Source organism: Hibiscus syriacus, unplaced genomic scaffold, assembly GCF_006381635.1.
Source record: "Hibiscus syriacus cultivar Baekdansim isolate YM2019G1 unplaced genomic scaffold, ASM638163v2 tig00117034_pilon, whole genome shotgun sequence".
Taxonomy (NCBI): domain Eukaryota; kingdom Viridiplantae; phylum Streptophyta; class Magnoliopsida; order Malvales; family Malvaceae; genus Hibiscus; species Hibiscus syriacus.
The window spans coordinates 2182695-2254783 of record NW_024063533.1 but is presented as its reverse complement, the minus strand read 5'-3'; the positions used below and the strand labels follow the sequence as shown (position 1 = coordinate 2254783).

General features: G+C 34.3%; 4 protein-coding genes, 1 long non-coding RNA gene and 3 pseudogenes across 5 annotated transcripts; 2 read left to right on the top strand and 6 right to left on the bottom strand.

The window, feature by feature from the left end:
- Window positions 1-1929: 1929 nt before the first annotated feature.
- On the top strand, window positions 1930-2905 carry LOC120196651 (annotated as a pseudogene).
- A 1248-nt stretch (window positions 2906-4153) lies between these two features.
- Window positions 4154-7537, bottom strand: LOC120196881 (annotated as a pseudogene).
- Window positions 7538-33040: 25503 nt separating this feature from the next.
- Window positions 33041-33564, bottom strand: LOC120196760. The gene is made up of 4 exons (XR_005523210.1): window positions 33501-33564; window positions 33357-33417; window positions 33191-33245; window positions 33041-33104 (listed from the first exon to the last, which is right to left on the bottom strand). It is a non-coding gene; the product is annotated as an uncharacterized LOC120196760 (long non-coding RNA).
- Window positions 33565-34641: 1077 nt separating this feature from the next.
- LOC120196880 (ATPase GET3B-like) lies at window positions 34642-36806 on the bottom strand. The gene is made up of 6 exons (XM_039198569.1): window positions 36677-36806; window positions 35996-36207; window positions 35825-35887; window positions 35637-35747; window positions 34989-35161; window positions 34642-34780 (listed from the first exon to the last, which is right to left on the bottom strand). The coding sequence occupies exons 1-6, from the start codon at window positions 36804-36806 to the stop codon at window positions 34642-34644; spliced, it is 828 nt and encodes a 275-aa protein (XP_039054500.1).
- A 1343-nt stretch (window positions 36807-38149) lies between these two features.
- LOC120196755 (uncharacterized acetyltransferase At3g50280-like) lies at window positions 38150-39612 on the bottom strand. Its single transcript, XM_039198482.1, has one exon. The coding sequence runs from the start codon at window positions 39559-39561 to the stop codon at window positions 38236-38238; it is 1326 nt and encodes a 441-aa protein (XP_039054413.1). The 5' UTR covers window positions 39562-39612; the 3' UTR covers window positions 38150-38235.
- A 738-nt stretch (window positions 39613-40350) lies between these two features.
- Window positions 40351-41154, bottom strand: LOC120196878 (mitogen-activated protein kinase kinase kinase 17-like). Its single transcript, XM_039198568.1, has one exon. The coding sequence runs from the start codon at window positions 41152-41154 to the stop codon at window positions 40351-40353; it is 804 nt and encodes a 267-aa protein (XP_039054499.1).
- Window positions 41155-43284: 2130 nt separating this feature from the next.
- LOC120196756 lies at window positions 43285-52467 on the top strand (annotated as a pseudogene).
- Window positions 50270-56524, bottom strand: LOC120196758 (transcription repressor MYB6-like). Its single transcript, XM_039198484.1, is given in 4 exon segments — window positions 50270-50694; window positions 56180-56248; window positions 56250-56307; window positions 56395-56524. Coding segments are annotated over 4 exon segments (678 nt in total). The 3' UTR covers window positions 50270-50273.
- Window positions 56525-72089: the final 15565 nt, after the last annotated feature.

The window sequence follows — 72089 nt, the reverse complement described above, 5'->3', positions numbered from 1 at the left end:
CCTCGGATCCAAATTAACAGAAATTACATCAAAACGGAGCTAAATTCTGAAAAACAAATTGAATCGAATGATAAATCAGTCAAAAACAACTTATCGGGTTCGAGTTTTCGAGTTTGGCGAAACAAACCCCAAAAACAGATTCAGGACATCAAAAACATAAAATACGACTTTTCAAAAATTTGGAATTTTCGGTCAAAATCAAAGTTAACGGGTTTGACTGGCAATTTCGAGGCCTTCGGGTCTGAATTTCGAAAAAACGGACTGCGGAATCAGATTTGGAACGTCGAAAAATGTCAGGATAGATATACTCGGTCAAAGTCAAAGGTCGTTTAATGCCCGGTCAACGTCGGTCAATGTTATGGTCAACTGTGGTCAATGCCGGTCAACGATCAACGATCAATAATCGACCATTTTACACAAATATCACCCTAACAGAAATTAATTACCAAATTAGCCATATTCTGCAAATATTTACCAAACTAACACCCGAATTTTACACAAACAACACCCAAACAGAAATTACTAAATTATCACCCAGACGATGCCCACTCTCGAGGGTGGCGCGTGAACAATGCTACGGTGTCGGAAAATTCCCGAAAAAATTCCTAAAAGTTATTTTAAGCGATTTTACGGCACTTACAAAGCTCGGTTCTCAATTTTGAACGGCAGAGAGCTCAATTCCAAAACGTCAGAAACTTTGACGGCTTCACCTCCTCACGCGCCGCCGCCGACGGAGACAAGGAGGACACCAGCAGACTCGGAACGGCACAAGGAACACGATGGTGCTGGAGGTGTCGTAAACAGATGACCGGATCGTCGTGAATCGACGAAAAACCAACTGAAATCGAGTTATTACCGATGATACTTCCGACTGAAATTAACGACTAACGGCGACGATTCACGACGAAAGGTTTGTGGGGTTTTGTTCCTCGGTCGACAACGAACACGATGGTGGTTTCGGTTCGTCAATCGGAGGTCGGACGGCTAGTAGATCGGAGTTGAAATAAGAGTTGAAGGGAGAGGGAAATTGGGAAATAATATGCGGAACATACGGGAAAATGGGGTTTATAATTCTCCCAAAATAAAAATGGGTAAACAATGAGTTTAGTCACTGAACTTCATAAAACGGTATGCCAACTTTGAAATTTTACAATTTAATCCACCATTTCTTTCAAAATACCAATTAAATCCAATACTTTATAATTTCTAAAATTTAACCCCTAAATTAGGGTGCTACAAAATAAAACTTAAATGATAAGGTTATACTCAAACTCAACTAGTTCAAATTTTTTCATTTGAATCGATAGAATATTTAACCCTAATATTAATAATACGGGTTAAATAAATATTGATATAATTTTATATTTATTTCATGTTTGTGATGTTTACTTCACATATCAGGTGCTTACAAGGGCGTCGGACTCTATAATTCTCCAAATCCTCTAATATAAAATTTTTATCCTAACAAAAAACATAAAATTCTCAACTTTATTTAAAATAACTCTTAGTCATTTGACATTTAGCATTCATACCCCTTACACTCATGGTACTCAAACTCGAGATCTCAAAGTATTACCATCATTCCATTACCACTTAGGTCGACTTTTACTTATTTTATATTCTATGAATGAAATGGATGATGCATCACACGAACAATGGAATGGAAGGGAAATGGAAGGTTTGTGTGTAGGTAGGAAAGAGCATACTTAATGGCAAACAGCTTCACGTACGTAGCCTGAAAATCAAACACCTTATCCATATGCATACTTAAAAACATTACAATGTGATAGAACTAGTCGTCGGTCAAGCCACCTAAATTTCTTTAAAAACCACCAGTCCAAGTCAACCCGAAATGCTCTCCCCATATCTGTCTCCATTTCTCTCCCAGCTTCTTACGAGTGTTTGGTTGGACAGAAAGTGAAGAGTTTTACTTTCTGAAATCCGATGAGAAAGCCCCGCTGTGACAAACAAGGCACCAACAAGGAGCTTGGTCCAAGCAAGAAGATGAAAAGCTCGTTGATTATATACGTATTCATAGTGAAGGTTGTTGGCGTTCCCTCCCTAAAGCAGCAGATTCTTCCTTTTTTGCCTCTATAAATCAAGCAAGAATAAGAAGGTTTTTTATTTTTCCACTGACGTTTTCGTTCATGGAAATCACCAGGTCTGCACCGTTGCGGTAAAAGTTGCAGGCTAAGATGGATAAATTACTTAAGACCAGATATCAGACGCGGTAACTTCGGTCAAGACGAAGAGGAGTTAATCATCAAACTCCATGCTCTCTTCGGTAACCGGTATGATTCATTTCCATTACTCACGTATTTGTTTTCAAATTTCGGATATGATTACGATGTCGCCATAATCATGAAAATGTAACGACGCGACTGTTATGCTATGTTGAGGTTATAATTTAATACTATGATTCTCGCATTATAAGTCTGACACCAACACGAGTGTTTGATATTGACACCTAAAATTTTTTGGGATATTGGGTGTTAGATGGTCACTGATAGCCGGTAGATTGCCGGGGAGAACGGATAATGAGGTGAAGAACTATTGGAATTCTCATATAAAGAGAAAGCTGATAAAAATGGGGATCGATCCCATCACCACAACCTGAACCAATATCCGGTTCGTCCTCAACCTGATCAGCTTGTTGTTCCCCCTGACACCACCTCCATGAATGTGGCATGTAAGCTTAGAATATCTTCAACGGACAATGATGGTGTCTCGGATGCTGCAAGTTATCTCGAAGATGAAGCACCCGCTGGTGTATCGAACTTGGATCTCGATCTTACAATCTCATTTCCTTCGTGTCCTATCAAGATTATTGAAGAAAATCAGCCGAAATGTAGCAAATGATAAAAAAGAACAAAACACAGTGCCCACCCTTCTTCTTTTTAGATGAGAAAATGTGCATATTATATCAGATAACAAGAACCCTAGAAGGATGGGACAAGTAAAAGACCAGATGACAAATCTATCTGTTTGAGGAAAGAGTTTGAAGGGCTCCCGTACAAGTGATATGACTGTATTATTGTATATAATTTGGTAGAAAGAACCAAAGATTTCAACTTAAAAATGAAACAAAATTTACTTAAAAGGAAATTATTATCGCATTATTTATACAAATATTTTTTTCTAATAAAATTCGTTAGACTTAAATATCATAGTAAACTAAAAACATAATTTAGATATTTTACTATAATATTAAAAGTTAAAACTAGCCCATTTAGATCATATAAATACCCTACATGGAAAATGTTAAAAATCCAACTAAAGATCTCGAACAAAAAATAAATACAAACAAATATGACTACATCGACAAATAAATCACAAAAAGAAAAACTATTGAAAGACTACTGAGAATCCCAAATCAGAGTCGAGCGTCGTGAGAAACTATCAACGAACAAAAATCGCATATCCAAATTCAATCCGAAGATCCATAACAGACAAGATCAACATGATTACAAATAAACGCCATTTTGATCAGTCGTGATATTGTCAAATCCAACATTGAGAATACATAAAATAAGAAAACGACCAAACGACTGAAAAAGAAGACGAAAAATATTCCACAAAGATAGAGAAAAACGTCTCATAGAGGTAGAATTATTCTTATTAAAAAACTAAAAAAAACCAAAGAGAAAAGAGAACCGACGGTCAACTACCAACATCAAAATCAGTACCGCTGTTGCCTAAACAAAATCAAAAAAGAAAAGATTAATTTGATATATAGAAATCGGCACAAACTTTTATATAAATATGTTTTAATAAACTGAATTAATTATAATATAATATTAATTCATAATATTTATTTACAATATTTTTTAGTCATTGTCAATGCACACATAGCATAAACAACTGCTCAAATTAAGTTATTGAGGCTACTCGATAAGTTCAATAACTCATTAGATCTATATATATTTAATGCACTTATATTATATAAATTTATATATCATCAATCATATCGTTAAAACTAAATATATTAATTAAAGGATATCATATGATCGATTATAATACACAGACACAATCAATAAATTAAATATACAATATTTTTCAAATAATAAATAACTATAAAAAATCCTATGTTGGCTGCTAATTTTCCCCTTTCCTGGATGTTGGAAGTTTAAATAAAAATCTTGAAAATGGAGTTTAAGCTTTCAAACCAAGACTGGAGCATGAATAGGGACATTTGATTTCACTCCACTCATCGTGAAATACGCTAAAGTTGAGGAGAAAGTCATTCCAATTTCATATACATCTGTCAAACCAATTCATCCACATAACCTAAATTAAAGTTTATACTTTTAGGTTTTACTGATGACCTGGAGTGGTTTGAAATTGCATGTGAAACTGGAATTACTTGGTCCTCCTAACACCTAACCTCTCTCTGGTTCAGGTTATTTGACATTCATGAATCAATCTTCGTTATGAAATTCATATATATACAAGAACTATGCATCGCTAGGCCTCTGATCGCAGGAAATCCGATCGGAACACCACACCCGGAGGTCCATCTTGATCTGCCGGAAACTACTAGAGAACCGACTTGGAACCAGGAGAAACCCTAATGACTGTGAGAACTGACTTGGAACCAGGAGAAACCCTAATGACTGTGGGTTATCGACCCGTTTCGGAGTGCTCTTTGTGAAGGATTGTAATCTAAGCGTACTTCCATCAGCATGAGATTTCACAATTAGCTCATAGAAGAAACCTCTCTCGGTTATAGGTCCAATCCGGCTCAATGTGATTACATTCCCCAAAGTCTCAACCTTATTGTGGAGAATGAATAAAGAACCGTCAGTCCTCCCGAAGAATAAGTGACTTTTCAGAAACTCCAAAGGTGATGGTTGTTAAACGATCATAAAGGAAACGTGTTGCAGAATACTTGTGTACATTACCAAAGTGTGCACTTAAATCCTCTGATGAACCCTCAAAGTAGCACTCGGGAAGGGGGCATGAACATGGCACAAATGGACATGCCTTTCATGTTTCTGCTTCAGGCTACTGAATGCTTCTTTGCACCCGTACTTTGTGTTTTGGCATGACACTTTGATGGATTCCAAAACCTTCTCAATCGCCCTGCAGCGACTATAGCCAATCGGAGTACAACAGGATGGACATATATTCCTTATTTTGAAGCAACAACTAGTGCAAGCTATATGCCCATTCTCACACTGAATGCCAATCAAACCATAAACAATTTATCAGGATGCATTTAATATATGAACAAATGAATAAAAAAATCGCAAAAATATGGAATTCATTTGATATTTCAGTCAAACAATACCCTTTCATCGGAAAATGCCAAATCCATCGACCAAAACACCCTCAAGTTCAAGAGGATAAAAATGCTACAAAATTTACATAAGAAACCATAAAAATGCTTTTGTTGACATCAAAGATTGGCCCGTAAAGGGTTCGTCACAAGAAGCTAAGATTAAACATTATAAAACCCATGTTTTTTTTCTCTTTATTCTCACAATTCTGGTCAGAACAGTATAAATAAATCATGAAAATATGTTAAAGTGGTTTTGAAGTCAACTTGTACCATCCAAGTATGAACAACACTGTAAAATCACAAACAGCTTCCCATCTACGTATACTAACACTTGGGTGTCTGTGTCGGATAATGTATGTGTCTAACACAGGTATGTTCAATCTTTCTTAGTTTTCCCATGTATATGGAGAGTCCTTGGAGGGTCCTATCCCATACCATATCCGAAATAAGGATGCTTAAAGAAAAATGAAGTTGGAACAACAAAGCTCCCCATCATCTTAAGAGGTTAGAATCTCAAACGACTCATCCTCTCATCTTAAGAGGTTAGAATCTCAAAGACTCATCCTTCCTCATCATCTTAAGAGGTTAGAATCTCAAAGACTCCTCCTTCTCATCATCTTAAGAGGTTAGATATGGGTGCTCAAAGAAAAATGTTGGAACAACAAAGCCCCCATCATTTAAGAGGTTAGAATCTCAAACGGTTCAATCTTTTCCTAGTTCTTCCATGTATATGACCTCATGTTCAATTATTGGCAACACTACTGGTTAAAGAAAGACAGGAAAGACCTATTCTTCCAATATTGCTTATACCTGACTATTTGTAATAACTTGAAAATTTTGACCTAGAGATGCAACTAAGATCTCACCAATAGAAAAAAGGTTTCAACCTACTAAACCTCACTATATTGCACTAACTCTTCATTTTTCTTAAGTCGCCCTGTCCGATATATTCAACATGAGCATATGGATACGACCCTCCAAAGACCCTTCAAGTACATAAAAAACCTTGCAATGCATTTTGAAATAGCAATATAGATTTAACACAGAAGAAACGATTTCACTTAATTCCCCTTACAATTCGTATAGGAACAAGAAATATTTGATTCCACATAATTCTCAGATCTATCAACTAACTAACCATCCTATGCCACTGAAGCTAACAATCACTTTCTTCACGGTCTATATAGTTCCTTTTAGCAGTCTCAATCTTCGATTCTAGTATTCAATTATAGAATTTAAGAGATTTGCTAAATGAACAAACTTTATCTTCACCAAAAAAAAAGTATAAAAATCCACAATACCAACTAATAAACTGAAGTCTAGAATAAGCAATTTCTCTCCAATCATATCCCCCAAGTCATATTCAAAGTTTTGCATGAATAACTAGGTTGAAGGATTCATCTCATATAAATTTATAGAACAAAGAATTTGAAAAGAGAAACACAAACAGAAAATGAAGAGAATAAGAAATATAATTCAAAAACTAGATGAATTTGAAAAGCTTTCCCTAACAAACAAAAATCTATCAGAAAAAATCAAACTTTTAGAAGCATTTCACCAATAACAATAAAGAAAACCCAGTTGCATATTAAAGGGGAAACACTGGAATCTGAAACCTTTTTTACCCAAAATTAAAAACCCACCCTAAAACCCAATCCTTTCACCATAAAACAAAGAAATTAACCAAAAAAATTGAATGTTTTTCACCAAAGAATAGGAAACCCATACCCCAAACCACCAAATTGTCGACAATTAAATGACCAACCTGAAAAACAGGGATACTCAAGGCTCGTAACAGATAGAACAATCAAGAACTTCAGGGTCAGCTAACGTAATGAAATAGATCCATTGAGCAGTCTGAGGGCTCATTTCTCCTTGCTCAACTCCAGTCTCCTCCAATTGTTCTTCTCCTTCAGATCTTCTGCTCCTCCAAATGCTTCTCCTTCTCTTTCGGATGCTTCCTCCCTCCCGATTCTTCGTCTCTTCTTGACCAGAGCCTCCGATACCAAAACACGCTCAGCCCTCTGACGCTTAGGGACTCGATTACTTGGCCCTTCTCCGTCTTCTTCGATCCCACGTAGAACTTACCATTCTCTTTTATTTCCCTTTTGCCCTATACGTCTTTATTTTACTTTTATAACTCGTTTCTTTTTTTTTCTTTTCAATTTTTTTAGGGCAAAGTATATAAATAGTTTCCAAACTTTTACATATCTTACATTTTGGGCACTCCACTTTTGAAACTTGTAATATAGTCATCGAACTTTTAGTTAATTTTTATTTCTGTCTCTGCCGTTACCTACCGTTAGTTTTTGCTGATGTGGCACCAGCAACAGCTTCTTCTTTTTCTTCTTCAGACTTTAACTAAGCAAAACCTAGAAATGAAATTTCTACTTCTTCCAACTCAAACCAAACAAAACCCATTAACGAGAACAACCAAAAATAACTCAAAACAAATATTTTGCAGAATATTGGATATAAACAACTCAAAAAAAAAAAAACTCAAACTCAAACAAAGATTTTTACGTCATAATAAGTTTTTTAAAATGGCAATAATCTCTGTCAAATAATGCCACTTGGTACCTCTTGTAGACTTTTGGACTTCAAGATCTTCTCTTTATACTACTTAATGGTGCAGGCATATAAAAGCTTTGATGGATAATGGCCTTACTGTTCAAGTAAGCCAAACATGCAGTTCTTTTCCGTGTAGTTGAATCTGTTAAAAAATTTAATTGTAGACATTTCACTTCACTGTGCATGTAGATTGCTATAGATTCGGTATAGAAGAACTACTAGTGAAGCGGAAGTTGGGGGTTATAATTCTGTACTGGTGAAGCTTAAATGACAAAACACCAATAGCATATTGCTGTTGGTACTAAGTGGGCATTGCTAGAGGAGGATCAGCAGCACTTAAAACATTATACTTTGAACCTTAAACCAAATGAAAGAGTTCACCAAATGACCAAACATGAATAGTGAGAGAAGTAGACTGCACTAGAATTCGAGTGGTCCAGCCCTCCTAACCCACATCCTTACGTTTCCTTGTCAAAGATTTCTAAGCCTAACTTCATTAAACCAATAAAGTAACGACCTCCATCAAGCAATTTCCAAGATGAGCTATTCATGGCTTAAAAACCCAGATTAAAATCTTAAGGAGTATTTCCGAACCTGAATCTCACGAAATTATAGTTGAATCAATGCGTAACCGATCTCTGTACACCCAAATTAAAACCCCCTTAATAATTTGTTTTAGTTTTTTTGAGTTGTTTATATCCAATATTCTGCAAAATAATTTGTTTGAGTTTCTTTTTGCTATCTCATTCTGGGTTTTACTTGGTTTGAGTTAGAGGAGGAGGCAGAAGAAGACGAAGAAGAAGAAGAAGAGGAAGTCTTATTTCTAGGTTTTGGTTGGTTTGAGTCGGAAGAAGAAGAAGAGAAGAAAAAGAAGCTGCTGTTGTAACGTCGTCAGCAAAAATTAACTGTAGGTAATGGAAGAGATAGAAATGAAAACGAATTTAAAGTTTGATGATTGTATTGTAAGTTTTAAAAGTTGGATGACTAAAATAAAAATACCGTACAAATTCAGGAACTATTTATATAATTTACCCATATTTTAAACAAAGAATATAAAATTAGTTTAGCTTGAAAATAATCGTAAAAGTATCTATATATATTATATATATATATTATACTTTCGAATCTATTTTTTATGGTATAGAAAGTTGTTTAATGTTTCATTGTATTATCATTTTAAGATTCATATCACATTCGTTAAAAAATCTTTTAATCAATAAATATATAACATGTAATTTGTTTTTAAAAGAAAATATCTTAATGATAAAATATTGATAGAAATATAAAGGAGTCAAAAATAAATAAAAAAAATAAAAAAAAATTACAGTCAAATAATTAAATTGAATAAAACAGAAATTTAAAAGATTAATTTGCAAAAAGTGAAAATCTGACATCAAAGAGGAATTGAAGATACACTTGTATCTTACAATGATTGAGAAACATATAGGTTAAATTAACTTAATAGGAATGATAATTGAAGGAACAAGAAACTAGAGATAAAATCACAATACAATCAAATTATATCAATATGATACCAAGCCTTAGTATCGACACCAAAAAAGTAGTATCGATATTTTAAGAACTTGGTATCGATACTACCATTGCAAAATGTTCATATTTTACTCTAAAAAAACAATATCGATATTAGTTTAGGAATATCTTATTCACCACCTTCAAACTCACCATAAGCACAAAAATTAAGTTCCTAATGGAAATATTGAACTCCTTCTGGAAATATTGATCCTCAAAAGAGGTGTCGTTGATTCAACTTCATATGTATGAATTAAGGCAAGGTTGAACAAATTCTTCTCATTATGAACTTCTTATTCCTTTTTAGACGAGTTATTCTCATTATGAACTTTCTCTGGAAATATTGACCCCTTGAGTGATGTTTTTCTCTAATTCAACTCCATAGGTGATGAATCAAGTTAAGGTCGAACAAGTTCTTCTCATTATGAACTTCTTCTTTCTCTTTAGACGAGTTCTTCTCATTATGAACTCTATCTGGAAATGTTGATGATGATCTATCTTCTTTTGTGATAGAGTCAAGAAAAATATTGAACAAGTTCTTCTCATTATGAACTTCTTCTTCCTCTTCAGATGAGTTCTTCTCATTATGAACTCTACCTGGCAATGTTGATGTTGATTTATCTTATTTTGTGATAGAGTCGAGCAAAAGGTTGAATAAGTTCTTCTCATTATGAACTTCTTCTTCCTCTTCAGATGAGTTCTTCTCATTATGAACTCTACCTAGAAATGTTGATGCTGATCTATCTTCTTCTATGATAGAGTCGAGCAAAAGGTTGAACATGTTCTTCTCATTATGAACTTCTTATTCCTTTTCAGATGAGTTCTTCTCATTATGAACTCTCTCTGTAAATGTTGGTGCTGATCTATCTCATTCTGTGATAGAATCGAGCAAAATGTTAAACAAGTTCTTCTCATTATGAACTTCTTCTTCCTCTTCAGATGAGTTTTTCTCATTATGAACTCTACCTGACAATGTTGATCCATCAAGTGATGGATTCAAATCTTTGCTAGTCTTTGAAATTCCTGTCAAATATTCAACATTGATAAAATGAATGAAAATTCCCCTAATTTTGTAAATGCCTTAATATGATGCATGAATGTTAAGTCAATCTTTATTTGACTTAAAAGTGGAAAACTCGGTCTTCCTTCACTTAGTTAAAATGTTATTTCAAGCTGGGATTCTCATTTTTTTGAAGAGAAAACTTTATATCTTCTTTGCTTCATTTGTATTAAAGTCTTAGAAGAATGTTTCATTCATGGAGTTTTGCTGCAGTCAGAAATGATCTTGTTGCCCTATTTGTCTTTGATAACACCGACTTCTTCGTCTGGACTTGTGTAGAAATCCAATAGAGCTTTCACCTTTGAAAGAAGAATCTATCATCTTTGAAGAATGTAGATGTAGATATGCCAAACTCAACAGAGATTAATTAGGATAGCAACGTCTGTTCTGATTTGACTCTTGAAACATATCATAAGGAAGATTTATCATAATTCCTTTCATGTCTCCACATCTAATTGGATCTCGAACAAAGCCATTCAGACCATATCATGTCGAGATATTTAACAACAATCTATCGTTCAACCTTAGTTGGCTCCACTAGTTTCTTGTTGTTTAAATTTCAGCGCCCCTTCCGTAGAAAGAAATCTTCATCATTTTTCACTTATAACCTTGGGGTCGAAGAAGACAAACTTTATCCTGAATCAATAAATGGAAACATATGATCACAACATTGGTTCAACATCATAATAAACTGGTTTGTAAAACATTTGACAACACATTCATCCTTTCATGTGCTTCTACATAGATGTTCGTAAAACATTTGACAACACATTCATCATTTCCTGTGGCTTCTGCCTAGATTTCTTATCAATGAAGTTCTTTCATATTGTTCGGAGTTTTTATAGGACGTCACAAGGACACCTAAGAACAAAACTCAGTGGGAATACAAGTAAAACGCTTTGGCTTGCCAGCATCGAATCACCAAAATAATACAATTGTATGATGAACAAAACAATTATGTATAATCAGCTCGACTGTCACTATTTCACCATTTTCATTCTTCATCTCTTTTTGTCTCATTGAAAATATTTGCTCAATTCAATGATCTTTCCATAAGATGATATAGGCCTTAAGCATGCCCCAATATTTGCTTCTTGTAAATGTGAGCCTTCGAAAATGCTCTAACATTTTTTTCATACCGATGTGCCTTTAAAATGCCCACGTGGATCTGTCTGAGATGGGCCTTCAAGATGTCTCAACATTCTAAACTGTAAAGCTTACTCTCCATGTTTATTGGCTTTGAATCTCATGATTTCCAAGAGGTCCAACTTTTGATAATGCCCCATTGTGGGTACTCGTGGCTCTATTCGTGCCCAAATCTATTAATCTTGAATGCTCTCATTCGAGTGTCACTAAATAACAGTGTTATCAAGTAACTTAAGGGATTCTCCTACCGTTGTTACTACAAACATTTAAGAAGTAATTAATCCTTCTGATGGAATGTCTGAGAAATATGCCTCTTCTGAATGAGGTGGTCATCTCCTTCTTGACTGGTTGCATTCTTGCTTTTTGCTATGCTCTGGGATAAGTGTCCCTTTTAAATAGGGTAATCATTCTTGATGATTTGCTAATAATGTCATAAGAGAGCATTACAAGTTCAATTCTCCAGACTTTCTGGTTCTCGAACTACTTGCTTTCAAGAATATGAAATGTTTCACCATTCTGGCTTCGCTCATTCTTTTTTTTCAATAGAGCCAAAATAGACATCAACTTGCTTTAAGGACCTTCCTAAATTGAGATTGTCTTGTTTGAAAATGTTTTTCCTTATTTCTTTATCGAAGAATGAAAGATTTTTGTAAATTATTGCTCCTGACTGGTTCACAACAGAATCAAATCATAAGCATGAGTTCAAAGAATATCAAATACATTAATAGCTCTTTAATGTTTTAGAGTCATAGCTCTTTGACAAATATCAAAATTTGGGTTGGTTTTAGGATAGCTTTCTGTTGAGTTAATCGATCGATGGAATCGACCAAGAGGGGGTGAATTGGCAATAAACATTTTTGTGGAAGCTTTCGCAGAAAATTGAAAGTAATTGCACATCGATTTACAGTGGTTTGACTTTATCAACCAAAGTCTACATCCACTACCTTAGCTATCCACACTAAGGATTTTCCAACAAATTCACTAATTTGTTCTTTCTTTTGAGGCCAAAGAGATAACCTTACAACTCCCTCAAGAATATACCCCAATTCTTGAGAACACTCTTTTCTCAAAGAGAAGATTACAAATTTGCAAACTTACAAGAAAAAACCTCACAAGGTAAATATGTTTGCACAATTCTAGAACAAAGAAAGAACACTCAATAATAAATACAATTGAGCACAATAAGTGTTCTTGAAAGCAAAATGAATATTGAATGAAAAATAGGCTTGAAACGCTCAAACTTGAGGTTTGATACTTTCTCTTTGATTCTCTCTTGATTCTAATTGCTTGATGTTTCTTGTTCTTGATCAGTGACTTCTAAGCTTGTTTAAATACACCTTCAAATGATTCTGAACGTTGGGGATGCTTAGTGGAGTCAATATAGCCATTTTAAGTGTGAAAACAATTAATAAAATCAGTTGGGAGCGTCAGTGCATCGATGAATACCCATGGTGCATCGGTGCATCAGTGTAAAATTCAAATATTTTGACTGTTTGGACCCTTATTGCATTGGTACACTAAGAGTGCATCAAGTGCATTCAATGTTTCAAAATAGCCAGAGTGCATCGATGCATGGCTGGTGCATCGATGCATCAAATGCATTCGATGTTTTCGTAAAATCCTCAGTGCATCGGTGCATGGTAAGTGCATCGATGCATGAAATGCATTCGATGTTCAATTTATTCATGGTGCATCGATGCATGGATTGGTGCATCGGTGCATCACTCTGAAAAAATGATTTTAGGCTTGATTTTGGTTCAAAATACTTTGTGAAAATTGTTTGAAAAATATATTAAGTATAAAACACAATTTTACACATTTAGTAAGGTTTGAAATTGATCTTAAAAGACTTGGAGTAATAATTTGATATTCGATTAATTGAATTGAATATACTTAGAAAATCATTTGTAAAATCTTAAAATTCATTTAAACTAATTTGTTATATCGAAACACAAAAATGTTTTCAACAATCTCCCCCTTTTTGATATAACAAAACATTTGTGTTAATTTAAGATTTTCTAAAAATTTGAAATTAATTTTGAAAAATTACTCCCCCTTACTATAACACTGCTCCCTTTTTAAAAAAAACATTTTTAACACTTATAACATTTCTCCCCCTTTTTGTTAAATCAAAAAGACTTAAAAACCGATTTAAACAAGGTTTTAAATAACATAGTCAATTGATTAATATATATATATATATATATATATATATATATATAGCTTTAGCTGCTAAGATCACAATCAAAAGAGAGATTAGCCACTAGTTTCATAATCAATATTCATAATAAAATGTGAAATGGTAAATTGGTCATATTTCAACTAAAAAATAAATGATGCATATATTGAAACAAACCAAAATATATATGAAATAAAAGTTCAAATATCCATCAAACAAAATCCAAAAATCAAATAAAGACAATCCAAAATGTTTTAACAATTTAAATTCAAGTTCAAACCCAAAAACAATCAAAGCAAGATAAGTCTATTCATCCATCGAAGGATCGGGATGAGGAGGAGGGTAACGAGCTCTCATCTCAAGCGTGAGTGCATCCAAACGATCATTCATATCTTGTTGTCGAGCTCCCAAGGTAGAGAGCTGGGACTCAATAAATGTGAAACGCGAATCCATGGACGCATACCGTAAATCAAATGTCTCAAAAAACGAACGAAAATATGGAGGCATTTGATATTCTTGTGGAACTGGTTCCGGTGCAGGCTCGTCATTGGGTACGTGATCATCGATGTCTTGCATAAGCTGTTGAAATTCAGGATCATCGTCAGAAGTCGGAGCCAGAGGAGGAGGAGGAGCACGAGAGGAGTTAGGAGCAGCTCGTGAGGAACTAGCTCTCGAAGTTTGCTTTTCGGGTCTAAAAACCCATTGATCGGTTACCTCGTCTTGTTTCCAATCCGTTTTCTTCAAGGATGTGAGATTGATTTGATTTTGGAGTAGGATAGGATTGTCGAGAGAGACGTCTAGACCAAGTTTGATAAAGTGGTTACTAAGAAGACATCCATAAATCAATGTTTCAACATGTTTTGAAGGAACAATGTTTAAGATGTCCACTAGTTGACTGAATATAATATGGGGTATATTTATTTTGATTTTATTTTTAATACAATACATCCACCATAAATCCCTAGCACGAAGTGTGGAGTACCTACCTCCGGATGGTCTAAAACACCAAGAGATCATCAAAAGGAGAAAACGATCGTGATGAGATCGTAGAGTACTAACACTTGAGTTTGGAACATAGGGATATTCCACATTTTCACTCTCATTATATACACCACTATCATCTAACCCAAATCAAAACGCTATAGTCTCGAGGTCAATATTAATATATTGGCCTAAAAGATAGGATCTAATGGCTATAGTTCCACATTGAGTTTCATTTTGAATACACACCGCATTGGACTAGAAAATGCGGACCAATTGTCGATAGACGATAGGTTTAAGCTTAAACAATTTATCAAACTTCCAAGCTTTAAGAATCGGAAGGTATTCGAAATCAATGTCAACCATGGCTTGAAGCGAAGGAATACGCTCTTCACGGATTCTATAAGTTTGGAAAGAGTTTCTGTACCTAGAGTACAATTCGTCTCTACGACGCTCAGGCATGTTAAAATAAGATCCTAATAGAGATGAAGGTGGAGGAGAAACGTGATTAGGAGGTTGAGGAACAGGAGGACGTTTTTGGTTTGACCGACTCGAAGATGACCTAGGTCGTTTAGGGTTTGACATGATTAAAGGAAATCAGAATAAGGAATATCACCTGCAATTTGAAACATATGTATGCACAATCAATCCCAAAACTCAAATGAGTCCTCAATAATTCAAGGTTCTCTAAACCATATCCTAATGGGCATGTTTTGAAAACTATTTAATAATATTTGATAATCATAATATAGTTTTCATGAAAACAACACAATTAAATCAAAAATATTACTAATTTTCGAAATCATAGTTTTTTTAAGTTCGAATTCAAAGAAAAATCTTGAAAATTGTTGTTTTGACGAAATTGGTAGTAAAATCTAGTTTAGAACCAACAAACAATCAATGCCCGATATAATATTCATCCTAGAACAAATCAAAACTAGTTCTAAAATCAAAAATCAATAAAATAGAGGTTTTTGAAATATTACCTTGAAAAATTGGATTGAGAGGGATGAGGAGTTGTTTTGCACGATTTAATGATATAAGTAGGTTTTGAATATGAAAAGCACGAAGAAACCGATGATTTTTCGATGATTTTGAGTAAGAGTAGGATTTAGAGTGAGAGAGAGAAGAACGTCGGGAGAGTTTTAGGGTTTGAGAAAAATGAAGAAAATGAGGCATTTTAACCCAAAACCCGACGGATGCATTGATGCATGGCTCTTGTGCATCGATGCATATTCAAGGGTGTGCATCGGTGCATCAGCTGATGTATCGCTGCACATTCAAAGGGATGCATCGGTGCACTGTTAAGTTTATCGATGCATTAAGCACAAAATTGTCATAAATCCGTTTTAAACACTCAAAATGCTAAATTAATTGGCTCTAGTGGTATTGACAACTCATATATAAAAAATTAATTATGTTCAATCAATCAAATTAATCTTTAAACTTTATTTGAACATAAAATTAATTTTCACCAAAGAACATAAACTCCCCCTAACTAATAGCAAAGAATGCAATAAAAATTATTATTATAAGCATTTATTCTTAAAAGTGCTAAAATTATTTTAAACACTAAGGTGGTGTTTGTTTTCACTGTGCAAGCTCTTCAAAGCACTTATATCTGCGTCGCGCAGACCACGCGCAAACATTAGGTTTCGCAGACTGTTTGTTTTTTAGAAGACAAGCTCTTCAAACGTCTGCGTGAGCTTTTCTTGGTGCAGACTTGATTTTATGTCTTCAAAGGTCTTCAAACATCTTCAAGAACAATTATAAAATATAGTTATTTATTTAAATAATTTTAAATAATTTAATAAGGTTGTTTATTTTAAAATAATTTATTTAAAATAATTTATTATAAAATAATTTATTTTAAAATAATTATTATAAAATATGGATTGATTTATTTTAAAATAATTTATTTTAAATAATTATTAGTATGGATTGATTTATTTTAAATAATTTATTAGTATGGATTGATTTATTTTAAAATATGGATGATTTATTTTAAATAATTTATTAGTATGGATGATTTATTTTAAAATATGGATTGATTTATTTTAAATAATTTATTAGTATGAATTGATTTATTTAAAATATGGATTGATTTATTATGTGTTGTATGGATTGATTTATTTTAAAATAATTTATTATAAAATATGGATTGATTTATTTTAAAATAATTTATTTTAAATAATTATAAGTATGGATTGATTTATTTTAAAATATAGAGTGATTTATTTTAAATAATTTATTAGTATGGATTTATTTATTTTAAAATATGGATTGATTTATTTAAATAATTTATTAGTATGGATTGATTTATTTTAAAATATGGATTGATTTATTATTGTAGTTGTATGGATTTATTTTAAATAATTTATTAGTATGGATTGATTATTTTAAAATATGGATTGATTTATTTTAAATTTATTAGTATGAATTGATTTATTTTAAAATATGGATTGATTTATTTTAAATAATTTTTTAGTATAGATGATTTATTTTAAATAATTTATTTGTATGGATTGATTTATTTAAAATATGGATTGATTATTATTGTAGTTGTATGAATTGATTTATTTTAATAATTTATTAGTATGTATTGATTATTTAAAATATGGATTGATTTATTTAAATAATTATTAGTATGGATTGATTATTTTAAATAATTTATTATTGTAGTGTATGGATTATTTAAATTTCAGTATTGTAAAACTAAAATTATTTAAATCTCAGTATTGCAAAACTCTTTTAAGTTTTAAAAATCAGTTTATTTATATTTCAGTTCATTTTAGCAGTCTGCAGACGTTAAAAAACAAACAGTCTTCTTCTTGCAGACTGCAGACTTTTGGTCCACCTCTTCTGTTGCAGATGCCTGCAAATGTGATCCGCAGACTGCATACCTTTTACCTCTGCAAAAACAAACACCACCTAAGTGAAGATAGGTCAGTTAAACCTAATTCTCTCATAAGTGTCCAAAATCTTTCCTTATCTAAAGGTTTTGTAAAAATATCCGCTAATTGGTGCAAAGTATCAACAAATTCTAGAACTACATCTTCCTTAGCGACATGGTCTCTAATGAAGTGATGTCTAATTTCAATATGTTTAGTTCTAGAGTGTTGGATGGAATTTTTAGTGAGACAAATAGCACTAGTATTGTCAAACTTGATAGGAATAATACCTACTTCAATCTATAATCAAAAAGTTGTTGTTTCATAAAACTTGTGCACAAAACTACCGGCTGAAATGTATTCCGCTTCAGTGGTAGATAATGCAACACAATTTTGTTTCTTTGAAAACCACGAAATTAGTATATTTCCAAGGAATTGACAAGTACCGGAGGTGCTTTTCCTATCTAATTTGCATCCTCCATAATCTGCATCAGAAAAGGCATACAAGCTAAAGCTAGAGTCTCTAGGATACCAAAGTCCTAAACTAGGAGTGTCCTTAAGGTATCTAAAGATCCTCTTAACAGCTAGTAAATGTGATTCCTTAGGGCATGATTGAAATCTAGCACATAAGCAAACACTAAACATAATGTACGGTCTACTTGCAGTTAGATAAAGTAAAGATCCAATCATTGACCTATATAATTTAACATCTACACATTTACCTCCTTCATCTAAGTCAAGCTTTGTTGAAGAGCTCATTGGAGTGTCATGAGGCTTGCCATTTCCAGTCCAAATTCTTGAGCATATCTTTGACGTACTTAGCTTGATTGATGAAGATGCCATCTTTTCTTTGCTTGATTTGGAGTCCAAGAAAAATGAGAGCTCCCCCATCATGCTCATTTCGAATTCGCTTTGCATTAGCTTAGAAAATTATTGGCAAAGAACATCATTAGTAGAACCAATATTATATCATCAACATAAATTTGAACTACTAATAAATCTTTACCTTTATGCTTTAAAACAATAGTGTCAACCTTCCCTTTTGAAAAACCTTTTTCAATTAAAAAGTTGAAAATCTTTCATACCAAGCTCTAGGAGCTTGTTTTAAACCATAAAGTGCTTTTGTTAATTTAAGAACATGATCCGGAAATTTTGAATCTTCAAAACCTGGAGGTTGTTCCACATACACTTCTTCTTTTATAAAACCATTTAAAAATGCACTTTTAACATCCATTTGATATAATTTAAATTCATGGAAACATGCAAATGCTATAATATTCTAATTGCTTCCATCCTAGCTACGGGAGCATATTTCATCATAGTCTATGCTTCTTCTTGAGTATACCCTTGAGCAACAAGTCTAGCCTTGTTTCTCATTATATTACCACTCTCATCAAGCTTATTCCTAAATACCATCTAGTACTTACAGAGATTTATTACTAGGCCTTTCAACTAATGTCCATACTTTACTTCTCTCAAATTGATTTAATCTTCTTGCATAGCCATAATCCAATGTTCATTTAATGCTTCTTTAATATTCTTAGGCTTTATGCATGAAATAATGCAACATAATTAATATTTCTAAGAGAAGATCGAGTTGTTACCCTTTGGATGGATCACCTAATTCACCATCCTTGACATAGTTGTACTCTCTTGGATAAGATACTTCCATTTCTTCAATGGTGAATTCTCGAGAGGATCATAGTTTCCTCATCTTTCATTCTTCCTTGATGATGATTCTCCAACGTCATGTCTAACGTCATTTGTATTATAATACCTACATCATCATTAACACAAGAATCCTTCCTCGGAAGGAGATTATCATCGAAAACAACATGTATAGACTCTTCTACAACTAAAGTTCTTTATAATACTCGAAGCTTTAGAATTTAAGGAATAACCCAGAAAAATTCCTTCATTACTTTTAGCATCAATTTGCCAAGGTTTTCTTACCGTTGTTTAAAACAAAACATTTACATCCAGGATGAAAATAGCTAATGTTAGGCTTTTTATTTTGAAAATTTCATATGGAGTTTTCTTTAAAATTGGCCTAATCATTACTCGATTTACAACATAATAAGCGGTATTTTGTGGCTTCCGCCCAAAAATATTTTGGCAAATATTTTCACAAAGCATGGTTCTAGCCATTCTTCTAAAGTTCGATTTTCCTTCAACAACTCCATTTTTTTGAGGGGTTATGTGCTGAAAAATTATTGCTAACCATTAGAATTACAAAACTCATTAAATCCAAGATTTTCAAATTCAGTGCCATGATCACTTCTAACACTAGTGATAGAGTAAACCTTTTCATTTTGGATTACTTTGAAATGTGATGAAATTTTCTAATGCTTCATCTTTAGTACTTAAGAATAGAACCCAAGTATATCTAGAATAGTCTACCAGACAAATGCATATTGTTTTCCACCCAAGCTAGTAGTCCTAGTGGCCCAAAAAGATCTATATGGATCAATTGTAATACTCTATAGTTGACACATCATTAATGGATTAAAAGAAACTCGCTTTTTTTCCTTTAGCACAGCATCACATATTTTATCATTATCAAATTTTAGTTTAGGCAGCCCTCGAACCAATTCTCCTTGAACTAACCGTTGCAAAATGCTAGCATGTCCTAGTCTCCTATGCCATAACCAACTATCATGCACATCCTTAGCAACTAGGAACAAATTAGTCATATTAATAAAATTTAAATGCACCATGTATATGTTTCCTATTCTGTGACCAACAAACATAACCCGATTAGATGCAATGTCAATGACTTTACAACCATTAATTTCAAACATGACATTGAATCCCTTATCGCATAATTGACTAATACCAATAGATATGCTTTAATCCATTCACATATAAACATTTTTAATTTGTATGGAAGAGGTATTACCTATAGTACCAATACCTTTAATGTGACCTTTTGAATTATCACTAAAATTCACTTCTCCTCCATTTTTGGCGTTAAGCTCTATGAATCGGCTTTTGTCTCCGGTCATGTGTCTCGAGCATCCACTATCAAGGTACCATGAATTTGGATTGTTTCCCGTGCCTTGTAGCATGCTCCTTTTCTATAAACATAGATTAATTTCTAATTTATGTACCCAAATTCTTTTGGGTCCATATTCATTAGTTTCTAAAATCCTTGTCCCCTTAGGTATCCATTTATGAATGACATTTTTATCTTTAGTAGTAATGAGTTCTTTAGGAACCCATATACTTCTAATGATTTTACCATTTGAAGTTCTTTGAGGACTTCTATGATTGTAGTTTCTAAAACTTTTCTTAACAAAGTTGGATTTTGAATTCTCACATTTTTCAAAACTTTTTGTACCAACCTTATTAAAAGAAGTTTTAAGATCATCAATCTTATTTTGATGATCATCATGAACTTTTTAAAGTAAGTTATGCAAATCAGTATTTTTCTTTTCAAAATCATAAATTTTGATTTACAATTCTTTGATCTTACTTTCAAGCTCATTGTTGGTCTTAGATATAAGACTATTTTCGTTTTTCAATTTTGAAATATCATTTTTGTATTTTGAAAATAAAGTCTTATAATCCGAAGCCAATCCATTATAATCCTCTAATAACTCATTAAGATAATTCATCCAAGTCGAATGAGTTAGAGGATACCTTAGAATCTTCCCCAATAGCCATCAAGCACAAGTTTGCAACTTATTGTTCCTCTTCATCACTCCATGTAGCTACATGAACCTTGTGCTTCTTTTTTGATTAACCCCTTTTCTTCAATTATGGGCAATCATATTTGACATGCCCCAACTTTTTGCATTCATAGCAAATGATCAGGTTTTTCTCCTTCAATTCAGTTTTGAAGCCTTCATGACATTTGAATTTTATTCCTCGGTTGGGCATCATCAACTTTCTGAATCGTTTGGCAAATAATTTCTTTTCCTCGTCATCATCATCTTCATTCGAATCACTCTCATCTTTTGTGGATTTGAGAGCAACTCCAATGTTTTTCTTCTTCTCCTTCTCCTTTGGTGTCTCGTCAATATTATCGAGGTTCACTTCATCTTCAAGCATCATTTCATGAGTGAGAAGGGAACTGATTAGTTCTTCAAGAGTTAAGGATGTTAGGTCCTTAGACTCGATGATTGTCGTCTTCTTTGATTGCCACGATTTTGGAAGGAGTAGACTAATTCCTCACAAGCTTTTCATTTGAAATGATCTCTCCATATGATTTGAGACCACTAATCTATCCATTGAAAATCTATCCGTCATAGATTTGATATCTTCATTTGGTTTCATCCTGAAATTTTCATAGCTATGCGTTAGAATACTAATTTTAGATTTCTTTACCTCATCGGTACCTTCATGAGTGACTTAAAGTTTGTCCCATATTTCTTTGGCGGTTGTACAAGATGAAACTCTTCCGTATTCATTTGGTCTAAGAGCACAAAATATGATATGAATGGCTTTGGAGTTGAGCTGGAACATTCTTGTCTCTCCTTCACTCCACAATCTTAGATGAGTGAGAGGCTTGATGTATCCTTCTTCTACTACATTCCATGCTCCCATGTCACTTGCTTGAATGAAGTACATCATCCTATTTTTCCAATAGGCATAGTTAGCCCCATTGAAGAAATGAGGCTAGTTGATGGGCATTGAATCGAGACCGGAGTCGAAGTTTGAAGTAAAGGCCAATGATGACTTTGATTATCGATGTAACTCTTCCCGAATCGACTCAAGAGACGATTAAACCTTCAAATGAGTTAGGCTCTGATACCAACTATTGAGTTAATCGATCGATGAAATCGACCAATAGGGGGTGAATTAGCAATAAAAATTTTGGTGGAAGCTTTTACAGAAAATTGAAAATAATTACACAGCGATTTACAGTGGTTCGACTTTATCAACCAAAGTCTACGTCCACTACCTTAGCTATCCACACTAAGAATTTTCCAAAAAATTCACTAATTTGTTCTTTCTTTTGAGGCCAAAGAGATAACCTTACAACTCCTTCAAGAATATACCCCAATTCTTGAGAACACTCTTTTCTCAAAGAGAAGATTACAAATTTGCAAACTTACAAGAAAAAACCTCACAAGGAAAATATGTTTGCACAATTCTAGAACAAAGAAAGAACACTTAAGAATAAATACAATTGAGTACAATAAGTGTTCTTGAAAGCAAAATGAATATTGAATGAAAAATAGGCTTGAAATGCTCAAACTTGAGGTTTGATGCTTTCTCTTTGATTCTCTCTTGATTCTAATTGCTTGATGTTTCTTGTTCTTGATCAATGGCTTCTAAGCTTGTTTAAATACACCTTCAAATGATTCTTAACGTTGGGGATGCTTAGTGGAGTCAATATAGTCATTTAAGTGTGAAAACAATTAATAAAATCAATTGGGAGCGTCAGTGCATCGATGCATACCCATGGTGCATCGGTGCATCGGTGCATCAGTGTAAAATTCAAATATTTTGACCGTTGGACCCTTAGTGCATCGGTGTACTAAGAGTACGTCGATGCATCAAGTGCATTCGATGTTTCAAAATAGCCAGAGTGCATCGATGCATGGCTGATGCATCAAATGCATTCGATGTTTTCATAAAATCCTCAGTGCATCGGTGCATGGTAAGTGCATCGGTGCATGGTAAGTGCATCGATGCATGAAATGCATTCGATGTTCAATTTAATTCATGGTGTATCGATGCATATTGGTGCATCGGTGCATCACTCTGAAAAATTGATTTTAGGCTTGATTTTGGTTCAAAATACTTTGTGAAAATTGTTTCAAAAATATACTAAGTATAAAACACAATTTTACACATTTAGTAAAATTTGAAATTGATCTTAAAAGACTTGGAGTAATAATTTGATATTCGATTAATTGAATTGAATATACTTAGAAAATCATTTATAAAATCTTAAAATTCATTTAAACTAATTTGTTATATCGAAACACAAAAATGTTTTCAACACTTTCCTATTTTCTATGGTTACATCTATTTAAGATGTCACTCCTCTCTCGCTCTTTGTGAACTTTGCCACATGCCTCACTTTAAGGACTTGCTATTTTAACCAGATGCAGACAAAATAACGCAACTAGGATTACCAATTACTAGAATATCTAGAATATCTCTATTTCGATTCTCTGAAATCTTCCATTTATGTAAGCTTCGTAAACTCTAGCAAAGGAAGTACGAAAATATCGGTCTAAAAATGAAATTTATGAGTTCTCGTGTGAGGTTTACTATAATAGGTGTTCCTTAATCCCCTTAGTCCATCTTCATTTAGTAACTTTTTTCCATTTTGGCTAGTTAAATTCAGCTTTATTGTATATCATCTTTATCAGGCTAGTTTAAACTTATCTATAAAACCGGGCCGATTAACCAATTGCTCAAGAGGGATAGTTTTATTTCATATAATAGTATATCAGGCTAGCTGAATATTATCCATAAAGCCGGGGCGATTAACCAATTACTTTAGGGGGACAACTCAAGCTTTATTGCATATATAATAATATAATATGGATATACAGTTCCAACTTCTTAAGCTTGTTAAGAAGAACCTGTTATAGTCTAAGTTTTTTTGGTGGAAGTCAAAAAATCTTTTCGTTAGAGTTTAATTCCCAAGCAACTAACCTAAACTAGATTTACCTATTTGTGAAGATTACGTTCATCATTGAACGTCATCAATAGAGAAGTAGTCTAGTCAGTTTTGTAATGTAATACACAAATAATGCCCTATGTTGTACGCTCCTATATAAATACCAAGCCTTTTTTTGTAATGGGAGAAGGCTATCTCATATTTGTAACAGGATAGTGTTTGGGTATATTTCTTCTGAGGTAAGGTCAAGGGTCCTTGTTTTACCAGTTTTCAATCTTGATACTTTGTCAAAGATTTTAACTTTAATCATTTAAAGAGTTTTTAATCCAATTGATATTCAATAAACTGCAAGATTGCAAAATTGATTCAATGCTCATAACCTTAAAAGTAACAAAAACTTATTTGTAATCAGAGAGTTATTGAGAGTTGAATCTTTTATCTTTTATCATGTCCATTAATTTGGTTATCTGTTCTTTTGAATCAACCTGGAACTTTTTTGCTTGATCAATCATCTCTTGTTGAGTCTTGATAAGTTGATCTTGGAGTTTCTCGATTTTACCAACCCTTGCTAAAATCTCATTCATGGCTCTTATCCTTCTCTAGGAAGACAAGGTTAGCTCTAATTTGGTTTCGAAAATTCTGTTATAGAATTCTCCACGAATTATTCCCATATTTTCATGATTAAATGCATGTAATATATTTTGAAACTAACAAAATTGCAAATGAATGATGTAATATTGAAACTATAAATGTAACTATGCAAAGATGCAAATGTAAATGCAAATGAAGTGAAATGTAAAATAAAAATTCCAATGAAAATATAAAAATGCAAATGCAAACATAAAAGTATGAATATAAAATGCAAATACAACGAAGGAGTTAATCAAGAGTAATCATCTTAAAACAACCTTCATTGAACACAAAAGTTTCGGTACATCAAACAAAACTTTACATATAGGGGATAGCTTTCACCCCTAACTTCTCTATCTCCTTAAAAAGCCAAGTTAATTTTTATTCATGCTTAAGAGTTGAGTTGTCAATCTACTTCAATTCCATCGTGAAGCCAGCTAAGTTAACCAATTTATAAGCCACATCGCTTACTTGGGCAGTAGCTTCCTTCATGACATTGTCTTTTTCTTTCATCTTCTGTGTCAATTCTTGAAGTTGTAGACAATGTTGTTCATTCTCCCTTGTAATAAAACCTTTGTGTTCAAGAAGTTCTCGTACAAGATCTTCATAATCATCGAAACATTTCATCAATATCTTGTTTATACCTCTATTAGCTTTTAATTCAGTATCAATCTCATGCTGATGGATTTAATATGATGCTTCTATGTTGGTTATAGCACTATTCAACATTTGATTTTTGGCTTGACTTTTCCCCAATTCAAAGAAAGATGTATTGCGTCTTTCTTCTGCAACACGTAAATCATGAAAAAAACTTATTGGCTCGACCTTCATATATGTTGTAGTTTTTTTTAGTTTGGTGACTCATGTTATCCACTCTTCTGGGGTGTTCTCATGCTAGCATTTTGAAAGGCTTGAATGATATTTTGGAAATCCTCACACATGGTGCTTATCTTTGTACTTAATTTCTTGTTTTAATCCTTCATATAACATGCTTGAGCTTCATAAAAGCTTCCTTCATTCTGAATTCCCCTACTGATACTCTTACCGTTGAATACTTTGGTATTAATCTAGCAGAACCTTCATTACCAAAACTAGGTTGATCATTTATCATAAACTCTAAGATTCCATTATCCAAAAGACTTTGGACTTGATGTTTGAAAGCAAGGCAATTGTTAATGGTATGTCATTGAGTTCTGGCATGATATTCGCAATAAACGTTCATGTTATACCAATTCGGATACGGAGGTTGCAACGGTTTCACATATGTGGAGTCGTTTCTCGTGCTTCAAGTAGCTTCTCGTATAAATCCTCATATGATATAGGGATAGTATCAAAATGAGAACCATCTTTTATCTTGGATTAAACATGAGTTTCAGACGTAGGGAGCAGATTAAACCTCGACGATTTAAGATTACATGATTTCTTCTCATTTCTGGGAGCTTTTACAATTGTCACCATTTCCTGGATATCTCCAGACAATTTGTGAATACGAATGATGATTGTTTGTAATTTCTCAAATTGGTTAAGATTCGAAGTCCCTTGTATATATGAGATTGTAGGATTATGTTCATTGAACTCTCTCTCTTTTTGTGTATGAGTCTCTTTTCTTTAGCCAAAACAGATATTTTGCCCATCATTTTGGACATTTGCTCTCTTATTTCTCGTATCTCCTTTTGCTCTTCAACGGGCATACGATCTTAGGGTGCATAGTTCCCCTCCATCCTTGGAGTTCTCTCAGGATGTCATTCATTGGCTGCGTCATAGTTTGCTTGATCATAAAACTTTTTGTCCATATATGAAAACTTTTAAATTTGATGTCCACTCTCGAATCAATACCTTCTAATCATGTCATGGTCATGAATGCAAAAGAAAATTAAAATGTATCTTGGAAATAGATAAAAATAAGAGGAAAAAATGGTCAGTACCAATTAATAGAAAGAAAAGATATATATATATATATATATATATATCCTAACCTCATGCTTTCTAGTTCCATGCTTTCTTGGGAAAAGTTAACCTAACCGCATGATTTCTAATTCGCATGCATTTATTTATAAAAAATAAATTAAAATAAAAGACAAAGCTAGAGCTTATTTCTCATTTGTGTACACCTACAGACAAAGTTTCAACATTGTCTTAGATCGAGTGAATTTTTATTATATGTAGGGTTTCAGTTCTAGGAGTAGAGGTACTTGAATTGTCCTTTGTTTGTGTCCTTTTGGGCTGTCAAACCCTCAAAATTAGTCCATTACAGACTTAAGCGGATCGAGTTCAATTCGAGGGGACACATTTCCCTATGCTTGACACGAAGAATAAATTTTCACGAAGATATAGAGCTTATGAACCCCAAAAGTTACTTACTAAGTCTGACACGGAGAATAAATTCTCACGAAGAATAAATTCTCATGAACACGTCGCTTTCACTCCCACTTAAAAAGGAAAATAGCTCAAGTATAGAGCTTATGTCTATGCAATGCAAGTGTTGTATGTGAGGAGAAATTTTCATACAAAAATTAATATCTAAAAAGCAATTAAATACAAACATAAATATACAAGTGTATAAAATAAATTGAAAAAAATAAAAAGAATCATAAATTAAATAAAATTGAATTCTCAATTTCTAACTATAGAGACATTATATAATCAACTTAGGTTTGACCATGTTCCCCAACGGAGTCGCCAAGCTGTCGTAACCGGTTTTCGCCCGGGCACAAATTATTTCTTGGCGGAAAAGTAAGTGAATAAATAAATGGTTTTTATTGAGGAAATGTTTGGAGTCGCCATCGGCCTTTTGGGTTAGGTAGGTCGAATACCTAAAAATCATCCTTTAAAATAGTTTTTAAGAACACACCATTTTAAAAGATAAAGTAGTTTGTGTATAATAAAAAATTCATTCGTTTTAGTAATAAAAAGGGATTCGTGGTCGGTTACGTTTGGGAATGATTAGCCCCCACAACGCCCAATATTGGTACCCGTCGATTATAAATTGTCTCTAATAGTGGAAGTTTAAGAATTCAAATATAAATTAATTTATGATCTTATTATTTCAGATCCAATCAGATAATTCTAAGAAAAATAATTTTTAATAAACTAAAGTAAATATTTATATTTTTTAGGATTTTATAAATAGGGTATTTATTTATTTAAAAATATCAGAAAATGATATCTAATTACTTTAAGACAACCTATTTTTCAATATTAAAAAATAAATAAATATTAATTAGAATATATAAAAATAATTTGAATAAAACTAAAACAAATATATATATTTTTGTTTTTATAAGTAATGTATTTATTTATTTAAAAATATCAGAATATGACCTCTAGTTAATTTAAAACATCCCTTTCTTAATATTTAAAAATAAATAAATATTATTATTTAATCAAATATATATTTATATGACTAAAATAAAAAATAATTAAAGTATAAATTAAACATATTAAAATTTAAAGGATAATAATAAAAATTAAAATGCAACTAAACATTGACTAAAACAAATAAAATTAAAACAACATGATTAAAATGTAAATATTAAAACTTAAGACTCTAATTTGAAATATTATGAGATTTAGATACTAACAGTGTAATTTGACCATGATCAATTATTCAGGGTTAAAATAAAAGTTTATTGAAATTATAGGGGCTAAACATGCTAATTTACCTTATATATGTATAAATATTATTAAGGGACTAAAATATAAATAAATAAAATATGAATACAAAATTAAAATAAACTGAAACTCGATTTAGTGATTAAAATGAAATATTATAAATTTAGAAGGACTGCGAACCTAATTTGACCATCCCCTAAATTACGCATACACCCCTTATCAAAATGGCGTCGTTTTGATGAGAATATAAAAGCCCTATAACTAGCCCTAAAAGGCCAAACCTTCTCATTTTCTTTCCTCTCTCTCTCTCTAAGGAGAGAAAATTCTCTCCCTTCTCTCTAGACTATCTCACCAGAGATAGAGCCAGCCATTCGTCGGTCGCCGTGCTACGACGTCAAGGAATTTGAAAAATCACCTCCGAATTTTCCTCTTTCGACCCTAAAGCCGAATATGACCTCCCTTTGTTCTAAAACTACCTCGATTACTCTAGATCTAAAAGAAACTGAAGGTTTTACCTTCGGTTACACGGTAGTTCTAGCGACGTTCGGGCTCCCTGAAGATAAGTTCTTCTCTCCCTTTTCTTTGTTTCTTAGTTGATTGATGGTTGTTATTTTTTTCTTTCTCTTCGGTGTTGCTTGCTGTGTGTTCTTGGTGAGTTTTGCTTGTTGTCCTCGTCGTTGTTCGTCTCTTGCTTGTTGTTGGTGGTCTTCGTTCTTGCTCTGTTGTTCTCTTTCTTGTAGGTTCAGTGGCTTTTATAGCCACCACGAAGCTGCTTTCAGACCGGGTAATAAAGCGATCTTCGGTGAGTCACTAAACTACAGTGGTGACTCACCCTAGGGGCGACGTGTGCGACTGCTGCTGGTCTTCTGCAGTCTTCGTCGGAGGTGTGGCAGCAATAAAGCGTCGGAAGCTGTTGGTTGGGTCACCTGGCAGTGGAGGCGTCGGTATTGGCGGCTGGAAGCCTCAACATAAACCCTAGGGTTTCCGGGTCTTAGGCTTCTCGGGTCTGGACCGGGTCAGGTTTGCTATCTGGGCTTCATTTCTGGTTTGGGCCTCCGGGATTGGTTGTAAAACGGGTCTGTAATAGTTTGTAATTTATTTTTAATAATAATAATAATAATAATAATAATAATAATAATAATAATAATAATAAAATATAATATAATAAATAAATAATAAAAATAATAATAAATGAAAAAATGGGCAAAAAACTAGTGTCTACACAATGAATGAAGAATGTGTTACTAGCCCACTAAGGGACCTTGAAAAATAGATAAACAATTTGAAATGCTGTAAAACATACTTGAACTAACTTAGAGAATCAAAGGGTTCAAAATCCTTTTAAAACCCTCCACAAAGATCAGTTTACCTTCCAATGAGATAAGGAGTTCAAAAGATAGATCTCAAGTTTTTAAAATCGAATCTTACCTTGATACAAAGTTCGGCAAATGATGGCTAATGTAGCATCTTTAGGTGAGGAAACTTGCTAGAAAAGATAGAGAGGAGTAAAGAAGAAGAAGAGAAGTGAGAGGGAAGTGAAAAAAGGAGTTCAACTTTTATCCCTTCTTTATCCCCGATGACATGAGTTAAATTAAATAAATTTGAGTCTTAAAATTCACTAATGGTCTAACTACTCATTTGGTCTTTCTTCATTTACTGTCAAATTAAAAACTTTATTTTAACTCCAAATAGATCAAATACTCAACTGATAAAGCTCAAATTTGATCCAAGGACCTTTAAACTATAATTAATCTATTCAAATATTATTTTATTGTCCTATAGCGGCATTTTTATTGTCCTATAGTGGCGTTTTTAAGCGCCGCTAAAAGTAATCACGGCGATAGAAAAAACGCCGCAAGAAGCGCCGGCAATACCAGCGCCGCTAAAGTTAGCAGCGTTTGAGAACAAAAAACGCCGCAAAAGGTCGAGATATATAGCGGCATTTTTGGAACAAACGCTGCAAAAGGTCGAGATCTATAGCGGCGTTTTTGGAACAAACGCCGCAAAAGGTCAAGATTTATAGCAGCGTTTTTGGAACAAACGCCGCAAAAGGTCGAGATCTATAGCGGCGTTTTTGGAACAAACGCCGCAAAAGGTCGAGATCTATAACGGCGTTTTTGGAACAAACGCCGCTAAAGGTCGAGATTTATAGCGGCGTTTTTGAAACAAATGCCGTAAAATGTCAGATCTATAGCGGCGTTTTTGGAACAAACGCCGCAAAAGGTTGAGATTTATAGCGGCGTTTTTCTATACAAACGTCGCTAATTACCTTTCAGTAGTTAATATTAATTGATTTTGCATATTTAATTTATGCTCTACAACACCTAAATTTAATATCATTTAGCTTTATCTAATTAACAACCATAAATTTTAATTAAGACACAAACTTGAAATCCATAACAACAAACTTGAAATCCATAACAAGAAACTTGAAATCCATAATAATAAATCAAAGTTTAAATTACGTAAAATATAATGTAATTCAACATTGTTAACTAGAATAAACAATAATAACACCTAAGATGGGAAAGAACAATTTGTAGTCTATACCACACAAACAGACCATTTACAACAATCACTAGTAGTGAACTAGTGATAAAACTCAAAGTTCTCGTCATACAGAAAAGGGGAAAGAAGAAATGTGTTACATTTGGAGGCTACCCACTACTGTACTCCTCAAGCTTAATCTCCAATTCATGGCCTATTAACCCTGCCATGTCCTAGAACAGAAAGTTTGACAAAAGTTAGTTGAATCAAATTGTATAATTTACATAGTTAGTCGAAAGCCTAAAATTATCGGTCATAGAAAACCTAGGGACATTAAATAAACCATTCAAGTAGACAAATATGAGCACTTTGAAAGCAATGTTTAAAAGAAAGGAGCGCATAATTCATGGAACTGTTATGAACCTAGAAAAGGGTTGTACTTGTTCCTAATTAAGATAAACAACATATACAAAGGTTTGCTACCTTTGTTAATGGTGAATTTTCCACAAGAAGATAAAAGAAATCTTACAATTTTCTTGTTTTAATATAATATCAAATGAAAATTATGAAATACAAGCTACTTACCAAAATTAACTATAATTAATTATGATTATGAAAGATTAGGAAGTAAATAAAAAGTCAATGCTCATCACTTGAAACATCGATTTCCATCTAGATCTCGCTGAACCATTTTGTTATTGATGCACATATATTTATTAATAAGAGAGATGGACAGAATGTATACACACTCTCTTCTGCGTTGAAATGCATATTTCTTTATTTTAATGAACCAGTACACTATAAAATACCTGAACAGTGGCTTTCAGTTGAAAAATGTCTTGACAGCAATGAACAATATATATTTCGTTTATTAGATTGGTACAATAGCAAATCAAATGCAATGCATAAAGTAAACAAAAAAATAGATGCTAATGGAAGCGTAAAGAAATTACAGGAGGATTTCAATGTGACTTACATCATAAGTGGACCCCAAGGTCCAAGATCCTTGTCAACCCATAACAGAAAATCCTTCAGAATCTGCAAAGAAAACTTGTTTTCATCAACATAGAGGGAAAAACCAACTGGGTAATTGCACTAACAGATAATATTTGGAAAGCTAGGGAGAACTGAAATCCTTAAGAATTCATGACCCTACTTAATCTTGTATTCCTCAGAAATCTTGGCCTATATTTACCCCAACTTTGCCATTTGTTTTAGTTTCAGAAATGGTATACAATTAGCTTGTTTTACATTAGGTTCAAAAGTAGAGCCTTGGATGTAAATTAATCTTCAAAATCTACGAACAAAATCACAAATTTGCACTTATAACATCATGCCCTAAAAATCATGAATATGAAGTAATCTATACAAACAGCCAAATGCAGTGAGCTATAAAACCCTTCAATTCTAGTAATATATGATATATATTATATTGCATCCTTTTTAAGTTTCTTTAAGTCAGATTTTCACTGGTACCATTAAAACCATTACAACGATTACATGAAAAGCATGCACATCATGCAACTCGTGAACTCCATTGTCAAAAATCCCATCACTTTCGAAGTTCTCTAGAATGCCCCATTAGAACATAATGCCAAGGGAATGCAAGTACAGTAGGGGAAGGGGATCATGCGGGGCCTACATCCCTAGCTAACAAGTTGCCAACCTATGGAAGGATGCATGTAAGAGAACTTAATGTTACCCAAAGAAAAAGAAACTTCCTGCATCCACTTGGAAATATGGGAAAGCCAATAATTTAGCAGTGCAAAATAATGTTTAAAGGAATTTTAAATGGTTTCATGGTTAAAAACATATACCAAACTATAAAATTAGATAAAAAGAAAAAAATTATATATATATAATTATAAAATTTAACTCACACTTCCTATTGTCTTCTGAACAACATCAACACGTTGGAAAGCCCTTTCAGCTTCCAAAGTCTGCACTCTAAGCTTCAGATCACCCTGTTCCTGTAATATGCAGCATTTTGCAACAGTTTAACACAACAACTATTTTAACCTTTCAAAATATATTATAGGAATCTCGAACCCTACCAATCTTTGGATGGTTTCAGCAACTTTCTCAACTCTATCTGCCTGCCCTAATAAGTTATAGAATGCACGGGGCTGTCTGTCCCATGTCTTTCTGAAGTCCTGAAATATTTATATAGGTTATCATGAAAATGGAACTTTATCATGAAAAATACAATTAAATCTAGAATCAAAGATTAGAATATTACCTTCAAGGCAACTTCAACTCCAGCTTCACGGAATCTTAACAACTCCAGTGCATAGCTAGAAGCAATAAAGTGCAATATAATCAGATATACAGACAAAATAAATGACTAAACCATAATAAGGTAAGTAAAAATTATAAGGATCTTAAAGAGATAAAACCACACTCACGGTTTTGCAATCTCAATTATGTCAAATAGAGGATCAAGGCCCTTCCCTATGCCATCTAATACTGCATGTGAAATAATACGTTGTGCTTAAGTTCTTGTTCAATAGAACACAAATATAAATGAAGCCACCAGATTAATGTATTACCTGAAAATGATCTGACAACAAATGTGAATGTGGCAGGGAATCGAAAGGGTTGATCTACTGCAATGGTTAATAAATCTTCCCCTGTTCATGTAATGTAAAATTAATGAGAAGCAGTAACCCACTAAAGAAAAAATGAAAGGGTAAACAACTAAATATTGACTCAAAGGGATATAATGGAAATCAATATATCAGAAGAAAAATAGTTCAACCTTAAAAGAGGAAGGTCTTTCTAAGGACTTTTAACTGAACCTCATATAAAGGAAGACAACTCAAGTTTTCAAGTGCTTTCAGTAGTGAACCACAAGTAATTTGTACATGAAAAACATTTTTCGTGTCAAGAGAGAAAAGGCCAGAGCTTGCAAGGGAGGCAACATTTTCATAAGACATAACACCGATTTTTTTTCTAAACTGATCTGCTAGTAACAAAGCTGACATTATCTTTTTCCTATGATTGCTTATTTATGTATGTCCACGTATTATAAATGTCAAATAAATTGCAAAACAAATTAAGCTATTAGATGCTTAGTGAGTCTTCCCCACTGAAGAATATGAAAAGGTCTCATGTCCTCTTTGCCGAGTTAGTTGGCGCATTATTAAATCCTTATTGATGCATTCAAGAGTGTAAAACCTTAGTTTACATTTATAAAGATAAAAAGCATAAAATATATTACTGATTGCAGCCAGGCGTTCCTTTTTTTTCTCTATCTTTTCCTCCTTTGTCAATGGAAATAGAAAACTACAGCTTATGTATCTCTACTACAACTATAGGTCTTGATACCTAAAAAAGGTATTATAGGCTACAAGAAGTCTCCCAATTATGGGAATATACTAATAGGCTAAACCATTTTTTTTGCGGAACAATTTTTAATATCAGTAATTTAGGTTTATAGTTGTATCATAAACCTTTTCTTGCTTAGCAAAGAAAAATTATGCAAGGAGGAACTCACTAAGTTGATTTTGTAATCTGAGAAAATAATTATATCAAGCAGGTAACTGCCAATTACAACACATTTTAGTTCTAAAAGGAAATACTAGATATATGAAATGAAAAGAACACCATTCCTTTGAAACTACGGCATGAAATGATATATATGCTACAATTTTAAGTGCAAAACATAATAAGCAACCCATGCCCCTTCACCTAGCATTTCCACAAATAAACTCGAATATCTTGAGCATCCAAGGTATTTGTATAAACACAAAATCTTACTGGGTCAGCATGGAAAAACCCATGAGACAAAATTTGTTCCAAGTAAGATTCAATAGCATATCTGCCCAACCTGCATCGCATATAAAATGTAATAATTGTCAAGAGCAAGAATGATAACTTACCCGGATTAAAAAAACCCATAAAATCATCAAATAAATCAAATTATCAATCCAAAAGGAGAAAACAAGAAGTACCCAGATCAGAAAACCAAAAGAAAAAGGCAAAATAAAGAATAAGCAAGAGAAAAGAAATATACCCAGATCAAGAAATTGCATCACCTACAAGCAACTGTAGTGTTAGGATAAAAAACAGTCTCAAATGAAGGTAAGCATAAAACACTAAAAGTAATTAGAAACGGATCAAAGAATGTACATGCCTTGGAAATTGCTATAGCTTCATCTAAACCTGGCGGAGGGGTGTCCAACAGCTCTCCAAGTTTTAGATCCCCCAACTTTAAAGTAGTAACCAAAAAATGTCAGGTACAACAATGAATGAACAAATCTTAAACAAAATTGAAATAAAGTTGGTAGGTTAAGGGGGAAAAGGGCAAAATGGATCAGAACTAGGTACAAGGGGGATATACATGGGCCAGAATGCATCCTAGGGAGCTAATAAATGTTTCAATATCGTTCGGAATCTTTAAATTGCTTTCAAGGAACCAGAACTGAGTCCACATTCAAAATCCTGGTTAGAATAGAAAACTATAAGCAAAAGTGTAAATCAAATCAGCGCTATGACACAAGTCCATTCCTTGACCATTATTCTGTTTGCACGCCAGTAGCTACTAAAAATTATCAAAATATCATCAGACATAAAATAAGTTTTAACAGATTCTTCTTCCATTATTGATGATAATTAACAGAATGAAAGTCACAAGTTCTAAATTTAATGCAACGGGCTGATAAGTGTGCAAGACTTGTATCCACCTGATCAGCAAGCATCCCAAGGCCCATGTTATTCATAAAATCTTTGACAACACTACCACCATTCTTTTGACTTGCAGATTGAAATTCCTCTTTAGCTTTATCTGGATTTATCTGTTATATTGCTAAGGTTTAAAAATGTGCATCACATGATGAGCTAATGTGGAAAAATTCAACCTTATACCATATACCTCTAGAGCCAACAAAGGAGAATTCAGTCCATCGATAGAAACAAGATTCCTTCCTGCCAAATCCTTGAGATAATGAACAAAGCAGATGGTTAAAGAAGGGTCCCACAAACTAACTTCCATTCTTGAGCATTTTCTGTTTAGAGTTAAAAAAACAGAAACATTTATTGATACCAGGGAGAAAGAGTCACTTAAGGAGTGAGCAGGATCAGTTGAGATCACAATGGTAGGGTGGCCGTGGTCTGCAAATTTTACAGCAAGGGAAGCAGCACAGCTTGTTTTCCCCACGCCTCCTTTCCCACCTAGGAAGTAATACTTACGCTGCGGTCCAATAATCATCTCATCAAACCTAGCAGCTGGATCAAGAATAGTTGCTACAGATCTCACTGCAATGAAGAACATGTACCCATTTCATCAATAGGAAAAACAGCCCACTACAATCAATCACCAAGCGAATCAATTATGGTCACTGGGGTAAACAAAATATAGAATAGCATACAGGAGAAACAACGTTACCTAGAAAAGGTACAATATGTGGTACAGAAGTAAAAATCGATGTGGTTCTATGAGAAGGGATATTGTTTTAGGGTTTGGGTGTGTAATGAGATATTGTGTTGGGAATTAAGTTTCCTGGAATACGTGAAATAGAGCGAAAACAACGAGATATCATCTTAGAACTGGAAATGGATGATATAAAAATTTGGGTAAATCTGAGAAATTCAAATGGAAATGAATTTGACCACACTTGAGTGTGAGTGTGAGTGTGATGATGCAGAGGAGGCAAAGCCTGGAGCGGCAGCAAGACCACGATTACAAGCTACGTTAAAGCAAGTGAAAAAAAACAAGCCCACTTACTGCTTAATTTTTTAAGTTTTGAAAGCTGCATGATGTCCCAATCACACCCGAGACGGTTAGCCCAATTCCTAAATTCAACCTCTCCTTGAAAGCTCCACTTCATCTTCACCTGCACAGTTTTTTCCCCCATATTCCCACTGTTTCAATTCCCCCAATTGTTTCGCGTTGTTTAAAGTGAGATTGGCGAAGAAGCATCATATGGGTTTGGGTAAACGGCGGGAATGAAAAAATAGGTTAAGGGGGAAAAATGAGAAAGGGTTAATGGTTAAACGCCAATAAAGTACTAGGTTTTAGCGGCGTTTGTCTAAAATCGTCACTAAAGTATGAGTATTTAGCGGCGTTTTTGAATAAAACGCCACTAAAGTATTAGGTTTTAGCGGCGTTTATTTAAAAATGCAACGATATATGTACCCTATTGCGGCGTTTGTTTAAAAACGCCACTAAAGAACGATTCTATGGCGGTGTTTGTTTACAAACGCCACTAAAGTACGAGTTTTAGCGGCGTTTTTGCATAAAGCGCATATAAAGTACTAGGTTTTAGTGGCGTTTATCTAAAAACGCCACAATATATGTACCCTATTACGGCGTTTGTTTAAAAACGCCACTAAAGTACTTATATTTAGCGGCGTTTGTCGAATAAACGCCACTAAAGTACGAGTTTTAGTGGCGTTTATTGAAAAACACCGTTAATGTTATCATTTAGTGGCGTTTTGGATATAAACGTCGTTATATGTACAAATTTAGTAGCGTTTGCTTTGAAAACGCCGCGACAAACGCCGCTATATACTTGTTTTGCTGTAGTGTTTAAACTATAATTAATCTATTCAAATATTATTTTGATGGAAAAAGTTGGATTGTTGCAATTTTTGGTTGTTCACCTTTTTAGGTTTAGAGGGAGAGTTGTGGTCGGTTGTTCGGTGAAGGGGAAATAGAGAACAAATAAATTGAAGATGACGAACAATCGTTGATTGAGAGAAAATTTGTGAGAGGGTCTTCTCTCCTTTTATAACTTTGCATCGTGACTTATATAATTACCCTTAGTATTGGTGTCAAGCCTAGGATAATGATGATTATTTGTAAGTTGACATTTTAAATAGATCTGGCTGTAATATAGTAGACTGTAAATCACGTGGGCATATCGGTGATCACGTCAAGATGTTGTAATTCTCTGAAGATCCAAAACTCAGTAAACTTTGAGAAACTCCGAAGGTCTTAGGGAGTTTGGAGGCTTGAAAGAATGACAACACAGACTAGTTTCGGAAAGAGATTTGATGGAAGTACAACAATAATAAATTTTAGTTGTCTGAATTTTCTCCTACAATAATAAAAAAAGGAAAAACATATTTATTAATAAAATGGTTTAATTAGTATAATTTTCAAAGTTGAAGCTAAATTAAGTTTATAAAGAGGTATAGTTAATTTTTTTTTAAATACAAAGGCTTTATCCACCATTAAACTAAAAATAAAAATCATATTCTATCAAAACATAACGTTATGCATTACATTTATTTCATTGTATAAGCAGTTATTGCAAAATAATTGAAGTTGAGACACCGACTTTAAATTGTGACCGTATCCATGAATTCATCATCAGAAGCCATGGCTTCCAAGGTCTCAGGCAGAAGGCATGCTTCAACATCGATGCTCCCTTCTTCTGCTCCACAAAACACAGTTAACTTGTCATTTAATTTGTTCCCTAACCCACTTCTCACCGCAACTGGCCTTCCCCATCCAAAATCGTTGCTATAAATGTCGAACTGAGGCGAACTGCTTGTCTCTGTAAAATTTCTTACAATCGACGCCATTGTTAGCGGCTTCGGACTTTTTATCCAAGACTCGAACTCCCTTCTAAACTCTTCTTCAGTTTGTACAGAAATCAGTCTGTTCATTTCACTTGCTATGTCTCCAACTTTTTGCTCTTGCACTTCCTTTGTTTTCATGGTTATTAGTCCACTCTTTATTGCATTTCCAAAATACTGTTGGGGTAGATTGCTCAACCTTGACCTCGCGCCGATCCACAGGCAGTAAGTCATCTGTTCGTCGTGGTTTAATTTTTTGTTGCGGACAATTGATCGCCAAAGATGAGATAAAAGTGCTTGAAGAGACGAGATGTTGTCGGTTCCGACCTCGGAGTTGGCTTTCGCTTTGAGTTTTGCAATGTTTTGTTTTGTGAAATGGAAAACTCTTTCTCTCAAAGGAGGTTGAAGAACAACTAATTGATCTTCATGGAATTGCTTGATCAATGACCGAGGAACTCGAATGGGGTAATCGATATTATCGAAAAACGAGCGTCGAAAAACTGGGGGTTTCGATATGTGAATCGACCAGCCTCTTGAGATTTCTGACCATGAATTGATGAAATGCCAAAACGATGTTCCGTCAACTACGGAATGGTTCATGGTGCAACCAAGGAAGACACCATCGGCAAGCTCCGTCACCTGAACCCCGAGTAATGGCTCGGAAATTCCGGCGTAGTTCGTCAGCCCGTTAAGTGGGAAAAACGAAAGAATAATGGATGGGACATAAACAGGCTCGAGAACGTCTGAAACGGTCACTCCATCAACTTTGGCATGGATGAACAATGCTCCAGCATTATTGCAATCGATAAAAAACGAAACGGTATCGTTGTCGTGTTCAGCGGTGGCTAGCCGACCTGCCAGGGGAGGAAAGTGGCTGAGAGTGGTAGAGAAGGAAGCTTTTAAGCGGTGGATGAAGGTGTTTTCATCGTCTGCCGAGGGTTTTGGTTTGGGAAAAAGAAGGCCCTTCTGGATAGACCCGACGAGAAGAAAACGAAGATCCCATGGATTTAACTCGACCTTCTGATTCTCTGCTTTGTGAGTTGATGCTTGGATCAATGTACTAGAAATGCATCGAACACCTTCCATTTCTTCTCGACAGTGATAAGTAACGAGCTGTGTGGGCTTTATGCACTGAACTTTTCCACATGTGGTCCTCAATTTTCACCGATGATTAATCAATTACATGCCGACAATAATTGTGATCTATTGTTTTCTATCTTGATAAAGCCAATTTGATCCATCATTGTTTCAAATAATTGAAGGCAAAATTATAAATTACATCATTGGACTTTTATTTCACTCTTTTCTATTATTAAATTTTAAAAAGATCAATTTTTTTATTAAACTTTTGATTTACTCATGTTTTGATCATTCATATATTAAATCATAAAATGAAAGACGATATTACAGCTACATGTGTTGGTTTAAACTATTTTTTAATATTATGTAATTCATATGTCATTCATGTCTTTTTCTTTTTTAGTTTTATATTCTTTTTCTATAGATGTAAATTTTATAATTTCATCCTTAAGTCATGTCGGCACTACAATTACCCTTTTTTTGATGTTTTCTTTGACCAATTAAGCTATCACGAACTTGTCAGTTTGTCTCTTACCATTCTATTAGTTTAGTCTCGTCTATAATTCAATATTATTTGAAATATGTATGAGATGTAAAACGAATGATTTTAATCCTCCAATCCTTTGTTATCAGCACCTTCTTACTATTTACGTTTCCATGGATAAAACATCTTTCGTTGTGTGTGTGTGTTTTTCCATTACTTCAATGTTCTACGTCGGTGCATGTAAGGTTTCTTGAGTTTCTGATGATATAAAACGGATTAACAATGTGTAAAACTAATATAACAACTTAATTTTATATAACTTTATTAATAATAAAAGGATGGGATAACAGCATATTAGCCGACCATCTTTGGTTAGGATCCCTAGCAAAACACATGGCCAAGAAATCCTTGCCATCAGTCGACATGTTTTCAGGGAATTCTGGGGTTTCTCCTTTCAAAAGCTTCTTCATTAGATCCTTGAGGTTAGAATACCTCCATGGAATTTTCCCAGTAATCATCTCCACCACGATGCAACCTACAGAGCATACATCCAATGCACCACTCATCTCCCCCTTGATGGATTCAGGCGACATATACTCCTCGGTGCCTCTAAAACAAAGCCCTGAGGTATCATCTTTTTCTCCCCATTGTTTAGCTAACCCGAAATCCGCAATCTTCAAGGTAATGCCATTGTTGTGAGATGGAAAAACCAGAATGTTTGCTGGTTTAAGATCCGAATGAACGTATCCTCTCTCATGAATGTCTGCAACCCCTTCCACTATCATTCTTGTGTAGCCCTTTACTTCACATTCGGGTATTTTGCCGCCCTTCATGTTCATCAAGTCCAAGAGAGTGCCTCCGGATGCATATTCAAGTATTAAGTTATAACGCATAGTTTGATCGGGTTCGACACTTGTGAAACCACCGAAACATCCAACAACGTTGGGGCAGCCGACCAAACTTTTGAGAATTTCCTTTTCTTTCTGAAGAGAAGAACTCATTGCGTAAGAAGCAGATTTCACCGCATACAGCTGAGTAATTGTTTCCACCAAATGTACCACACCGAATGAACCCTTTCCAAGAACCCTAATCTTCACTCCTTCAACCGCCTCCATTATTTTTTTTTACTCAGATCGAACAAACTAATCATAGACGGTGGTGTTGGGGTAAGAGGGTTATATATAATGAATTGAGAGGTTTTTAGTTCATCTGGGAAAAGGATTCCAAATAATTTACGTTAAACTCTCGTTGTTTTTTATTATATAAATATAAACTTAATGAATTAAGACGGTGTTATAGTCCATCTACGAAAAGAATTCCAAATTTTATGTAAATTTATCGCGTTTAATTTTATATAGGATATAGATTTATATATTTACGTTAAAGTGTTATTATCATTATTTTAAAATGATTACCATTGTTAATATTTATTATGAAAACTCTCAATTATTTAACAATAAACGATTGGTTATACAAAATCAAATAATCATCATTATACTAGGCTTATATAAGTCACCATGCAAAGCTAAAAAATGAGAGAAGATCTCTCACAGACTCTCTCTCAATCAATGATTGTTCATCGTCATCTTTAATTTATCTGCTTTCTATTTCCCCTTCACCGAACAACTGGCCACAACTCTCCTCTAAACCTAAAATGGTGAACCACCAAAAATTGCAACAATCCAACTTTTTCCATCAAAATATTATTTGAATAGATTAATTATAGTTTAAAGGTCCTTGGATCAAATTTGAGCTTTATAGGGTGAGTAGTTGATCTATTTGGAGTTAAAAATAAAGTTTTTAATTTGAGAGCAAATGAAGAAAGACCAAATGAGTAATTAGACCATTAGCGAATTTTAAGACTCAAATTCATTTGATTTAACTCATGTCATCGGGATAAAGAAGGGATAAAAGTTGAACAATTTTTTTCACTTCCCTCTCACTTCTCTTCTTCTTCTTTACTCCTCTCCATCTTTTCTAGCAAGTTTCATCACCTAAAGATGCTACATTGCCCATCATTTACCGAACTTTGTATCAAGGTAAGGCAATATTCGATTTTAAAAACTTGAGATCTATCTTTTGAACTCCTTATCTCCTTGGAAGGTAAACTGGTCTTTGTGGAGGGTTTTAAAAGGATTTTGAACCCTTTGACTCTCTTAACTAGTTCAAGTATGTTTTTAAGCATTTAAAATTGTTTATCAATTTTTCAAGGTCCATAGTGGGCTAGTAACACATTCTTCATTCATTGATTAGTGGAAAAGAGGTGTGAGACCTCCAAAAGTAAGAACAAAGAAAGGTTGATATGTGAGACCTCCAAAAGAAGTTTTGGACTACTTAGGAAATGAGATAACACCTTACGACTCTTTTCTACTATTTGTAGATCAAAACATGATGCTTATTGTACTTGTATGAGTTTTAAAGCATTTCGAGTGTCTGGGATTCATGAAACATTATGATAATTATTGAGAAATGTTTGAAAAAGATGTTAAATGACTCATAATGACTTTTATAAGCTTTATTAATCACATTATGAATTTAATATTTGTGCTCATGGTGAGTTTGAAGGTAGAGAATAAGATATTCCTAAACCGACATCGTTATTTTTCTTTGTAGAGTAAAATCTGAACATTTTGTAATGGTAGTATCGATACCAAATTCATAAAGTATCGATACTATTTTTTTATGTCGATATCAAGGGTTTGATATCGATATTAATATAATTTGATTGTATTGTGATTTTATCTCTACTTTTCTTGTTTCTTCAATTTATCATTCGTATTAAGTTAATTTTAACTTATATGTTCCTCAATCATTTTATAATACATGTGTATCTTCAATTCCTCGTTGATATCATATTTTTACTTTTTGCAAATTAATCTTTTAAATTTGTATTTTATTCAATTTAATCATTTGATTGTAAATTTTTTTATAATTTTTAAATTTTTTCTTGACTCCTTTATATTTCTATCAATATTCTATCATTAAAATATTTTCTTTTAAAAACAAATTACATGTTATATATTTATTGATTGAAAGATTTTTTAACGAAGGTAACATATGAATCTTAAAACGATAATACAATGAAACATTAAACAACTTTCTATACCATAAAAAATAGATACAAAAGCAATATATATATATATATATATATATATATATATATAATTTTTACGATTATTTTCAAGCTAAGCCAATTTTATATTCTTTGTTTAAAAATATATTTTTTTTCAAAAGAAAAAGGAAACGAGTCATAAACGTAAAATAAAAGAAGTATAGGGCAAAAGGGAACTAGAAGAGAATGGCAAAGTTATCCATGTGGATCGAAGAAGACGGAGAAGGGCCAAGCAATCGAGTCCCTAAGCGTCAGAGGGTTGAGCGTGTTTTTGATATCGGAGGCTCAGGTCAAGAAGAATCCGAAGAAGACGAAGAATCGGGAGGGGAGGAAGCATCCGAAAGAGAAGATAAAGCATCCGAAGGGAAGAATCTGAAGGAGAAGAACAATTGGAGGAGAGTGGAGCTGAGATAGGAGAAATGAGCCCTCAGACTGCCCAAGATGGATCTATTTCAATTACGTTAGCTGACCCTGAAGTTCTTGATTGTTCTATCTGTTACGAGGCCTTGAGTATCCCTGTTTTTCAGGTTGGTCATTTAATTGTCGACAATTTGGTGGTTTGGGGTATGGGTTTCCTATTCTTTGGTGAAAACATTAAAATATTTGGTTAATTTCTTTGTTTTATGGTGAAAGGATTGGGTTTTAGGGTGGGTTTTAATTTTTGGGTCAAAAAGGTTTCAGATTCCAGTGTTTCCCCTTTAATATGCAACTGGGTTTTCTTTATTGTTATTGGTGAAATGCTTCTAAAAGTTTGATTTTTGCTGATAGATTTTTGTTTGTTAGGGAAAGCTTTTCAAATTCATCTATGTTTTCGAATTATATTTCTTATTCTCTTCATTTTCTGTTTGTGTTTCTCTTTTCAAATTGTTTGTTCTATAAATTTATATGAGATGAATCCTTCAACACTAGTTATTCTTGCAAAACTTTGAATACTGACTTGGGGGATATGATTGGAGAGAAATTGCTTAGTTCTAGACTTCAGTTTATTAGTTGGTATTGTGGATTTTATACTTTTTTTGGGTGAAGATAAGGTTTGTTCATTTAGCAAATCTGCTTAAATTCAATAATTGAATACTAGAATCGAAGTTTGAGTCTGCTAAAAGGAACTATGTATATGGTGAAGAAAGTGATTGTTAGCTTCAGTGGCAGAGGATGGTTAGCTAGTTGATAGATCATGAGAATTATGTGGAATTCAAATATTTCTTGTTCCCTATGCGAATTTGTAAGGGGAAATAAGTGAAATCGTTGTTTTTTGTTAAATATAAATTGCTATTTCAAAATGCATTGCAAGGTTTTTTATGTACTTGAAGGGTCCTTGGAGGGTCGTATCCATATGCTAATGTTGAATATAAATCGGACAGGGCGACTTAAAGAAAAATGAAGAGTTAGTGCAATATAGTGAGGTTTAGTAGGCTGGTAACCTTTTTCTATTGGTGAAATCTTAGTTGCATCTCTAGGGTCAAAATTTTCAAGTTATTACAAATACTCAGTTATAAGCAATATTGGAAGAATAGGTCATTCCTGTCTCTCTTTAACCAGTCCGCAGGAGTGCTTTTTTAGAAGTGTTGCCAATAATAGAACATGCGGTCATATACATGGGAAAACTAAGAAAAGATTGAACCGTTTGAGATTCTAGCATCTTAAAATGATTGGGAGCTTTGTTGTTCCAACTTCATTTTTCTTTGAGCACCCATATTCTAACCTCTTAAGATGATGAGGGAGGATGAGTCGTTTGAGATTCTAACCTCTTAAGATGATGGGGAACTTTGTTGTTCCAACTTCATTTTTCTTTAAGCACCATATTTTCGGATATGGGTATGGGGATAGGACCCTCAAAGGACTCTCCATATACATGGGAAAACTCAGAAAAGATTGAACATACCTGTGTTAGTCACAAACATGTTTTCGACACAGACACGCAAGTGTTAGTATACGTAGATGGGGAAGCACTTCAAAACCACTTTAACATGTTTTCATGATTTATTTAGACCTGTTCTGACCAGAATTTGTGAGAATAAAGAGAGAAAAACATGGGTTTTATAATGCTTAATCTTAGCTTCTTGTGATGAACCCTTTACGGCCAATCTTTGATGTCAACAAAAGCATTTTTTTATGGTTCTTATGTAAATTTTGTAGTATTTTATCCTTTTGAACTTGAGGGTGTTTTTGTCGATGGGTTTGGCATTGTCCGATGAAAGGGTATTGTTTGACTGAAATATCAAATGAATTTCCATATTTTTGCGATTTTTTATTCATTTGTTCATATATTAAATGCATCCTGATAAATTGTTATGTGTTTGATTGTCAATTCAGTGTGAGAATGGGCATATAGGTTGCGCTACTTGTTGCATCAAAATAAGAATAGATGTCCATCCTGTTCGACTCCGATTGGCTATAGTCGCTGCAGGGAGATTGAGAAGGTTTTGGAATCCGTCAAAGTGTCATGCCAAAACACAAAGTACGGGTGCAAAGAAGCATTCAGTTATAGCCTGAAGCAGAAACATGAAAAGGCATGTCCATTTGTGCCATGTTCATGCCCCCTTCCCAAGTGCTACTTTGAGGGTTCATCAGAGGATTTAAGTGCACACTTTGGTAATGTACACAAGTATTCTGCAACATGTTTCCTTTATGATCGTTTAACAACCATCACCTTTGGAGTTTCTGAAAAGTCACTTATTCTTCGGGAGGAGACTGACGGTTCTTTATTCATTCTCCACAATAAGGTTGAGACTTTGGGGAATGTAATCACATTGAGCCGGATTGGACCCATAACCGAGAGAGGTTTCTTCTATGAGCTAATTGTGAAATCTCATGCTGATGGAAGTACTCTTAGATTACAATCCTTCACAAAGAGCACTCCGAAACGGGTCGATAACCCACAGTCATTAGGGTTTCTCCTGGTTCCAAGTCAGTTCTCACAGTCATTAGGGTTTCTCCTGGTTCCAAGTCAGTTGTTCTCTAGTAGTTTCCGGCAGATCAAGATGGACCTCCGGGTGTGGTGTTCCGATCGGATTTCCTGCTATCAGAGGCCTAGCGGTGCATAGTTCTTGTAAATCTTGGTGCATAAACTAATGAACTCCAGTTGTAGCGATTGTTATTTAAGTCATGCAAGGTTTATATATGTATGAATTTCATAACGAAGATTGATTCATGAATATCAAATAACCTGAACCAGAAAGAGGTTAGGTGTTAGGAAGACCAAGTAATTCCAGTTTCACAGGCAATTTCAAACCACTCCAGTCCTTCCGTAAAACCTAAAAGTATAAACTTTATTTTAGGTTATGTGGATGAATTGGTTTGACAGATGTATGTGAAATTGGAATGACTTTCTCCTCAAATCTAGCCTCTTTCACGATTAGTGGAGTGAAATCAAGTGTCCCTTTTCCATGCTCCGGTCTTGGTTTGAAAGCTTAAACTCCATTTTCAATAGATTATTTATTTAAACACTTTCCAGCATCCAGGGAAGGGGAAAATTAGCAGCCAACACAAGATTTTTTATAGTTATTTATTGTTTGAAAAATAGTGTATATTTAATTTATTGATTGTGTCTGTGTATTATAATAGATCATATGATATCCTTTAAATAATATACTTAGTTTTAACGATATGATTGATGATACTTAAATTTGTATAATATAAGTGCATTAAACATATATAGATCTAATCAGTTATTGAACTTATCGTAGCCTCAATAATTAGAGTGAGTGTTGTTGTTTTTAGATCCTGAGTTTGAGTAGTTGTGTCTATTATGTGTGCATTGACAATGATTAAGAAATATCATAAATAAATATTATCTTATAATCATCTCAATAGGAGATTTTGAGATTATGAACTAATATTAATTTATAATCACCTCATTTTATTTAAAAATATTTATATAAGAGTTTGTACCATTTTCTATAGATTATATTAACTTTTTCTTCTTTGATTTTTGTTTAGACGGCGACAATACTAATTTTGATGTTGATTGTTGATCACCGGTTCTATTCTCCCTTTGTTTCTTTTTTAGTTTTTTTAATAAGAACAATTCTACCTTTGTGATACGTTTTTTCTATTTTTGTGACACGTTTTTCATTTTCTTTTTCGGTCTTTTGACCGTTCTTTTCATTTTATGTATACTCAGAGTTTGATTTGACAACATCACGACAGATCAAGATGGCATTTTATTTGTAATAACGTTGATATTCCCTGTTATGGATCTCGGATTGAATTTGGATACGCGATTTTACGTTCGTAGATAGTTTCTCACGATGCTCGACTCTGATTTGGGATTCTCATTAATCTTTCAATAACTTTTCTTTTTGTGGCTTGTTTGTCGATGCAGTCAGATTTATTTGTGTAACCCCCTAGACCCGGCCTATGCGTTTCAACTAAGTTTAGTGGATCACATTATGATTATTAAATACATTTTTCGAAACTGTTATTTCATCAATATAAAATCACATTATAAATAACCTGAAATTATAAACAAATTATACTATCAAAATCCAACTCGTAAATATAGTACCAATAAATAATAATTTAATTTAAAACATGTCTTCAAATTCAATATCACAATAAACCGAGCAGTATTAGCAAAAGAGTTATCATTATAAAATCTGATATTTTAAAATAAGGTCCATGTCACCAAAATAAAGTCAACTTGCCAGATAAAAACATTACAATCTGATTTACTTCAAGAGATATGTTGATCCTCCAAGTGCTCGAACCAAGGTATCTAACCAACAGTATCTGAAAGGGGAAAACATTTTCAAAAGGTGAGCTAGGCTCAGTGTGTCCCAACATTTCCATAAAATCACAATAGGTACAAATCATAGTCCAGTAATCTCACAAATTCGTAAAAGAGTTTAACTTTTTGAAAATCATAGTTTAAACCCTTTTCCGGTACACCATCAGTAGTTCCCAAAATTATTTTCCATATAGCTTACTTTATGCACATAGCAAAAAGAAAGCCGACTTAAGGATAGGCTCGGAAGCTTGTATCCTTAAGCCCAAGTCAATAAGTCCATATAGCTTACCCTAAGCACACAGCAAAGGAAAGCCGACCTAATGAAACATCTTGGGGCCCTCAAGAGTCACATTAGGCCCAGTTAGCTTGATCAGAGCTATTCCATCGTAATTCAATTCCAAAATTCAATTGCACCGTGACACAAATTCCATAAATCCAAAAACATGGTAATCATATACCAGTTCAAAACAAAAATTAGATAGCAGCCATAATCCATAAATTGTCACATTAAATTGGTGCATCAATAAAACAATAACCAATGAATTCGGTGTACCACATATTAAAACCAATAAAACAGTTCAGTAATAAGTAGGGAACACCTCGACAATAGATTCAAATAACAAATCTACTGATTGCTGGTTTCACCACGCTGCTACAGTTTCGAACGGGTGAATACTGGTACACGTGGTTTAACTGATCTAGAAGAGTTGGGTCGAGCTGTCGAACGATCCGGAGAGTCTCTTGTACCTTCAAACAATAATATTTATCAGTCCCAAATCATATTTAATTGTTCAAAGCTAAACTTCTTAAGTATATAAGCATTTTTCGGGTTTGACTATCAATTTGAGGTATTTCGAGTCTGAATTTGGCCAAACGGATTGTGGAATCGGAATCAGGGCGTCGGAAAACATAAAGTATGACTTTTCGAAAATTCAAAATCTTGGTCAAAGTCAAAGTCAACCACTTTGACCGTAGATTTGGAGACTTTCGGATTCGAATTTGACAAAACGGACCACGGAAACGGATTCGGCACGTCGAAAACTACCAGGATAGGTATACTTGGAAAAGATTAACGGTCGTTTAATGCTCGGTCAAAGCCATTTTAAGTTTTGGTCAAAGAAAGTCAACGATCAACGGTCAACGGTCGGGTCGGGTCAACGGTCGGGTCGGGTCAGACCGGTCAAACCGGTTCAGACCGGTCAAACCGGTCAGAACCGGTTGAAAACCGGTTAAACCGGTTTCCAGCAGCCACTCGACCTGCGGCGGCGCGTGTGGCGCGTGAGGCGTCCTCCGGGGCCCTAAAAATCCCGGAAAAATTTCTAAAAATTATTTTGAGCGATTTCAAGATACTTACAACGATCGGTTCAAATTTTTGAACGGCGGAGAGCTCGATTTCAAATCGGCCGAATCTTTGACTGCACCACCTCCTCACGCGCCGCCGTCTACGGCGGACAAGGTTGACACCCGGTGAACTCGGAACGGCACAAGGAACACGATGGTGCGGGAGGTGTCGTAAACGGAGCAACGATCAGCGGTGAATTTAAGATTTCCTCGGCGATAGAGCTAACAAAACCGTCGCTACTTTGACTGGAAATTCCCGATGTTTGGTCGCGTTTCGCTTCAATTAATTTGAAGGGTTTGTTCCTCGCTCGATGATGAACACAACGGTGGTTTTAAAACGATGATCGGAATTTGGACGGCATCGGAATCAGAGTTGGAAACTGCGTATGGGAAAGGAAAATTGGGAGCATTTTGGTTCTGAAAATCAGAACCAAATGTACGCTTATAATCAAAGCTGCCGACAGTTTTAGGGTAAATTCAAGGCTTGGTCCTTGGATTTCCTTCACTTCTAAAATGGCCTATAAACTCTCATAAATTTTGATTTAGTCACCAACAATTTACCAATTTTCACCATTAACCTCCAATTTCAATTAAATATTATTTTGTAAATATTCGGGTTGTTACAATTTGTATCTATTTTTTGTTCGAGTTCTTTAGTTGAATTTTTAACATTTTCCATGTATGGTCTTTATATGATCTAAATTGACTAGTTTTAATATTATAGTAAAATGTCTAAATTATATTTTTAGTTTACTATGATATTTATAAATCCTTAATTTTTGGGTATTATCACTTTTTAAGACTAACTACTTTTATTAGAAAAAAAATATTTGTATAAATAATGCGATAATAATTTCCTTTAAGTAAATTTTGTTTCATTTTTAAGTTGAAATCTTTGTTTCTTTCTACCAAATTATATACAATAATACAGTCATATCACTTCTACGGGAGCCCTTGAAACCCTTTGCTCAAACAGATAGATTTGTCATCTGGTCTTTTACTTGTCCCATCCTTCTAGGGTTCTTGTTATCTGATATAATATGCTCACTTTCTCATCTAAAAAGAAGAAGGGTAGGCACTGTGTTTTGTTCTTTTTTATCATTTGTTACAATCGATGCCGTTTTCGGCTGATTTTCTTCAATAATGTTGATAGGACACGAAGGAAATGAGATTGTAAGATCGAGATCCAAGTTCGATACACCAGCGGGTGCTTCATCTTCGAGATAACTTGCAGCATCCGAGACACCATCATTGTCCGTTGAAGATATTCTAAGCTTACATGCCACATTCATGGAGACGTTGTCAGGGGGAACAACAAGCTGATCAGGTTGAAGACGAACCGAATATTGGTTCAACTTGTGGTGATTGGGATCGTTCCCCATTTTTATCAGCTTTCTCTTTATATGAGAATTCCAATAGTTCTTCACCTCATTATCCGTTCTCCCCGGCAATCTACCGGCTATCAGTGACCATCTAACACCCAATAACCCAAAATTTTTTAGGTGTCAATATCAAACACTCGTGTTGAGTGTCAAGACATATAAATGAGAGAATCATAGTATTAAATTATGACCTCAACATAGCCTAATAGTCACGTCATAACATTTTCATGATTGTCGCGACATCGTAATCGTATCTAAAATTTGAAAACAAATACATGAGTATTGGAAATTGTTGGGGAAACCGAGTTATTTCCCACATGAACGTAGTTTCAAAATTGATCTAAAATGTCAAGATCAAAACCACCAAAGGTTGCACAGCTGATAAACATGTCAAACTATTGAATATTGAAACACAATATAAAAAACCGAATAAAAAAATAATAAAGGAGACAACACACCAAATTTACGAGATTCGACGAGAATAGCGTATACTCCTCAGGCACCACACCGGATGATAACTTCATTATCAACAAATATTACAACAAATGGAATTCTTTAGAATTCCCAAAGTGAGAGTATGGAGAAAACAAGAGGAAGAGAAAACTTGTTTTGGGATGATTTCTAATGAAATACTTAGGCCTATTTATAGTTGAGTTTTAAGGACTAAACTTATAAATAACCTAATATTTTAGGGATCAAAGATGAAAAATAAGTTGGCCACCTACCAAAGAATTTTCCAATAAGTTGGCCACTAACCAAGATGAATTTTTCAATAAGTTGCCCACCAACCAAGATGAAATTTCCAACTTGCCAAACTTAATTTCAGGCCAAAACATAACAAATCTCCACCTTGGTTTGAAATTACCAATCCTACTCAACTTCTTCAACTCCCCACATTTCATGAAGCTCTTTTAATATAGTGCCTCTAATTGCGCTCACAAGCGCCATACACCCGAAGGTGCTCAAACTTTCAGGATATTAATCAAGTTCAAACAATGATTGAACTTGATTATTGTTACCACCTTGGTCATTATATCTACAAGATTTTCTGATGTCGTAATTTTCTGAAGTAGAATCTTTTCTTCTTCAAAGATCTCCCGCACAAAGTGATACCTCACGTCGATATGATTAGTCCTTGAATGGTAGACTTGATTTTTCGCTAAGTGAATAACGCTTTGAATGTCAGAATAGAGACTAATGTGTGTCTTTGAACAACTCCCAAGTCTTCCATCAACCCGTTAAGCCAAATTGCTTCCTTTACAACTTCTGAAACTGCCATGTATTCTGCCTCTGAGTAGACAAAGCCACCGTAGATTGCAAAGTAGATTTCCAACTTACTGGGGCTTTAGCAAGAGTAAACAAATACCCAGTAGTTGATCGACGCTTATCCAAATCACCAGCATAGTCGGAATCAACATATCCAACCACACACTGACCAAGTGCTTCATCCTGTTCAAAAACTAAACCAACATCCACAGTTTATTGGAGATACCGTAGAATCCATTTCACAGCTTGCCAATGTCCTTCTCCAGGATCATGCATGTACCTGCTCACAACTCCAACTGCTTGTGAAATGTCAGGACGCGTACACACCATTGCATACATCAAGCTCCCAACTGCATTAGCATATGGAACTTTTGCCATATACTCTCCTTCTTCGTTAGTTTTAGGAGATAATTAAGAACTAAGTTTCAAATGAGAAACTAGTTGGATACTTACATGTTTGGTATTTTCATCCATGCCAAAACATTGTAATATATTTCTCAGATACTGTTTCTGTGTTAAACAAAGCTTCCATCTCTGTCTATCTCTGCTTATCTTCATACCAAGAATCTTCTTGGCCTCACCTAGATCTTTCATCTCAAACTCTTGATTCAACTGAGTCTTTAATTTGTCTATCTCATTTTGACTATTCGAAGCGATCAACATATCGTCAACGTACAAGAGAAGATAAATAAAAGATCCATCTTTGAGCTTTTGCAAATACACACAATGATCATATTTGCTTCTAGTGTACTTTTGCCTCCTCATAAAGCTATCAAATAGCTTGTACCACTGCCTCGGAGATTGCTTCAATCCATATAGCAATTTGTTCAGCTTACAAACCCATTTCTCACAACCACCATCTTTGTATCCTTCTAGCTGAGTCATATAGATCTCCTCTTCTAAATCACCGTGCAAGAAATCCGTCTTTACATCAAGTTGAGCTAGCTCCAAATTCAACTGTGCTACCAAGGCCAACAATATTCTAATAGAGGAATGCTTCACAACAAGGGAAAATACTTCATTGTAGTTGATTCCCTCCTTTTGAGCATAGCCTTTAGCTACCAACCGTACCTTGTAGCGAACATCTTTCTTGCTATGAGGTACATCTTTCTTTGGAATTACCCACTTACATCCAATTGCTCTTTTACCTTTCGGTAATTGTGCCAGTTTCCAAGTGTTGTTCTTTTGGAGAGATTGCATTTCTTCATCCATAACACTTTTCCACTTATCACTTTCCAAGCTTTGTATTGCTTCTTGGTAAGTGATAGGTATATCATCATCAACAACTGGAAGAGAATAGGCCACCATATCAACAAATCGAGCAGGTCTACGAATTTCTCTCCTTGGCCTTGTAACTGCAAGTGGTTCCGGTGTCTCCAATGGTTCTTGGGTTTGAACCTCTTCATTTTCTGATTCTTCTATTGGAGTTGAAGAATCAGATGCATCAACTTTTGGGATCATCATCTGCTGAAACTCTACCTGTTTTGGAGTATGCTCCACCTACTGCGGAGTACTACTTGTTTGTACAGCTTTATTTGTTACCTTTTTTACTAGGGTAGATTCATCAAAGGTAACATCTCTACTACAAATTATCTTCTTGATGTTTAAACACCAAATGCGGAATCCCTTTACTCCATGGGTGATTCCCATAAAGAGAACCTTCTTTGCTCTCGGATCAAGCTTGGATTCCTTCACATGATAATAAGCAGTGGATCCAAATACATGTAAGGAATCATAATCAGTAGTAGGTTTTCCAGACCATACCTCCAATGGTATTTTTCCTTCTATCGCTGATGACGGCAGACGATTAATGAGATGACCAGCATATGTCACAGTCTCAACCCAAAATGTCTTGGCTAACCCAGCATTAGACAACATACATCGAACTTTCTCTAATAGTGTTCGATTCATACGCTCTGCCACCCCATTTTGTTGTGGTGTATTTCTAACAGTGAAGTGTCGAATAATACCTTACTCTTGGCAAATGTCAAAGAATGGGTCACTTTTATATTCCCCTCCATTGTCCGTCCTAAGACGTTTGATCTTTCTACCAGTCTGGTTCTCGATCATATTTTTCCATTTTAGGAAAATTAGAAGCAGTTCATCTTTAGACTTCATCGGATACACCCAAACTTTTCTGGAAAAGTCATCTATAAAAGTCACAAAAAAATGGTTTCCTCCCAAAGACGATGTCTTTGAAGGACCCCATACGTCTGAGTGAATATAATCCACAATACCTTTTGTATTATGTATAGTGGTGCCAAACTTCACTCTCTTCTGCTTTCCTAGAACACAATGCTCGCAAAGTTCAATTTGCAAGCTTTTGCACCTTTCAACAATCCTTTCTTTTCCAGAATTTGCAAGGATTTCTCTCCAGCATGTCCCAACCGCATATGCCACAACTGGGTTGCGTCCAAATCATCACATCTGGAAGCTGCTGCAACTGCTCCAATAATTGTACTACATTGGTAGTAATACAAATTATTTTTCCTGATGCCCTTCATCATCACAAGTGCGCCATATGTGACTTTTAGAACTCATCTCTCATAGTGACTACTGAGCCTTTGGATTCCAAGGCTCCCAATGAGATGATATTTTTCTTCAAACTAGGCACGTATCGGACATCCTTCAGAACTCTGGTTGATCCATCTTGATTCTTCAATCGAATTGAACCTATCCCAACAGTTTTACAGGCATTGTCATTACCCATATAAATAACTCCTACATTTAGTTCTACTAAATTAGAGAACCACTCCCGATTAGGGGACATATGATAGGTGGAAACCGAATCTAATATACATTCATCTGAATGGAATGTTGTTGATGAAGCAACTAATGATATGTCAGAGTCATTTGCATCATGCTCTGCAACACATGCATCTGGAGCAGCTTTTCCTTTCTTCTTCAGCTTTGGACAATCTTTCTTCCAATGGCATTTCTCATGACAAAAGACACATTCATCTTTTCCCAGTCTGGACTTCAACTTTGATCTCCCTCTCCACTTTGGCTTTTGACTTTTTGAGTGACCTCTTGCCACCATGGCCTCTGCTACTTCGTACTTGCTCTCCTTCTTGGTTTTCTTCCTGAGCTCATAACTATACAAAGCAGCAGTTACATCTTTAAGGGTAACATTATCCTTACCATGAAGTAACGTTGTCTCAAGGTGCTCAAATTCATCTGAAAGAGATGAAAACAACATCAAGGCCAAATCTTCATCTTTGAAGGTTTCATCCATGCCCAATAAGTCTGCCACTAGCTCATTGAACGCATTGATGTGTTCATTCATACTGGTGCTTGGTTGATAATCAAATCTGAACAATCTTTTCTTTATGTGGAGACGATTCTGAGAGCTTTTCTTTAGGAATTTTTCCTCCAACGCTTTCCACATCTTACTTGTAGAAGTCTCATTCTTGTAGCCATACTTCTGCTCCCTGGAAAGACAAGATCGAATCGTGCTGCACGTCAAACGATTGATTGTTCCCCATTATTTCTCCTCCATATATTCGGGCTTTTCTTCCTCAATGGCGATGTCTAGACCTTGTTGGAATAAAGCGTCTAACACCTCGCCTTACCACATGCCAAAATGATCGGATCCATCGAACAACTCCACCAAGAAATTTGCATTTGACACCACCCTCCTCATCGGTCCAGATGAAGAGCTTGATGTCTCAACTGATCCGTATTTTGGCATTTTAATTCTAACGAACAATATCCAATATCACGAATTGTATCTTTTTAGCAACAACCACCAGGATAACCTCAACCGAAGCCTTGATGCCAATTATTGTGGAAACCGTGTTATTTCCCACACGAATGTAGTTTCAAAATTGACCTAAAATATCAAGATCAAAACCACCAAAGGTTGCACAGTGGATAAACCTATCAAACTATTGAATATTAAAACACAATGAAAAAACCGAATAAAAAACAATAAAGGAGAGAACACACCATATTTACGAGGTTCGACGAGAATATCGTCTACTCCTCGGACACCACACTGGATGATAACTTCACTATCAATAAATATTATAACAAATGGAATTCTTTAGAATTCCCAAAGTGATAGTATGGAGAAAACAAGAGAAGAGAGAACTTGTTTTGGGATGATTTCTAATGAAATACTTAGGCCTATTTATAGTTAAGTTTTAAGGACTAAACTTATAAATAACCTAATATTTTTAGGGATCAAAGATGAAAAATAAGTTGGCCACCTACCAAAGAATTTTCCAATAAGTTGGCCACCAACCAAGATGAAATTTCCAACTTCCAAACTTAATTTCAAGCCAAAACATAACAGAAATGAATCATACCGGTTACCGAGTTGAGCATGGAGTTTGATGATTAACTCCTCTTCGTCTTGGGTGAAGGTACCGCGTCTGATCTGGTCTTAATTAATTTATCCATCTTAGCCTGTAACTTTTACCACAATGGTGCAGGCCTGGTGATTTCCATGAACGAAAACGTTAGTGAAAAAATAAAAACTTTCTTATTCTTGCTTGATTTATATAGGCAAAAAAGGAAGAACCTGCTGCTTTAGGGAAGAAACACCAACAACATTCACCATGAATATGTATATAATCAACAAGCTTTTCATCTTCTTGCTTGGACCAAGCTCCCTTTTTGGTGCCTTGTTTGTCACAACAGGGCTTCCTCATCGGATTTCAGAAAGTAAAACTCTTCACTTTCAGTCCAACCAAACACTCGTAAGAAGCTGGAGAGAAAATGGAGATAGATATAGGGGGAGAGCATTTCGAGTTGACTTGGACTAGTGGTTTTAAAGAATTTTGGTGGCTTGACCGACGACTAGTTCTTATCACATTGTAATGAATTAAGTATGCATATGGATAAGGTATTTGATTTTCAGGCTACATACGTGAAGCTGTTTACAATTAAGTATGCATATCTTTCCTACCTATACACAAACCTTCCTATTTACCTTTTTCCATTGTCAGTGGGATGCATCATCCATTTCATTCATAGAATATAAAATAAGTAAAAGTCGACCTAAGTGGTACTGGAATTATAGTAATACTTTGAGATCTTAAGTTTGAGTACTAGGAGTGTCAGGGGTGTGAGTGCTTAATGTCAAATAAACAAAAGTTGAGAATTTTTGTTTTTTGTTAGGATAAAATTTTTATATTAGAGGATTTGGAGAATTATAGAGGCTGACGCCCTTGTAAGCACATGATATGTGAAGAAAACATAACAAACCTGAAATAAATACAAAATTATATCAATATTTGTTTAACTCATATTATTAATATTAGGGTTAAATATTCTATCGATTCAAATGAAAAAAAAATTGAACTAGTTGAGTTTATGAGTATAAGCTTATCATTTAAGTTTTATTTATAATTTTTAATAGAGTTTATGAAATTTGAGTTGAGTCAAATAGAATATATGTGTCGAAATTTTATTCGAAGTATTAATGGGACTATAAAGGAATTGATAAGAAGAAAGAATTTATAAAAAGTTGCAGTTGGAGGATCAAATTGAATAAAACAATTAAAAAAAGGAAAATGTGTTGTCAAAAATGAGGAACCGAAGTTGCATAGGAATTCTAAAGTGGTTAAAGAGTAAGTGGTTCAACAAATAGGCTTAAAATGAAAGTGCAATTAAAGAAACAAGAGAATCATATACAATCACAAATAATCAAACTACTTAATTAAATATCAAAACAACATCGTTTTAGTTTTCTTTTTTTTATTATTCAAAATTTGCAAATTCAAAGTCAATTCAAAATTCGAACAAAAAAATTTAAGTTGATTCGAATAACTCAATTAGTTCAATTCAAATAACTCAAAATTTGAAAAGATTGATCGGTGTAACTATCCAAATTTATAATCAATGTTCATATGTTGACCTGAAATGGTCATCTTGGATCAATTGAGCTTGATGAGTCAAGACTGAACTTAATTAAATGAGAATTGAATTTGAATAATGTTAAAAAGATTATTTTTGAGCAAAAGGAAAAAGTTAAAGGGTTTTTGGGGCAATTTTCTCATTTGAGAGAAACAAGGATGCGCCAAAGTTTATTTGGACGTGGGTTTTTGGTAGGAATGACAACGGGTCGGATCGGGCAGGTTTTGCTCGTCCCGTCCCCGAACCTGAAATAAATCCCTATCCTTGACTTGATCTCCATCGGGTTTTTTATCGGGACGTCCCGTTGGGGATTTTTTTACCCTGTCCCCGAACTTAACCCGAAATATTATACTCAAACCCGAACCCGAATCTGAAAATATTATATATATAATTAATATAAAAAAATATAAAATATTATATATATAATTAATATAAAAAAATATAAAATATTATATATATAATTAATATAAAATATATAAACTATTATATATATATATAATCGGGACGGGGCGAGGATACCTTGTCCCGTCCCCGAACCCGATCCTAAAAAATCATCAAAAAAAATTCTCGATACCCGACCCGATATTATTCAAATCCGACCTGACCCGAACTTAACCGGATTTCAGGTTCCCCGTCGAGTTCGGGTCATTCTGTCATCCCTAATTTTTGGGAGGCAAATGCGTTTGTCTCCCCTTTAGCTTTTCTCATTATCTTTCCTTTCTTTTTCTCGTTTCCCCCCTTCTTTTCCTCCATCTCAAAGTTTGAAGGCTTGTGCTTGAAGCTAGGGATAGATGGAGGGAAGCGGGTGACCGTAGTCGTACTTTAAAAAATTTAAAAATTTTATATATTTTAGATCTGTCTATGTATATTTTATTAAAAATATAATTTCGTCTTTTAAAATTTTATAAGTTCATCCTCTCGTAAAAATTTACCTATTTAACATAAAATTTTACGGCTGTTCCTACTTAAAGAGTCATATTTTATTGAAGATTTCTTATCTTCCAAACTCTGAAAAGGTAAGTTTCATCTTCATTTCCACGTTAATTTAAAAAAAAGTTTAAAAATATCTTAAATAGTAAGGTTTAAAAATGGAGAAGAATAATATTTCCAATTTAGAGTATAAATTTTTTATTAAAGTTTCAAATTATTGATCTGGAATGATCGAAAATAACTCGAAACGATCCTTAATATTAATTAATCTATAAATTTTATTTTAAAATATTTGATTTTATATTTTTATTAAGTTAACAGAGTTTCGGTTTTGTGATAAATTTTTTAAATTTGACTTATACGATTTTATTTTTCGTTTCAAATGATTATGAAATTTAGATTCAGATTAAAGTGGAAAAAATGAATTGTTAAATATGTTGGTTGCTTCGATGACCCAATTACATTATGTACATATTTGAATCCACCGATTATTCTAGATCGAGTTCAATGTATTATAATTTTCTACCAGACGAATGAGTTTTACTAACTCTAATTAATGTACTAAAATTTTAAAAATAAAAAATATTTTACACGTGATTATAAAATACACATTAAATTATTAGGGAAACATTATCAATTTTCTTCTATCCGAGAACTTATTTTATTTACAAATAATCAAGCTGTCTAAAAGTACTAAATGAAAAACAACGCTGCCTTTCCTTATCAAATGGTCCAGGCTACTTCACTGCTATACAGAATAATTATTGCCCGAAATCACTTTATAAAGGCCCTATTTTTGACATAAAAAATCATGGATTTACATGTATAAATCTTCAATTTATCGATGGAAAAATATTTCATGTTAAAAAATAAATTTAAAAAAATAATTTAGAGGATTACTCAAAAAAATTTAAAGGATAAAAATAAATTTTCAATAAAAAAATTAAAATAATTTTTTTTTAAATTTCAAAAGGACGATTGCTCCGACCGATCTCTGTATACATCCTACTCATATTATTCTGTTGTGAAAGACATAAGTAGTTTGAAACATGTCCGGTTAAAATTGACCCTGTCCATGCTATTTAGTTTAGGCATTTTGGTTATTCTGATTCGATTTTGATTACACTAAAAGGTTTCAATCAATCTACTATTGGTTCATCAAATATAGCCCAACCAATTATATATATCCTGGAAATATTATCATCGATTAGTAAAATTGTGTCAAACTCATGTTTTATCTATTAAGTGTTGGATACAATAATATATATTGTATTTTTATATAGATAATTTTTGTAGAAACGGTTTTTTTCTAAGAGAGAGCGATGATTTTGAAAACCGCGTCATTTTTAATTATTCTATTATGATTAAATTTTAATTAAAAATAATGCGATTTTAAAAAAAATTCTCGTTTCGAAAAATTTGGGATTCCTTTTTAAAATAAAACATACGGTTCGAGGAGTCGCCACCAATATTTGATTAGGTTGTGATTCGGCACCCATGTTTTGTCATTTTAAAAAATAATTAATTTTAATTAAAACAACAAATTGAAGTTGTGTTACAAAAAAAATGAGTTCGGGAGTCGATTACGCGTGGGGAATGATTAGCATCCCACAGCGCCCTAAATCGGTACTAATTGATTAGTTAATGTCCTTGCAACAAAATTTACAAATTCAAATTTAACTTGGTTTATGATCCCTTAAAATAACAAAAATGCGAATTTTATAATTCAAAAGCAAAAAAATAGATTAAATTAAAATTACCAAGCCATTAGAAAGATAAAGAATATTCGATTATTTAAATATATGGAGACCAGATCTTTAGGTGAGTTCTAACGATCTTTTCTCAACGAATTTAAATATCCAAACGTTTCTTTTTCTTGCATTCCCAAATTTTAAGGTGAATGATCAAATTTTTTAGTGACACTGTTGGGATATACTTGTAATTTAAAATTGTCGAAAACAACTTTCTAGTGAGTTAAGAGAAGTCACTCCGACATTTTTTAAGTTAAAAGGATATTACACTTAATCCGATTATGTGATTAGGTTGAGTCATGCATGTGAGGCTATCATGCATTACATATAAAAATGATGTCATGCAATTGCTACTGAATTATTTGCATACCCATACATATGTAAACACATCACCATGCGAAATAAATATAAACAATTAATTTAAGAAAACACATCTAACAATGGACTATATTAAAATAAATTTAAATTTAAAGGATTAATCTAAAAATCTAAATTATGACCAAAATATAAAAGCTACATAATTTCATACCAAATGTAACTATACAGAAATCTTACTTGACTAAACAAAGGGGGGTCAAAATAGAAATTTAAAGTAATGGGCCAGAAGCACAATCATTACAAAATTCGATTAAACACACCAAATGGACTAAAATAGAACATGCAAAACATTCAAAGCCTAATGTCTACAAAAACATAAACTAAGTACATTACCACTCAGGACTAAAATTGAATGCGCGTAAAATATAAAGAACAAATTTAAAAAAACAGACTTGATTCTAGGACTAAAATAAATTAAAATGAAACCTTGCGTGGCCCAAATGGTGAATAACCTACGCACAAAACGGAACACCCTAAACACCTACACGACGCGGCTTTATCCAACTATCTAAAAGCCTTGGATTAAGATCTTAACCTAAAAAAACGAAAGCCATTCATGCTAAACCTAACCCCCCAGCGTCGTTCTCTCCTCTTTCTCCACTCTCTTCTTTCATTCTTCTTCTTTAACCCCTCGGCCACCACTCAACGATGGCCTTGAAAACTGAAACTAATCCTAAACCAACTCTGACGCCTTGGTTTTCCCTCTAGACCACAAACCGAGGCTAAAGCTTGCTAAATCGACCCCTAAATCCGTGAATAACCCTCGATCTCTCATCTACTTCTATCTCCGACGATGACTCCTCTCTAAGGTAAACGTTTCCTGATCTCTCTTTCTATTTTTGTCCCTTTGAACCACAAGCCATCTCCCAACTCTTCTTCTCACAAACGACACCGACCCAAAGACCAATAGCCACCTCTCGACGATGGTGTGGTGATCGAAACACTAAGGTAAACTTAAACCTTACTTCTGTTTTTATATTCTAGGATTTGTATTTAGCTTGAAAAATTGTTAAAACAAATGAAGAAAAATGCTAATGTAAATAATAATGAAGAGAAAACCTTATATGAATTTAATTTGTCTTTGTATTGCTTTGACTCGTCGAAAAGAGAGAGCTATTGTGTTTTCATTGATTTTGAGTAACAGAGGATACACTGTTTTGACATGCATATACATTGGTATTTCGTTCTTTCCGCCTACTCGAATGGTTTCCCCCTGCTGTTCGAATGGTTGCCCCTTTCTTTGTGGTCTCTCCTGTTTTTTTTTCTTTCTCCTTGCTGTTCGTGAACCCTGCTGTCTTAATTGTTTCCCCCGGTCTACTGTGTTTTTCTGTCTCCTGTTGTTTTCCTGACCGAGCCCTCTGTTCGAAATGGTTACCCCCTATTCCAATGGTTGCCTCTCGTTCCCCGTTGTTCCTGAGCTCCTTCGAATGTAATGCCCCGTATTATATTCCATGGCATTTTTCAAAACAACAAGTTCTGCTGGTTATTGGCTCGAGCAAAGTGCGTATGAATGGCGGTAGTGGCTTCGGTGAGTGGCCGACAGGCGCGGGTGAGTGCTTGGTGGACATGCGCACTGTTTCGGGGCTATGGGCGTGTTAATGGTTGATGCCTCATTACTGATCTGTTAATGCTTTTTTTAATTATTCCCCATAATATGCTGCTCCCCACTATGTGTTGAATATGCTAATGTCTGGTATTTTACAGGTGATGGGGTCTTCACGAGAGATGGGCGGCATGGGTGGTCTTCACGTGGGTGTTGTTCCAGTATGGGCTGCTGTGGTAGTCGAGCTGCATGTGGGAAGTTTGGTTGTGTGGTTCACCTGGGAGACATGGATGCTGCTCAATTCTGGTGCATCACGTGGGAGAGATTTGCACAGCTGCGACCGGGTGTTGTGGAGAGACAAGGCCTTCACGTGGGGTGTTCGGGTCTTGGGCTTGTATTGAGCTTGTAATTAATTTGGGTTGTAATTAGGCTCCAACTGGGTTCATTATTTGTAATTTGGTTTGTAAAGGGACTTTAGACACTTAATTTGGGTTTTGGATCGACTTTTAATTTATATCTCGATTTCCAAAATGAAACACATACGATATCAATCCAATTAAGCGCCAAAGTTTCTCAATTTCCATATTAACCCCAAATGCAAGTTTCCCTTCATCCTTCATCAATTCCCTATGTTATTCAAACTAATTCTTCATTGAGCATGAATATCCAATTAATTCTTGATCGTCAAATGAATTTAAATGGTCCGGAAAAAATTAGGGTATTACAGCTGCCCCTCTTTGATCATTGTTGTGAACACAAGAATGTAGCAAAGACAAAAAAAACCTAATTTTGTTTGATCGTGTCGTCTTTTTATTTCTTCAGTCATCTTCTTGACTTTTGCCTCCATCTAACGTGCACAAAACCCTTTTTATCGATTGCTCTGCTTCTTTGTACCCGAGAACTTTCGATTTCTATCCACACCTGATGATCTGGTGGCTTACTCCAACACTCTTCCGAGAAGGCTTAAAATGGCCCGAAGGACTTATCATTTACTCGAAAGACATACAAATGACCCGAAGAATTCACCATCATGCTTGAAAGTCTTACTGATGGCCCGCAGGACTTACTATTTTTTTGTGAAAACATCCTACCCGAAGGTCTTAGATGGCCCAAAGGACTTATCATTTTTCTCGAAAGACTTACAAATGACCCGAAGGATTTCACCATCATGCTCGAAAGTCTTATTGATGGCCCGCAAGACTTACTAAATATTTTTGTGTGAAGATATCCTACCGAAGGTCTTATGGATGGCTCGAAGGACTTATCATCTTGCTCGAAAGACTTACTGATGTATTTTCTTCACTACTCAACCATGAAGACTTACAAATTACCCGAAGGATTTAATCATCATGCTCGAAAGACTTACTGGCCGAAAGATTTACTGATGGCCCGAAAGATTCTTAATCATCATGCTCGAAAGGCTTGTTGATGGCCCGAAGGACTTATAAAATGTGAAATGTTGAAATCGCATTCTTACTTTTCAAATATCTCATTTTCTTAAAACATCACTTTCATTTTTCAAATTCATGTCAAAACGTCCCGAAGGTTTTATGGATGACCCAAAGGACTTATCATATTGCTCTAAAGCCTTACAGATGACCGAAGGATTTAAGCATCATGCTCGAAAGACTTATTGATGCCGAAGGACTTACTAAGTGTGAAATTTTGGAAACCGCCTTCTTAGTTTTCAAAATTTCATCTTCTTAAAACATTATTTTTCATTTTCAAATTCACGTGAAAACATCTTACCCGAAGGTTTATGGATGGCCCGAAAGACTTATAATCTTGCTCAAAAGGCTTACAGATGACCCGAAGGATTTAAGTATCATGCTCGAAAGACTTACTGATGGCCGACGGACTTATAAATTTTGAAAATAGTTTACTAGGTAAGAATTCTTCTTACTTTTCAAAGATTTCATTTTCTTAAAACATTACTTTCTCCTTTTTCAAATTCATGTGAAACATCTTACCCGAAGTTCTTATATATGGCCCGAAAGACTTATCATCTTGCTTTAAAGGCTTACAGATAACCCGAAGGATTTAAGCATCATGCTCGAAAGACTTACTGACGGCCTGAAGGACTTACTAAATGCGAAATGTTGAGATCGCCTTCTTACCTTTCAAAGATTTCATTTTCTTAAAACATAACTTTCTCATTTTTCAAATTCATTTGAAACATATTACCCGAATGTATTATGGATGGCCCGAATGACTTATCGTCTTGCTCTAAAGGCTTACAGATGACCCGAAGGATTTAAGCATCATGCTCGAAAGACTTATTGATGGTCCGAAGGACTTACTAAGTGTGAAATTTTGGAAATCGCCTTATTAGTTTTAAAAAATTTCCTCTTCTTAAAACATCATTTCTCATTTTTCAAATTCTTGTGAAAACATCGTACCCGAAGGTCTTATGGATGGCCTGAAGGATTATCATCTTGCTTAAAAGGCTTACAGATGGCCCGAATGATTTAAACATCATGCTCGAAAGACTTACTGATGGCCGAAGGACTTATAAATTTTGGAAATAGTTTACTAGGTCAGAAACGTTTCTTACTTTTCAAAGATTTCATTTTCTTAAAACATTACTTTCTCAATTTTCAAATTCATGTGAAGACATCCTACCGAAGGTCTTATGGATGGACCGAAGGACTTATCATCTTGCTCAAAAGGCTATAGATGACCCGAAGGATTTTTAATCATCATGCTCGAAGACTTACTGATGGCCCGAAGGACTTAACTTGTTAACTGGGTAAGAAACCTTTCTTACTTTTCAAAATCTCAACTTTCATATTTAATGAGAAATCCTTCTCATTTCCTTTCATAAACAACTTAATGGTCGGGCCACATTCCTTGATTCAAAGTAAAGCTTCTCTGTTAATTAAACTTTTCTATTCTTCAGGGTATGTTTCTCTAAATATGATTCCTTGTGTTTGAGGTTTGAAATCTTCCTTTCAATCGTCAGGATTTTAACATCCTGCAACCTCTCTTTTCACTGGAAGATCTGTCAAAATCATGTGTTTATGCATGAAACACGAATGCAATTAAATGTATTAGTTCAATGCATTTTCTTTATGCAAATATTTTCATGAATGCCTAAATATTGACTCAATATTCATTTGACTTCAAAGTGGCGAACTCAGTCTTCTTCTACTTGATCGCTTCTTCCCAAGGTCTACTCAGATATCCATGTAGCAACTCATAATTTCCAACTTGCATTTTTGAAGATCCATCTAATTTCTTATGTCTTCTTTGTCGTTTCTGTCTTCATTTTGGAGAAAACAGTTTCTCTCTCAACTTCTTGCTACGGTCAGAAATATGATTGTGTTGGCCCATTTTGGAGATTATGTATATGATTACGCCAAACTCCACCAAGATCAATGGTTGAGCATCATCCATTCTGATTTGACTCTTACAACATATCACAAGGAGTATCTATCCGATTTTCATATCACCACATTTAATCAAACATCAAATAAGGCATGTTTATACCATATCATGTCGAAAGGTTTAAAAAACCCATCATTCAACCTTAGTTGGTTCCACTAGTTTCTTGCTGTTTAAAAATTCCATCACCTCTTCTGTGAAAAGAAATCTTCATCATTTCTCATTTCTAACCTTGGGGTTGTAGAATGCAACATTGATTCAACACCCTATTTATTGGTTCGTAAAACGTTTGACAACCATTAATCTTTCATGTGGCTTCTGCCCATATCTTTCAACCAAAGAAGCTCTTTTGCATAACATTCATAATTTTGTATAGTAATACAAGGATACCAAAACTCAGTGGAAATCACAAGAGTCATACAACTGATGATGGACAAATAATCATACATTAAACCCCACTGTCATTGTTTCACCATTTTCACCACTCATACATTTTATCCCATTGGAATTATTTATTCAATTCAAGGATCGTTCCACGGGTCTTCATAGGCTTCCAAAGATGCCCCACATTATACCTTAGCTGAAACATGCCTTCACTAGTGCCCCCAACATTATCTATACTAGTACGAGCCTTCAAAACGCCCCAACACCTCAAATTGTAAGGCTCATTCTCAATGCATTCTTGGTCTGAATCTTGTCATCTCAACATGACGTGGGTTCAGTCGTACCCCTACATTATCCTATACTGGTACGGGCCTTCAAAATACCCCAATACCACAAATTATAAGGCTCATTCTCAATGCCTTCTTGGTTTGAATCTTGAAATCTCAACATGATATGGGTTCAGTCGTGCCCCAAGTGTATTCTTGGCTCCCTTCGTCCAAAAATCTCTTGACTTCGAATGCTCATTCTAGTGCTACTAGACAAGAGTGTTGTCAAAAAGCTTGAGGGCTTTCTTCACGCTGCCATTGACACTTAAGAAATGATCAATTCTTCTAATGTCTTGCATTTTATAAAGTTGTAATATGTGCCCATTCCGAATAATGAGGTCATCTTCTTCCTGATGGGTTATTGACAACGTCATAAGGAAATGCTACAAACTCTTATTCTTCATCCATTCTGATCTTTAGACCATCTGCTTCAAGATTATGGAATGCTTGATTTTCTGGCATTGCTTATTCTTCTTCTCAAATGGAGGCACAATGAGCATCCAGTTTCAAGGACCTTTCACATTTGAAACTTTCATGATTTAAAATGTTTTTCCCCTTTTCCTTATCTTAAGGATCAAAGAATGAAAGAATTTTATAAAACATTGCCCCTTAATTCAGGCTCACAGTGAATTAAATCATAAACATGAGTTTGCAGAATATCAAAAGAATTAATAGCTCTTTAATGTTTCAGGGTTATAGCTCTTTGACAAGTGTCAAAATTGAAGGGTTGACTTTAGGTTGGCTTCCTATTTTCTAAGGTTCGACCACCAAAATATCATTTCTTCTCGGTCATCGTGAATATCGCAATATGTCCTTCTTTCTTGGCTTGGTATTTTAATCGGATGCGGACAAAATGACGCAACTAGCATAATCAATTACTAGACTTTCTAGAACACTTCCATTTCAGTTCTCTGAAATCTTCCATTTGTTCAAGCTTCGTAGACTCCTCTAACCAAGGCAGTACAGAAATATGATCTAAAAATGAAATTTCTGAGTGCTCGTGTGAAATTGACTATAACATGTGTTCCTTAACTCTCTTAGTCAATTTTACCAACTTCTTATTCATAAAATTAATTTAATTTGTCATTGTCTGGCTAGCTGAAATCAACTTTATTGTTATTTGCCTTTATCGGGCTAGCTGAAGGGTTCATCATCACAAAGTCTTTGACTTGACAATCATAGTGGAGTATACACCGAATTGCCAGTACCCAATGAAGGTCATGGTTTGAATATAATCTATTCATAAAGCCAGGGCTTTTGAGTTTCCTCTACAACCAATTGCCTTAGCAGAATAGCTCAACTTTATTATATACATATAATATAATCACCTTTATCAGGCTAGTTGAATTCTATCCATAAAGCTGGGGCATTTAACCAATTGCTCTAGAGGGACAACTCAAGCTTTATTGTATATATAATATAATATGGGTATACAGATCCAATTTCTTAAACTTGTCAAGAAGAACTTGTAATAGTCTAGGTGTTGTTGAAAGTCAGAAAATCTCATCGTTAGAGTTCAATTTCCAAGCAACTGACCTAAACTAGATTCACCTACTCGACTATTCCATCCGTAAAGATCATAATCATCATTGAACATCGTCAACAAAAGTATGGTCTAGACAGTTTTGTGATATCATACACAAAAGATGCCCCATGTTGTCCGCTCCTATGCATACCTGAATTCCAAGCCTATTGTTCATTTCCTTATAAGAGAGGAAGACTATATCGGTCCCTGCAATAGAAATGTATGGTGTTCGATTATATTTCTGGGGATAAGGCCAAGGTCCTTGTTTTATCAGGTTTCAACCTTGTCATTTTGTCAAAGATTTATAACTCATCATTAATAAAGAACTTTTAATTCAGTTGATATTCAAAGAATTTCAAGTCATAAATTCGATTTAATGCTCACCATCCTTAAAGTAAATGAATTCATTAAATTACAAAAAATGATGAGAAAGTAAAAAAACATGTTCAAACAAGATGTTGTAAATGACATAAAGTTCCATGTTACTCATCTAATGTAAAACACTGACCCAAACGGGTGATACATTATGTGCTCTGACGCCTCTCTCTCGAGCTCATCATCCATTGTTTCATTCTTGTTAACGTCTCATTTTCCACAAGCATCTCTATCTCTTTACAAAGGCCTACAATTTCCGTAGAATGCCCCAATGCCCAAGTGAAAGTCACAAACACTATCTTGATCATAGTTGTGAGCAGAAGGGTCTGGTTGCACTTTCACTGGCCTCGGTGTGAGGTATTGACCTTTAACCAAATGGGGATACAGATATGAGATAGGAGTTTAGAACATTTTCAAAGTATTTTTCTATCTTGGAACTTTCTTTGGACGACTCGAGTAACATGTTTCCCTTTTTCTTTTACAATTGTGGGAGCTCTGGATGTGACATTCATTCACCTCATCAACCTTTTCCTTTTGATCAGTTGGACGTTTATAAGTGAATTTCAAGTTCCTTTGCTGATTGTATCTTCAATTAATTCTCCAGCCATCATAAGATCCTTGAAGCCCTTCGTCAAATTTCCCAGTATTAACTCAAAAAAGGAGTTGGGAGAGAATCGTGAAACATGCATGATATTTCTTTCTAGCAAAGGAGGTTGAACTTGTGTTGTCATTCTTCTCTTTAGGGCATATTCTTTAAAGCTCTCAGTAGATTTCATCATTTTCCTTTGGAGGTCATGACATTTTGGGTTAAGTCTTTAACATATCGATATTGCCCCAGAAAAGCATCAGCTAGGTTCACTATGTCTTGATCTGCTATATGCTCAAATGATTATACCAAACTACAGCTGGACCAACAAGACTATCAAGGAAGAAATGAATCAACAAATTATCATCATTTAAGTACCCTTCTATCTTTCTACAAACATCTTTAGATGAATTAGGAGGCAACTGGTGCCATATTTTTTAAAATTAGAAACCCTAAATTCATGTGAAATAACCAAATCAAGGACCAAAATGAGTTCCCTAGCTTCTAACTCATTGTGAAAGGCATTAACAACCTTCATATCTTTAATGACTTCATTCAACCACTTGAATTCATCTTCAAATTGCCCATAATTGATGAGGCTCATTCCTGGGTTTGAGTTAATGCTCCGGGGTAGATTATCACTTTTGATGTATTAGTATGATGACATTGATTTCCTTTATCATCCATTTTCTCTTTACCAACAGCCTGTGGTGCCAGTACTGGACCATTTGATTCGATACGCCCTATAGAGAACCGATACTCGATTCCTCATATTACGACCAAATGCTCTTGTGATTTCTCATCAAATTGCTCCATTGCTTCTATTTGTTTGTTCATGATGATGAGGAGAAGTATGAATGAAGGATCTTGTTATTAGTGTCATAATCTTTCATAAGTTATTTCCATGTTTTCATAATTAATTCATATAAAATACTTAAATGAATACATGCAATGCAAAATGCAAATGCTAAATGCAAATGCAAAGGGTGTTAATTCCCAAAGTGACCACTTATATAACAACTTTCATGTAGACAACAAGAATTCAATAAGTAAACCATGTATTCAAAATACAAATGTGATTCTTTTCCTTGAGCCGTACTCTTTATGGAATCTAACATTGTACCCAAAGTTGTCGAAATATTTCATCACCTTTGATGATGTCAGATGTCCTTAAATTGATTCTTGAAGTCTTCATTCTTACCTTCAATGCAAAGTGGTCTTCATGTTTTTATGAAGGGTCTTCTCGTCCTTGGTATGGGTATATCTATCTTCTGAGTCAACATCTTGGCCTTTGCACCTTTAAAGGAATTCTTCAATAGCTTCATATTTCTTCATTCATCGGATGTCCTTAGATTGTATCTTGAGATCCCATTCTTACCTCAATGTGAAGTGGTATTCATGTCTCTATGAAGGGTCTTTCGTCCTTGGTATGACCGTATCTATCTTTAGTCAACATCTTGGCCTTTACACCTTTAAAAAATTATTCAATAGCTTCAGATTTCTTCATCAGATGTCCTTCTCCATGGATCTCTTGAACATCTTTGGATCTCCTGGTTTTGACTACATGGATGAGAATTTCTTGCCTCAATATAGCCAGCCTTCTTATTAGTTAATCACTTGCAAATTAACACCTTTGAATGATATGAAGATACAAATGCAATAAAATCACAATAATAAACACATAAAAAAATGGGTTAGTATATACAAGATAATCAATAAGATAATAACTACCGCAAACATCAAATAAAACCTACCCTCACATGCTTGCTACCCAATCATGCTTTAGTAGATCTTACTCGACATGATCTACCCACATGCTTTGTTATTCACAAAAATCCCAACCTCATGATATCTAATTCACATGCTTCGTACGGAAAAATATAAAACCTACCACAGTTTTTCTAGATCTCATACTTTTTTGCAAAAATAAATAAATTAGGAAAAGGTTAGATTCAGTTTCCCCTTCGTGTCTGCGGACAGAGATTCAGCATAGACAGACATAGTTTTGGTATCACTAAAAGGTCCTCGAATTGTCCGTTGCTGGTGCCCTTGGGCGTGTCAGACCCTTAACCCTCAACCATTATAGGCTTAAACGAGTTAAGTTCAATTCGAGAGGATACATTTCCCTATGTCCATACGAGAAAACTCAATGTTTCGCTCGTAAACATAAGGCATGTACCCCAGAGGTTACTTGCTAAAGCCCATGCGGAGAAAAGTAATTTTCTCACGTAAGCATAGTTTTCACCCCTACCTAACGAGACAGAGCACAGTTAGAAGGCTCTAAATCGAAAGGTTATAGCGACAGTAGGGGAAACTCATAATCCTTTGCCTCGATCCAAGAAAAATCAACAAACTAAAGTAAAGGTCAGAAAACTGAAACATGGAAATCACATGTTAGTACAACTATTTACTAGTTAATCAAATCACATATTAAAATGCAGACAACAATTTAACACAAAAAAAGGATCAAAAACCAAATTAGAATAAACTTATAACTTTCGTTTGCAAAGACAATTAATTAATCGACTATCGGTCTGACTCTCTAAAGCAATCCCCAGCGGAGTCGCCAAGCTGTCGAAACAGTTTTTTTCTAAGAGGGAGCGATGATTTTGAAAACCACGTCATTTTAATTATTTTCTTACGATTAAATTTTAATTAAAAACAATGCGATTTTAGAAAAACTCTTGTTTAGAAAAATTTGGGATTCTTTTTTAAAATAAAACATACGGTTCGAGGAGTCACCACCAATCTTTGATTAGGGTGTGATTGGGCACCCAAAAATGTTTTCCATTTTAAATAAAATAATTAATTTTAATTAAAACAACAAATTGAAGTATGCGTTACCAGAAAATGAGTTCAGAAGTCGATTACGGGTGGGGAAGGATTAAAACCCCCACAACGCCTAAATCGGTACCTAATCATTAATTAATGTCCTTGAAATGAAATTTACAAATTCAAATTTAACTTGGTTTATCCCTTAAAACAACAAAAATGCGAATAAATCAAAAGCAATAAAATAGATTAAATTAAAATTACCAAGCCATTAGAAATATAAAGAATATTCAATTATTTAAATATATTGAAACCAGATCTTTAGGTGAGTTCTAACATTCTTTTTCTCAAAGAATTTAAATAGTCGAACATTTCTTTTTCTTTCATTCTCAAATTTTAAGGTG

What these genes read in the sequence shown, in the direction of transcription:
- LOC120196880 (XM_039198569.1), bottom strand. Translation starts at nt 36,806, where the DNA reads ATGGGGGAAAAAACTGTGCAGGTGAAGATGAAGTGGAGCTTTCAAGGA. An exon ending in CTCCTTTGTTGGCTCTAGAG is followed by an intron (nt 35,748 to 35,824) that starts GTATATGGTATA and finishes GCAATATAACAG; the next exon opens with ATAAATCCAGATAAAGCTAA. An exon ending in TTGGGATGCTTGCTGATCAG is followed by an intron (nt 35,162 to 35,636) that starts GTGGATACAAGT and finishes ACTACTTTAAAG; the next exon opens with TTGGGGGATCTAAAACTTGG.
- LOC120196755 (XM_039198482.1), bottom strand. Translation starts at nt 39,561, where the DNA reads ATGGAAGGTGTTCGATGCATTTCTAGTACATTGATCCAAGCATCAACT.
- LOC120196878 (XM_039198568.1), bottom strand. Translation starts at nt 41,154, where the DNA reads ATGGAGGCGGTTGAAGGAGTGAAGATTAGGGTTCTTGGAAAGGGTTCA.